Below are 72,089 nucleotides of genomic sequence, written 5' to 3' on the forward strand. Positions count from 1 at the left end.
ATTATGCTTTGATGAATATGTTCCAAAGCTCCTCTTGTGGTCTAGGCTAGTAGGAGACTAGAAAAGGTGAATTGGTTGTTCGTATTAACCTCATATAGAAATAATAGTTACATGCAATATAAATAATACCAAAAAAAAGTAGATCACATAAAAGAGAACACAAGACACCAAGATTTAATGTGGTTCACCCAATCCCTAGGTTACGTCCCCCAACAGTAAGTCCAATATTATTATTATCCAGTAATTACAACCTGATTACAATTTGTAATCCCTTATAGCTCAATACCATCGCAAGAAGCTACAATATCACCATTACATCATGAAATCCCTAATCCTAAGCCTTTTTATACAAGCTTTTTCCACTTACAAAATTAGGGCTATAATAAGTCGTCCAATAGAAAAAATAGCAGTCGATGCCTTTTACAATATAAGGGCATTTTTGGCTTTGAGGGCACTGCCCCGAAAACCCCTGCGATGGTGTTGCCCCTTGACCCCACCCTATACTATGATAGGAAGCGCACCTAGGGCGTTGCCCCTTGACCCCGTCTTGGGGGCACTACCCCCAAACCCCTGTAGAAATAATATGGGGAGGAAACCATACCAAATAAACCTTCGAGTCTAATTAGGCTCCATATCACAACATTGGTTAGGTTGTAGAAATGTTCTTTGCATTCGGTGAAATAGTTTCAATGCTTTGTGGGGACACCCATGTCTTTTGTAAGCTACACTAATCACATTCCATGATAACCCGTCTCCTTCCTCTAACCCAGAAGAATTGTGGAGTGAATATAGGAGAGAAAAGATGGAGACAAATCTATGACACTTATTGAACTCCCATTGGTACTTCTTCATTCATTCAATCAACCCTATCCACCCTTTCACCTGGCTTTGGTAGATATTGTTGAGCTATCACTTTGCACGATGCTTAATGGCAGGAATCCTTTCAAACTCCTCTCTTGAAAATCTAATATGGGATCAACTCCAAGGTTTCAAGTGATCTTGCAACCTATTGGAATCCACTCATTGGAAGATAAATGTGAGTTTTCATGAGGCCTTTACTGGTTCTGACCAATTTTAGATAAGATGCTGAATTTTCTTGCTATCTCAAAAAAAGAAACATACAAAAAAGAAATATATTTTTGTATATTTCTTTTTATAATGAATGCAATTTTAATTATGCAACTATATGAATTCCTAAATTAACCAAGTGTTTGTAAAAGAAAATAACGAAGATAGGGTAACAAAATTTTTAAGCAAATGACTTAAAAAATAAATCCCTAATGGACATAAGCCATGAAACAATACATCTATGAGTTAAGCCTTTGAAAAGATTGGTAGGTAACCAATAAAAATGGGAGCAGCACTTCCTTAATTCCACTGATACAATCATCAATGAGAATTCAGTAACCATAAGATGTTTCACTTTTCATCAGATCATAAGCACATGAAAAGTGTGCTCATGCGAGACAAAAAACTATGGAGGAACAATAGGGTGATCACTTCTCTAACTAAGTACGTCAACAGAATTTGTAAACACATGGAAAACTCTAGAATTAAAAGATCGCTCAATCAAAATAACATAACAAAACTATTGGCTCCATTATACTCCATGAACATACATTCACAAAATATAACACAATTAGGCAAGAATAACTACACTTTGAATGAGAGCACCAATAGCATATATTATTGCATCAAAATAACAACCTAGAATACATATTTAATTCCTCAATTTATAGGAAATCTTCTCCTCAATATGTGTTGAGAGTGAGCGATCTCTTCATCCAAATATATGCTTCTAAACTAATAAAAGAAATATATTTATGTACAAACTGACTCTCTAACTGGTGCTAAGTAGGACTCCACCCTTGTTTATATCATTTAATGGGTGCATGAGCCTTTACATGTCTTAAAACAAAGAAAGCATAAGAAAATAAGAAGAATAAATCCATTAGATGATGTAGGAGTCTCCGAAGATGCCAAAAATAGAAGCTCAAGCTTCTCTGGAGGTTTGTAGGAGTTAAACTATTGTCAAAATGCATTTTCGATACATGGAAAGCTCTAAACTTAGAACTATCAGTTAATTGTTAGTGCACCTCTGACTTCTTCAAAAACTTCTAGTGCACCTTTGGAGAGGTGCATATTTGGAGAAGTGGACCTTGCACACCTTGGGAGAAGCGCACCTTTGGAGACAGGTCCAAAAAATGCAAAATTTTCCCCAAGTGTCAAAATTGAAATTCTAGCTTCTGGGTTTTGTTCCCCTTCATACCAGAGTGTTATCTAGATGTTTGATCTTGAATTTCTCTATAATCTTTTTCACTTGGGTTTCATCCAAAAAATCCAAAGCATCGTGCTTATCTTTTACTACTTGTCGATAGTTACCCACTTCTATACAAGTCTCTACAAAATCTTTGAGCTTTACATCCAACTCTAGCAATGCCTCCTCCATCTTAAATGCGTTTCTAATGTCTATATTAGTTGAAGCTTCATCAAATATCTTTGAAAACTATTCGATGACTATTTGTACGAGTAACAATTTATCTCTTGACTCATCTTTAAAAATTTCAAGGCACACATCACTATAATATTTCTCTACTTCCAAAATTTGTTCTTGGGTTTGATCCTTGAGCCTATGAATATCTACATGTAATGTTTCCATTACTTTATTACCAGCCACAATCTTCTCAATCCAATCATCTATTTTATCTAACCCATCCCTTGTATATACATCCATCAACATATGATACCTTTGACCTTTTATTGACTACAATGCTTGAAGGTCATTTCAACAGGTATGTACCTCATCCATAAATCCAAAATCTTGGTTTTAAATAGCCACCAATTTCTCTGCATTATTCTACATATGGTGCAATAACTTGAGGTTCCCCTATATTATCTGCATGCCCTTTTCTCAAAACTTTCTTGCCATAATTGACAAGCTTTCAAAAATGGATCCACCTGTATAACTGCCTTTTCTTTATCTTTTCTCTCTAAAGTTACTTCAAGAGTGGCCTCTAGATTATCTAGGTCAATAGGAATGACTAGCTCATGTAAAAATCCCCTCATGATTTCATTCTACTTTCTCAACTTGACCAATTCAACCTCATATTTGTCTAAGCGATTAAACACTTCTTTAATTCCTATGGTGACCATTAATTTAGTCATATCCACAGTTGTCTTTCCCAGCAAAACTTCTTTGATATGATAATCATTTGTGATTAGATCTTCAATATTTGCATGAAAAGGAGGAATAGTAATGCGAGTGAACAAATCCTAATTTTGGTACTTCATAATGAAGGCCAATGTACGTGCATCACCCTTAGGTAATTCAAGCTTCTTAAGAGCTTCAACTAATTCTCTTGTTCCATCTTCCTCAATACAATATAGTTGCCTTTTATGTTCAACAATCACCTCTTTTCTTAACCACCTTGGAATAGTTTCCATTAGAGACTTATATTTAGATGAAGAGGGGGTTTGCTCTACTAAACCCTTTCCTTCATCACTTATCTCTGAAATCCTTTCTTTCTGTGAGGTATCTATATCAGGCATCCCTATATCTGTCGAGTCCACAGTCTTCACCTTTGTATCTTGGGAAGTTTTTTGGGGTTCTTCCTATATTTTCCCCTCCTCTGATACTTCATCGATGGGTCTTTGTTGTGGATCTTCTTCTTGTACTGATTGCACATGTTCTTCATTGATCAAAGGGAGAGGAGTGGTTGAACCTTTATCTACTAAAGATACATCTTGACTTGGTGATGGTAGGACACCTAGAGGTCCTTGTGGAGAAGATGGTAATTGACTCCAATCCTCTTATGGAGGTTAATTTGTCAATGTATCCCTTATCTTATCACCTACCAGTTCAGTGCCTATAGGCATGAAATCAAAATCTAACATCTTAAAGACATCAGCCCCTTGGTCCTCTTGCTTATCAATCCACTGTTGTAACTCATCCTTTGAAGTTGTGACTTAAATAGGTTGTGTAGGAATGGATGGCAGAGTTATCGTGGAACTCCTTCTTCATTTAGATTAAGTAGCCTTTGCCAAATGAGTCCTCTGACTCAAGGGAAGGTTATCCTCTTCATCCTCTTCATCCTCTTCAGCTCCTTCAGGAATAACTTCTAGGACTGACGAAAAAGGAATAACCTTTCTTATCACCTTTAGTCTCCTCGTCCTTTTAATTGGAGTTTTTATCTTTTTCTTCTTGGGAGTTGATGGAGAGGCTTAATCTTCTAGAACCTATGGAGACACCTCTTGTGCTTGATCTTCAGATCCATGTCCTTATTCTAGTGGTGGCACTTGTGGATTATCTTGAGTTGGAGTGGCTTCTTTGGATTGAGATGCTTCTTGGGCTTGAGTCCCTTCAACCTCAGGCTCAGCTCACTATGGAGAAACCCTTTTCCTTTTATTCTTACCCTTTTGTGCCTTGAAGTACCCAACTTCCCTATCATGTTGATGCAGTATCTCTAGCCTAATTGGAGATTGAGTTGTGAATGTTGGTACTATAACCTTTTCTCCTCTACCTTTTACTGGGCAGGTTGTAGCTTGGAAAACTACTATTTGTGGAATCAAATCTAGCTTGAATGGTCTCTTAATCCATTCCTTGGTCAACTAGATGATATGCCTCACCCTATGATTAATATTTGTATTTTCTTCTCTATAAGTTTCGACATTCATGATTGACCAATCACATATCTTTTCTCAATTATATAGGGGATCCAAAACATCTGAAGTATCTTGCTAAACAACCTTCAACTGGACCTTTATTTTCAAGGCACTACCTGCCAAATAAAAAGTCATCCTACAATAATCCCTTATTCGCATCTTGTAATCATCTACTACATTCATCTAATGATCCTCTATGGCATCTTCATGTTTGAATTGTTTTTCGGCCAAGTATTGAACTCTATCAATGTTGTCAAAACATGGATGAGGGGAATTATAATCCTCCAAGGGATACTGATCCCATTTTGACTCAGAAGTCATGATATCCTACTTTTGCTTGACATTGAACAGACCTATGGTGATGGGCCATACCCAAGTATTCTTATGTTGCTTCCTCACTCTATCATATGTAGATAAGAGTTGTCGTGCAATCTCTAGAAATATGAGTCTATCACATGGATACCTGGGGAGCTTCTTAGGATTTTTAGTTGTACTTGCTACCCTTATGTAGGTGAATGTCTTGAATTGGATGTAGTAGGCACCTATTTCTGTAATTTTTGTTGTTGCCTCTTCTTACATCCTTTTTGCATAGTCTCCCTTAGTGAACCAGATAATTGCAAAAATGAAAGCATCATTCCCTAATATGTATTCTTTGCTATGATTCAAGAGCTTTTTCTTCACCAGCTAGGGGTAAACCACATAAGGCCATGCATTAGCATCTTGCAAATTACCCCTCTTAAACAACCCTGGGTAGTCTATAGTCCTTGTTGCTAATAGATACACCAAATAAGATGTCATATAAAACCTTAGATCATTTTTGACTACCACCAATTGTTCATCTAAATTCTCACTAAGAATTGTGGCCTAATCAATTGGCATCTCTGTCATTCTAATGGTTTCAATGAAGTGTACCATCCATATGTTTAAGTGTCCTATTGCTAGTAATCCCATGATTATGCTCAAGAGTGTTGCAGTGGCAGAGAAGAGAAACACTATAGGAGGCAACATTGTTGAAAATGTAATAGGAAATCTAATGTTATGTTTTAAATACTTTTAGTTTTTGAAGTTTGTAATAACGTCCTACATGTGGTGGCATACCTAGAGTAGCAGTTCGATAAGCTCTCCAGATATAGCCACCTAGGACCAGGTGTGTGGAGCTTAAATTAGAATAGTTTTTAATTCGTAGGTGGAGTGTTTAATGATTTTCAGAATCCAATAATAGGTAGTAGGTAGTTTTTTGGAATATTCCTTATTTAGACTGTCTAATATTGGTAGGAAAAGAACATTTCAGATTCTTATCCTTTTTTTGGATAGAAGACGTTTTTCTTTTCTAGATAGAAAGAAAACATTTCACATCCTTTAATTAGGAAAAGAAAATTAGTTTTAAAAGAGAGCCAGTTGGCTATGTAAGACAGAAAAATCAAATTTGGAGAGATATGGAATGTTTTTTTATTTTTTCTTTGTGCAAGTTTTCGATGGTCTGAGTTTTGAACGGATTTTTCTTATCTTCTCACTGGAAACAAGTTGATAGTTTGTAGAAGATTAAAAAGTTTTAGTTTTGGGTCGAATTCGGTATGTTTGCAGAAAATTAGTCTCAGTGCATGGGTAATATCTCCCAAATGCACCATTGGATTTTCATGAGCTTTGGATATGTTATTATAGGCCTAATTCGCCCATCTTCACTAGAGCGATTGAAGAGTTTTGATCCGGTTCAAGAGTTATTCATGTCTGAGTGCAGGCCTATCTAGAGACAACAAGAAGCAATGTTTTGCAGAAAAATGTACTCTGATGCGGGGTCAATATCTCAAGTTTGAACTGTTGGATTTCTCTCAAATTTTTATATGTTGTTTGAAACCTAGTTACGCCAAATATCAATGGTTGGATTGAGTAAATCTTTTCTAGTTCGAAAGTTATTCATGTCTGAGTGTGGGTCTATCCAAAGGCAACAAGAAGATATTTTGGGGGATTTTATTTTCAAAGTTTTGTTTATTGAATCTAATTTTAGTGTGTGATCCTGAAGGTTGTAGATGCCCCTTGAAGCGATTAAAGAGTTTTGATCTAGTTCAAGAGTTATTCATGTCTGAGTGCAGGCCTATCTAGAGACAGCAAGAAGCAATGTTTTGCAAAAAAATGTACTCTAATGCGGGGTCAATATATTAAATTTGAACCATTGGATTTCTCTCAAATTTTTATATGTTGTTTGAAACCTAGTTATGCAAAATATCAATGGTTGGATTGAAAAAATATTGTCTGGTTCAAAAGTTATTCATGTCTGTTCACGGGTCTATCTAGAGACAGCAAGAAGCAATGTTTTGCAAAAAAATGTACTCTGATGCGGGGTCAATATCTCAAGTTTGAACTGTTGGATTTCTCTAAAAAAATTATATGTTGTTTGAAACCTAGTTACGCCAAATCTCAACGGTTGGATTGAGTAAATATTTTCTGGTTCAAAAGTTATTCATGTCTGAGTGCAGGTCTATCCGGAGGCAGCAAGAAGAAATTTTTGGGGATCTAGTGGATGGTTATAGGAGTCTTATGAGTTGAGTCTAAGGTATCTCTGGTTGTGTTTTCATAATAATAATAATGATAAGAACAGTTTGTTCAAATCACAATGGGTGGTTATAATATTTAGTGTGTGATCCTGAAGGTTGTAGACGCCCCTTGAAGCAACTCAGTTGAGTGACTGATTCCTCCTGAGTTTTCCAAGGTGTGGCTCTACATCAAAGAGCACTATGGAATGTTTGATATCATCTTTCATGTAACCTCTTATCACATATACTTTTCCAGCTTTTCTTCCCAAAGGTGTTCTATCAATGAGATATGAAGATTGAATAATTTTTGTGGCTTCTTTTTCATGATCTCTATACCACCTTTCTGCTTGATGGTATGTCAATCTTATATACTAATCTGCCCTTGAAAGATGAAATACTTTCTCTATATTCTTGGTTCTTAGATCGAGAATGATCTCTCTGGTTATGCTTTTGACTACCATCTCTTCTGAAACATAATTCTCAGCCAAAGCCATGATCAACTCAGAAGATTGTACTGAAATTGGGTGTGAAGTTGAATTTACAAACCCTAATCTTATAAGTGTAGATATCATTGGGGGCCTCGCATTTGATTTGTTGCATAGAACCAAGAATGCATTCTAGTTGATGTGACCCATTTCTATATCTCAAATTTCTAAATGTGCATCCTGGAAGCATGATTTAGATTGGACATCTTGAAACTTGAAAACCACCAAATCTGGAGCATCTCTGTAGCTAGGGAGGATGAGGAGGAAGCCATTTTATCTACATAAAATAAACATACATTAGTCTAGAAGATGGAAAATACAATCCTGAACAATCCCTAGTTAAGAAAAATCAAAACCAAAACCTAAAAACACTGCAAAATAGCTTTAAAAAACTTATCATTTTATATTCTTTTAGATAAAACTTTGGTGCACCTTGCACACCTTAAGGGTGTGCTAGGTGCACCCTTCTCCTTTGGCAACTTCAATCAGTAAGGGTGCACACATAGCACACCTTATGGGGTGCACCATGTGCGCACGCTTATAGTGCAAAGAATTCCTTTGTGTTAAAAAAAGGGTGCACACATAGCACCCCTTGTGGGGTGCACTATGTGTACACCCTTATGGTACTTAGGAGAAATTTTTTGTCTATGAAAGGTGCACATGTGTACACCTTAGATAGGTGTGCACATGCACACCTTTCACTAAGGTGATTGTCTCTTTTTTAAGTTTTGTTAAGTTTTTTTATGAAAAAGGTGCACACCCTATGCACCTTTGATAGGTGCACACGGTGTGCACTTTTTTTTATTTTTAACTCTGTGTGTTTTGTGTGTGCAGGTGCAAAAGATTAGCGCACCTCTCAATGTGTAGAGGTGTGCTCACCGGAGATCAAGAAGAAAAAATGAGGTAAGGAAGGGGAGGGGTCCCAATTTTTAATAGGTTTGGGATAGAGCACACCTTTGGAGGTTTGCACCTATGCATGTGCATAGGAGCGCACTTCCAAAGGGAAGTGCTCCCACACTAATGCACTTAGCACACTAGTGCACCTTGAGGGGTGCACTAGGTGTGCTAGTGCACACCATTTTCCTTAGAACTCACTTTTCTCCTCAAAATCTCCAATTCCTAACAACTGGGTTTTTCAAGAAGAGGTCCACACTAGGCTTAGACACCAAGTAGAACCTCAAAAAAGACTCAAAGCCTGGACTATGAGTCTGGAATTTTTTTTTATTATACTAAGGGGTCCCCATTTCTAAGGAGAAATGGGGTGTGCGTTGTGCAAATCACAACATACATGAATAGTTTAGATGCCTTTTCTCAATCTCAATTTTTGTCCATCACCAATAACCCTATGTCATAGTAGGGAATCGAGGCACTTCTAGATTCCAAGAAGAGTTGGTCCTAAAGGAGTTTCCAATGGTTGCACTCGAGTGAATTTATTGACTTGTAACCCAATAATAGATAAGTAGCCCAGGTTAATTCATAAACCTTTCTATAGCTTTTGCTACTTCTCACCCTATCTCATCCCACCCCAACCCCATAGAGCTATGATTTGATTCAAGGGATAACTGTGGCTTTGGTGAGTTGGCATTGTTATGTGTTATTCAGTGGGAGTTGGAACAATTGTTCTTCTAGGCCAACCCACCTGATGAAGCACAACAAAAAAATGAGACCACTTGATTGATATAATGTATATTCATCTTTTCATACTCTCCTATATATCTATATGGCATGGTCCCTTCCTCACTCTTCCAAATGCCATGATGAATGTATTGGATTTATGTGTTGCAAGAAGAATAACAACGGTAGGTATATTATTTGTCTCTACCCAACCTTCAATTACTTCATGCTTTAAAAATAGTATCACCACTTTTCTCATATAGTTTTAGGAGATTTATTTATTAATATAATATAATATTTTCTTTTTTCTTTTTTATTAGGGAAAATTCTCAATAGTCATTTTTAAGTTAATATTGCGAATCTAGAACTCTTAAATTATAAGTTGGATTTTGTCAAATTTATGGTATACTTTCATAGGTGAGTGAAGAGCTTAAAGCTAAGATTCTAGTTTTTGGGTTTCGTTTGATACCCTCGCTATGTTCATGAACCAATACTTGCTAACCCCAAAAAATTAGTACTTGTGGTTGAATGTCCTATTAGTTGTTAAGAAATGTCTCAATAGTGGTGCACAAATTGGTCGATCCCTAGCCAAAAATGTTCAAAAATGATTGACTATTAGTACAAGTGTGATTGACTATTAGTACATATGTTTTCATTTTTGGGGGATCTTATAAGAGTTGTAATGGTATGGGTATCTATGACAAAACTATCACAGTTATTAGACCCCCATCTTTTCCCCTAGCTCTTTCTAATTTTCCTAAGGTTTTATGTTTTTTAAGAAAAAATGAAAAAGATTGAGACGAATAAATAATAAAAATTTGTTAGAATACTAATGTGCCAATTTAGGAAATAACAACTCCCTCGCCTATGGAAGTCGGGGGTGTACGATGAGAGCTTGTGCATTTTTTGTCTGCATCTTGAGGTAGGGCACGGGTGCCCTAGCTTGATTTTGTGTTTTTTGAGTATTGCAATGGGGGAGTTTAGTGTTTGAAGGGCTATGGACTGGGTGCCTTCTCCTATCGAGTTGTAGATTGGGCTGAGATCTGGAGGAGGAGTCTTTTGCTGCGCATGGAACTCGTTTCGTGCTTCTTCTTGTTGGCTTGCGTCGTGTGTGGGCAGTGGGCTGCTGTTGGGTATTTGATTACCCACGGCCTTGGTCTGTGCTATATAGTGGAGGTCGGGGTGTGTAGTTGTAGGTTTGAAGGTGAAGGAACTGGATTAAGAAAGGGGGGTGGTCTCCCTTTTCAAATTGGTGGTTCTTGTTAATGGCTGAAGCTAAGGGGGAGACAGCTATGAAGAGCTCGTGCATGAATTTTCGGGCGGCTTTAGGCCCTAAACTGTTAAATCAAGGGATGAAGACTTTTGAAAATAACATGTTCGCTCAAAACTCTGAGACTGTTGATGTGGGGCCATCTAATGGCTCAAGGATTACAAAGACCAATGGATGCCTCGAGAGGTGCAAGGAGAGGCCAAAACTGGTTGTACCGATTGAAATGATTGCGGATGATGTTGAATAATATTCCCATCACTCCCTATATTGTAAGTTTTTAGGAATGAGGTTTTCCTTGCAATTCTTGGAGGTCTAGACTCGGAGGACTTGGGAGCCAAAAGGGGAAATGGAGATAATGTTGCTAGAAAATAATTATTTCATGGTTACTTTCAATCGTATTGTCGATCGCAATAGGGTTTTTGAAGGAAGTCCTTATTTTCACAATAAGGTAGGGTTGTTTATCAAGCCATGGCATGCTGGATTCAACCCAGCAGAGGAGCTACCTAATCGTGTCCCAGTATGGGTTTGTTTGCCAAGGCTCCCAGTGGAATGCTATCGAGAGGATGTGTTACATCTTTTGGCTTCAGTGCTTGGAACTCCTATAGGGACTTCATCACGGACTTTTGGAAAAAAGGTAATGACTTTTGCTCACATTTGTGTTGAAATTGATCTTAGTAGACCTTTACCAGATGTAATAGAGATGTGTGTGGGTTCTTATTCTTGGGTGCAGCAATTGGATTATGAAACTCTTCCTTTTCATTGCCGCCTTTGTCGAGAATATGGTCATCTACAACGTAGATGCCCAAGGAATAAATCTTGAGAATCCCTTCCATCATAGCCTATGAGCAAGCCCCCTAACACAAATAAAGGGAAGAACATTTCTCTTGATGAGATAGGTGCTTTTGATGGTTTTGTTTCGGTCAAGGATTGAAATTAGAATCGAGGTCAAAAGAGGTCTTTTAAAGAAAGGCAGGATGATACCTTTAATAGGTTTGAGGTTTTGGATGAGCTTAACCAACAGGAGGTGAACCCAAGTTTGATCAATTTGGATCATGGACTTATGGACTTAGTTCAAGAGGATCCTGTTATTGAATCTACTATGGATCCCATAGGGGATGAGTGTCAGCAATCAGATGTTGATCAACAAAAGGGGACTTCAGAGGTGCAAGAACCCTTGGCCATTGTTACAACAACAAGTATGGATTCTCTGACTATTGGGTAGCACATTGGTTCAAGTTCGGCAGTGAAGTTTAAGCCTCCTCCCAAATTGGGTATTATGCAGAAGGATATCAAGAAGGGTGGGGCAAAGAAATTGGTTAAATCTAGCCAAAAAAAGGATGTAGAAAAGATTAAATTAGTTGGTGAAAATTTGGTGGAGTCAAGGGCAGTTAAGCCTCTAGATTCTATTTTTTCATGCCCCTTAAAATGATTGTTTTATCTTGGAATGTGTGGGGCTTGAACAATGGCCCTAGACAAAAAGTTGTTCATGAGCTAGTTAGGAGACAAAGTCCTGATGTTCTTTTCTTGCAGGAAACTAAGTTATCTATGGAGAGTATGCAAGGTCTAAAGCCTAGGTTGTGGAGAAGTGGGGAATGCCAATGCATTGGAGCTCTTGGTGCTTCTAGGGTTTTGGCCTGTTTATGGAATCCTAGAAAAATCCAACCTCTTTGGTGGATCTCCTCTAAATCCTCTTTGTCTATGATTGCTACTTGCTTAGAGATAGGCGATGTGATATTATTTTCCAATATTTATGCTCCTACTGATTTCCAAGGTAAACAAGTTTTGTGGTCCCACATTAGGTTGATTCGTAGCATGTTGCCCTTTCACCCTTGGATATTGGCTAGAGATTTCAATGCTATTTGTGAGCTAGCTGAGAAGTGCGGTGGTACTAGAAGACTGGAGCCTTCTGCACTGTTGCTTCAAGACAATATTAATTCCTTGAACCTTGTGGCTATTAAACCTATCAATGGTCAATTCACCTGGAACAATCATCGGATTGGAGAGTTTTGTATTGCAGAAAGGTTAGATCAGTTCCTGGTTTTTTGTTACTGGATTGGGGGGATCCAGTCATCTTGCTTTGAGATCTTGGATTGGAGAGGATCGGATCATTGGCCTATTAAACTTTCTACAGAATCCACTCGGGTGCTTCGAAAGCCTTCTTTTAGGTTCCAACTTATGTGGCTTCAGAACTCATCTTTGTATGATTTGGTCTCTGATTGGTGGAAGAAAGGTAGACCAACCTATGGTACTTGAATGTATACTTTTGCCAAGCTCCTTCAACATGTTAAGTTTGAGCTCAAACGATGGAATCGATTGCACTATGGGAATCTATTCCATGAAAAGGCTTGGGCTCAAGTAGATTTGGATGACATCACAAGAAGGATTAGAGAGGAGGGGGTAACAGATGAATTGCTTGAGGACGAGGCTCAGGCTATGAGATTTCTTGAGGAATGGGAACTACGAGAGGAAATGTATTGGAAACAAAAAGTGCATATCGAGTGTATTTAGGAAGGGGACAAAAATACAGCTTTTTTCTTCAATTCTGTGAAATCCAGGAGGCATGATAACTCTATCTCGAGGTTGGTGAATGAAAGGGGAGAGCATCTTTCTTCTTCTCCACAAATGTTTAGGGAGGCAGTTCAATACTTTAAATCTCTCTTTAGAGAGGACTCACAAGGTGGGTCTCCTAAGGAAGCACAAGTTCTTTCACATATTCCCTCCCTTGTGATTGAAGATATGAACCAATAGCTCATGAGGGATATCTTGATTGAGGAGCTTGAACGGGTTGTTTTTTAATATGAAGAAAGGGAAGGCACAAAGACCAGATGGCTTCCCCATTGAGTTTTATCAAGAGTTATGGGATATCATCAAATTTGACCTCTTGGCTATGGTTCATGAGTCTTAGCACAATAAGCAAATGTTAAGAGCTCTAAATGCTACTTTTCTTGCTCTTATCCCCAAGCAGGAGGGGGTTGATAGGTTGAGCCAATTTCGGCCCATCTCTTTATGCAATGTTATCTACAGAATTATTTCCAAACTTATTGCAGATAGGTTAAAGAAGGGGCTTGTTGATTTGATCTTTGAGGAGCAAAGTGGTTTTGTTGTGGGTAGGAAAATTCTAGATGGGATTGTTATTGCTACTGAGGTCATCCATTCTATGGCCAAATCAAAAGAAAAAGCGATGTTTATCAAATTGGATATGGAAAAGGCTTATGATAGAGTAATGTGGTCCTTCCTACAGAGGGTTATTAGTGCCTTTGGCTTTGCAGAAGATTGGACTTAATGGGTTTGGAGTTGTGTTACTTCGGTCTCTTTCTCGGTGCTTATTAATGGGAGTCATTCTGAGCTTTTTAAGGCCTCAAGGGGGCTTCATTAGGGAGACCCTCTCTCCCCTTATTTGTTTATTCTTTTGGCATAAGGCTTAGGGAGATGGATTAAACAAAATGTGGGATCCGGTTTTATTCAAGGTTGGAGGTGGGGTGGAGTTTTACCTCCACAGAATCACTTGCAATTTGTAGATGATACTGCTTTGATGGGAATGGTTACAATAAGGGAGGCATCTAATCTTCGTAGGGTCTTGGATGTGTACCTAGCTACCTCAAGACAACAAATTAATGAGGGAAAGTCTTCCATCTACTTCTTCAATACTCTGGGCTCTATTCAACAAAGGATTGCTCACATTTTGAGTTTTCAAATTGGGAATCTTTCATTGAAGTATCTTGGCATTCCCATCTTCGTGAGTAGGCTTCCCAAGGAGTCTTGGCAAGTTATTTTGGATAAATTTTGGGTGAAATTTAATCATTGGACTCACCATTGGTTATCCTTTGCTGGTCGTGTCCAGTTGATTAAGTCAGTTGTGCAGGCTTTGCCCATTTATAGATGCATGCTCCAAGTTGCTCCTACAAGCTTCCTTAAGGATCTAGATTCTATGATACGCCAATTTTTGTGGGTGGGCTGCTTGGAGACCTCCAAATGGAGTTTGGCTAGATGGGAAGTGGTGTGCAGACCGAAGCATTATGGGGGTCTTGGCTTGAGGTAGTCAGCTTTGACAAGTGAGGCATTGGTTGCTAAACTTTACTGGCGGTGGTGTAATGAGCAAGACAAGAGCTGGACGATGGTTCTTTCTCAGAAGTATCTCCCAGGGATTTCTCATCTTGATATTTCCAGGTATCCTCTTGGGGGGAAGGGATCTGTGATTTGGGATACTTTAAAGAAAGGGGCTAAGCTTATTAAGGATGGATTATTTTGGATCTACAAGAGAGGGGCAGAGGCTCAATTCTGGTCAAACTCTTGGGATGGATTTCCCCCAATAATTTCTTAGTTCCCTAACTTAGTGTTTCCATGTTAGCAATTTCTGGAGGCTGGTTGGTCATGGGCGAATGATTTTAAGTCCTTTTTCCCTTGTGGTCAGATGGAAATGGCTAAATGGAAGTCCCTAGATGAATGGCCAATTGTTGATTTACAGGAGGAGTGTGCTACGCTACAAAATATCCTCTCCAATAAAAGATGTTGTTCTCTCCAGGAGGACGATGTGCTAGCCTAGTTTCCCAATTCTAAGGGGACTTATACGATTGCCTCGGGATACAGCAAATTGGTGTCTCATAAGATGGTTCTGCCTGAAGTACAGTGGTGGAAGAAGGTTTGGAACAAGCTTTCTTGGCCAAAGTGTAATTGTTTTATTTGGATGTTGGCTTGGAATAAGTGTTTGACTTGGGATAATATCCGGAAAAGAGGATTCCATGGCCCCTCTATGTGTGTTATGTGTGGGGCTAATGAGGAGGACTCTTCCCATTTGTTTTTCTGTTGCTCTTTCGCCCTGCAACTTTGGCATTTCTGGTGGGGAGTTTGGATAGCACCTTGTGTCCATGCTTCCTCCTTGATTGAGTTTTGGTAGGGGATGGGACGACCTCCTTCTATGGCTCCTTTTTTGTAGGAGGTGTGGTTTGTGGGGCCTATCTTCTTATTATGGCAGATTTGGCTGGAGCGCAATTGAAGGATTTTTCGTGGTGAGCAAAGGCTAGTGCAACAAATCTGGTAGAGGTTATTGGGCATGATTCAAGAGACTATGGAGGCTAAGTGTGAAGTGGAATTACCTTTGGGGAAACGAGATACAGAGTTGGTGGAGAGATTAAGGACTTTGGGGTTTTCTTTGGCATTAACTAGAGCTAAGAGATGGTGTTGTGCGAGGCAAAAAATTGACAAGGTTGGTAAATGGCAGCTTCCCCCCTATGGGGTCTTGAAGATCAATACTGATGGATCTTCAAGGGGTAATCCAAGTCCGGCTAGGATCAGTAGGATTGGTAGAGATGCTATGGGTTCAATGGTTTTTATCTTTTCAATCTATGAAGGGATTCAAACTATTAACCTAGTGGAAGGGTTGGCTATTCTTGTTGCTCTTGAGAAAGCTCACACTCTAGGCTGGAGAAGAATTGTTTGTGAATCTAACTCCCAGGTTTTGATCAACCTGCTTAATGAACAGAAAGTGGCTGATGTTAATTGACAATTGGCAAGGATCGTGCAACAAATTTTGCAAATCAGTTCTTTGATGGATTTGGTGACTTTTTCTCATATTCCAAGGGAGTGGAATAGGGCAGCTGATTGTTTGGCGAAATGGGCTTCTGAGCAAGCTGAGGGATGGAGGATTGAGGATTGGGAGTTGGTTCTTAAAGAGCTCCATTTTGACTTGAGGAGCATTCTTGATGATGATAGGGTGGAGGATGATGTTAGATGATGGTGCTAGTTGTTTTATCTCTGTTTGGGGCTATCCTTGTGCTTATTGTTGGGACCTTTGGTTCTAGCTCTCTTTGTATTAATGCTTTCTGATTCTTAATAAAGTTTTTACCCCTTTATTTCAAATAATAAAAATTTGGCACCTCAATACGCATGTCCAAAACTATCACCATGGAGTCCACCTTAAAAGATCTTATAATGAAATAGTTTAGATGTGATTTATTTATTAAAAGGATTTTGTAATAGTTTTTAATTTCATTTGGACTAATATTAATAGATTTTGGTACTTTTTTATTTATTTCTTATTAATTTATATTATTAAAACTATAAATTAGTTACATTATTTAATAATAATAATTATTATTACAATTTATACATCTTTTAATAAATTTATATATAGACTTAAATAATTATATCATTCATTTCATAATTACATAGATGGATTTAAATTATAGTTGAAGTTACAATTAATTTAAAGATAGAGTTACCAATTTTTTGGTTAAGATAAAGCTTAGATTAGTAGTTTTGTATGATATAGTTGTCTTTTTAAAAAAAAATAATTTATTTATGTATTTCATCTTTGTTAATATTTTTTTTTAAGTATTTAAAATATAAATAATTAAGTTATTTAATTATTATTAATTATTAATTTTTTTTTTGATAGGTAAACAATTGAAGCCTAAGCTATTTATTATTATTATTAAGATTAATTTTATTATTATTATGTGTTAATCGTGAGTAGATTCGAACCCAAGACCTCCCTGATGATAGGTTCGCAATTTACCGATGCGTTGTAAGCTCTTGTCTATTATTGATTTATAATTATTATTAAGTTATAGATAGTTTTAAATAATTATATTATTTATTTTATGGTTATATAGATAAATTTAAATTATAGTGGAGTTACCATTAACTTAAAAATAGAGTAAGATTATAATTAGTATTAGGACTAACTTTAAATAATATTTTTTATTTAATTATTTTAAATAACTGAAGATCTTGTAAATTTGAAATAAGCAATAATATAGAGTTTAAATTGTGTGTGTACACACATACATATATTTCTATTATTATTATTTTTATTTAATTATTTTGAATAACTAAAGATTTTGTAAATTTCATTAATGGAAATTAGAACATTAGACAGGTTGTTTTTCAACCTATTGTCTGTTGTAGGTAAGAGTATGTTAAGGGCTTTTGGCCATGATAGAATGTGCCTCTAGTTTAGCTAGATTTTAATTGGAATCCCTTCCTTATAGTTTGTAATTTCAATATGACTTGCTAATTTATATGGATTGTTGAAATGGTTATAGGTGATGGGACGAATTTTACCCCTAATGTTCAATTTGTTTGGATTGCAGATTATGTGTTTAAGATCCTAGTAGTATCTAAGGTTATGTTTTAGTATGTTTCCTCTTTTGCCTTTATAGGTTGAGTATAGGGTTTCCTTTTCTTGGTTTTTAATTTGCAAATAGTATTTTCTATCTTTATGAGGTTGATTAACTATATTAATGAAGATAGGAAATCAAATCTCACGAAATCTCTAAATGGATATCTTTTTCGAATTTATGGTTTATATCTTTTCTAACCTTACTAGTTGATTAAGCTTAGTAGGAGGAATGATTGTTCGAGGCAGGCATATGACAAAATTTAATTGGCGATCCTAGTTTAGATGAATAATGATAAATGCGATGTAAAATGTAATCAAACCTTATGTAATCATTAGGGGAATGCCCCTGTATATGTTGTAATTTTAAATTTTGTATTGATTAGTAGTATTTGACTAGGGTATGCCCCTTTTATGATGTAATAATATAGGACATCTGTTTAGGGCTAGATTGGAGGCTTTCTTCTCTGTTCTTTCCTACCAGTGCCCATTTGAATGGAGTGAAGCTATTGTATCTTATTTATTAAACTAATAAAATTAATCAAGGCCTTGGTCGTTTATTGTTTTTTTTTTTGAATTTTTAAAAGATATTGTAAATTTGAAATAAGTAATAATATAGAGTTTTAATTGTGTGCACATACATATCTTTATATTATTAAAATTATATTTCATAAAGTAAGAGCCTACAATGTAATGGTAAATTGTGAGTCTCTTATTGTGGAGGTCTTGGGTTCAAATTTCCTTGAGCTTTACACATAATAATAATTAATCTATAAATAAATAATAAAAACAATCATGTTAATGGTAAAATCATACTATTAAATTATAAATCACTTTATTAGTATTGTTTATAATGTTGAAATATAGAAAAGAAGTGTCTTTTTTAAAGTATAGAAAAGAAGTGTCCTTTTTAGAGTTAAAGGGGGTTGAAAACTTTATGAGATCTGTGACTTGTTTTAAACCATTTCAAGGAAACATGAAAACAATATCTAGAAAGTTCTTTGCTAATGATAGAAAGAAAGCATGTTTTAATTTGTGATATTTTAAAAATTAATAATATAAATATCAAAATAATAATTTTAAAAAAATTACTAATTATAATCTATATTTTATTTTAATTTTTTTTTAAAATTTATTTAGAAATGTTAGTCTATAGGATAATGTCATTTGTGAAAAATCTTCATCTTTCTCATCCTGCAAATTTTGAGTCAAATGCTGACATTACTATAGGATTCAACTTGTAGTTTTTGAGTAAAACTTGTTGACCCTACATTGTATATGTAATATGAACATGTTTGTCAATAAATTTATGTTTAAATGATGTTTATTCAAAAGTTTTCCTCGTATTATTAATAAATATAATTTGTCATTAATATTAATATTTTTACTATTAAATTATTTTATTTCAAGGTTTAATACGTATTATATAGCACTTCTCACTCTTTACTAATTTTTTTTTTTTTTAATAACATTACTGTAATTAATAACAATTATATGTTGAGACTATAAAATACTTAATTGATAATTAATCGTTTTCAAATATAGCAATAAACTTGAAGCTTTTTTTGAGTTCATTGAGGGTTTTTATTTTTTTTCATGAATTAATAGATAGATTTTGAGTAGTTCGAGTGTAGATTGGGTGATTTTGAGTTCTTTCTAGTTCAATATCAATGGAGAGGACATTTAAGGAAGTTAACTAATAATGATGTATTTATAGGACAAAAACATCATCGGTGGGTAATAAAAGTTATAAAAAAAGGTTAAAAGAATGTATTAATAAGAAAAAAATCATCAGTCATTTATTTGGGTGGCTAATTATTTCTAACCAAATATTTAGTCATGTATTTGATCACCTATCTTTTTCTAATGTTGTGACTTTACCTAATGACCAAATTAGTCATCTATTTAGTCATTTATACTTATAAATTGTAAAAATTACTAGAGTTTGATCCCTTTTAGTCACATGACTAAAATTGTTAGTCTTATGACTAAAAGTTTTAGTCGCATAGTCATTTATTTGCCAAAATTCTACTAGTAATAAGAGAAGGTCAACCTCATAATAGTTTGTATGCATCCCAATGCATGATCCTTATATTAAATTCATGATTCAAATTAAATCAACTGAGCATTAGTAAACTAGTGAGCTCACTCAACACTTGAAGGAACTTGGTAACCACAGAACTCGGTCGAAACAAGAACTCGACCATCACAAGGAACTCAACCACTACTACAAGAACTCGACCAACACTGTAGGATCTTGGCCAAAATAGGAACTCGACAATAATTGCAACTCAACAATAACTAACATAATGCACAAAGATGAACAAGATAGCAAGACAACCCAGGATGCTCCTGCACCAATATTCTCTAGATTGAAGTTTAATGACCATTTCATAACATAAACAAATTCCTCATCAAATTTCTACAAGGATTTCAAAACATCATTTGGTGTCTTCCTTCAATTCAAACTCAGCCATAAAAGATTGGTCAGGCATAAAATAGACTCCTTAGCCTTGCACTAATGATCTTGTATATACCCTCAACTATCAAAATGAGGTTTTTATTTCTCCAATACTTGACCAATCATAGTTGTTTGTAATGAAGTGAAAATATGATCACACACAACATCTGACATGTCAATCTTCACCCCTACTTGATACCACTATTTTTGGGGTTTGTCAAATTTGATAAATTTGCAAATCGTTTCCCTTCCTCCTTTGTCATTACCTTAGGATTATCAATCAATATTAAGTTTCTAAACTCATATTAAAATATTTTAAAAGTTATAAATCGTATCATCTTAAAAAGTAAACACTTTCTCTATGTCCTTTTCAAGACCTTTTATCCCTCCTTAGTGTGGCCCTTCTCATTGAGATCCTGCATTTCATTTAATTACATATATTATTTAAATCAAGACCCTTTCTTCTCCTTCAATCTTGCTCATGGCTTTAAGTTTTTTCTAATTTCTATGCACAATCTCTCATTTATTCATCCATTTGCCTAATTTTATTTTCCTCTCACATTTTTGCAAAAGTTGAGGTAGGATTAAAACTAATATGTCCTTTACTTTTCATTATTTCACTTATGTAAAAACTAAGGTAGGATCTAATTTCTATGCATCCTCCTATTTTTTCTCCAATCACAAAGTTCACTCTTCTCTAGACCCTCTCTTGGTTGATTCAAGATTTTGATGTCTTTTTTATTGATTTCATTGCACTTCTTTTTAAATTACTCTGAACCACTTAAGGCTTCATTGCTTCCCATACTAACATCTTAAAATGTGTGCCCTCCTACAATGGGTCACCTAGGGTGACCTATACTCTAAAAGCCCCCTTTCAAAGGTTGTGGGCCTAATGTAATACTTCTTCTTCCTTTCCCATTTAATGGAGTCGACTATTGCAGAAATTGGCCTCAAAATCACTAGAAGAGGAGGCTTCTTCTCTTCCTTTTTCCATCCACCCATCCATTCTTCATGAGTTGCAAGCAATCAATTCAAGCTCTCAAGATATCAAGTGCAAGCATTCAAGGATTCTAAGAAGCATTCGTTAAAGATATTCATCCATTATCATCAAGTATGTGTTTCCTTTTATAGATCTAGTTTTTTTCTTCACTAGAGACAAAAAAGTTTAGCCATTAAGGGAGGAGATCTACATCAATTCATCAAAGGTTACTTCTTGTAATGGACACCCTGGAAATGCCCAAGAACTGAACCAACTATTGATAAAGATTTTAATGTTTTTTTGCATAGATTTTGAAACCACATAACATGAACAAGAAGGAATTTATGCAAACTGAAGATTGAACTACTACTGAAATAATATTAGTTTTCAAACTAATAAAATTAAATACATAGAAAACTCACTTATTACTCCAACATCATAAAATCAAATACATAACAAACTCTTCAACTCACTAATTACACCCAATCTGCCTATAGCTGGAAATGTGACCAAGCTTCCTGTTAATGAAGTTGATAGCAATGAATTCCAAAGGCCAAACCCTGAGGGAATGACATGATCTAGAATGTCACAAGAGAGGATAGACATCCTCTAATGCCAAGAATAGATTTGTAACTCACACATCCATGTTCTTCTCATAGTTCACCTTGCCTAACAATAGCTACAAGCTCTCCTTTTATTCCTACTTCATAGGGTCAACCACTTTACACGCAATGTGAGATAAATAAAATAAAATAAAATAAAAGAAAATGCTAACATTCACACAACTAGACAACTGTTAAAGTGGGAACATTACAGTCTGCCCTCTTTGAAATTGCTTGTCCTCAAGCAATCTCAGTCCTATTTGTTGTAGCACCTGCTCACTCTCCCAAGTAGCATCTTCCTCTAGTAGGTATCTCCATTTGACTAAATATTCTTTAATCACCTTGTTTCGCAAAGTCCTTTCCTTGGTATCTAGAATAGCCTCGGGAAACAATATGAGCTTCTCCTCCTCATCTAATGGTGGTAAATCTATAGAAGGCACAACTCTTTGACTGATGGCTTTCTTAAGCCTCGACACGTGAAACACATCATGCACTCGACTGCACTCTGGAAGCTCAATCTCATAGGCAACCTCGCCCACTTTGCGAATCACTCTATACGAACCATAAAACCTAGGCTTCAACTTCTCTGCTCTACTCTTCTTGAGTGATGATTGTCTGTATGGTTGTAGCCTTAAGTAAACCATATCTCCAACCTCAAAGTTGTGCTCTATCTGGTGCTGGTCAGCATATAATTTCTACTAATTTTGGGTTTGTTGTATATTCTCCTTGAGCACCCTCAAAATATCCTGACTATCCTGCAAGAAGTTTTTTGCTTTGGGCACTCTACTATCCCCCAAAACCAAATCCTTGAAACTAGGTGCTTCATAACCGTATAGTGCCATGAAAAGAGTCATCTTGATGGACATATGATAAGTGGTGTTATAACAATACTCTCCCATATGTAACCATTTGACCCAAGCCCTCTGTTGTGTAGTCACATAGTTCCTCAGATATCCTTCCACCCATTTATTCACAATCTTTGTCTGTCCATCTGTCTATAGATGATAACTAGTGCTAGGTGTAATATTTGTACCACACAACCAAAATAATTCCTACCAAAAAGTACTCATAAATTTACTATCTTGATCACTGACAATGAAACTAGGTAGCCCATGTAACCTGAATATCTAGATACGAAGAAAATATCAGCCACCTATGCTGCTATGTAGGTGGATGGAATAGCAAAGAAATGAGAAAACTTTGTTAGTCAATCAACTATCACATAGATGCAATCTCTCCCTTGTACTTGTGGTAGCTCGGTGATGAAGTCCATAGAAATACTTTCCCATTTTCTATTTGAAATGTGTAAAGGTTGTAACAACCCTACAAGATATGTCTGTTCTCCCTTATTCTGCTGAGAAACTGCACACTCCCTGACATGCTTCTGAACATCATCCTTGAGCCCTTTCCATGTGAACCGCTCATGGATCTACTTGTAGGTCTTAAAAACCCCTGGATGTATAGTTGTAAGTGCATTGTGAAATGCCTTCAGTATTACCTCCCTAAATTGTGATGAAGGAATCAAATATATCCTACCCTGGAACTTGATCGATCCATCCATCACCATGTAACGATCATCCTGTGTGGTGCCTACAATCACTCTAGAAGCCCAAGTGTCCCTCACATACTCTATTGTAATCTTATTTCTCTAATCTCTTGTAATCTCAGCTAGAGCACAAATATGAGGTCTCCTGGATAAAGAATCTGCCACCACATTCTTCTTACCTTTGACAAACTCAATGTCAAAGTCATAGGCTTGCAACTTCATAATCCACTTATGTTGTCTATCATTCAAATCATGCTAGCTCATGAAGTATTTGATGCTATTGTGATCAGTTTTGATAACAAACTTCCCCAACTAGGTAGGGCTAAAACTTGGCCAATGCATGCATAATAGCCAATATCTCCTGATCATAGATGGAATAACTCCTCTCCACTCCATGGAGCTTCCTACTCTCAAAAGCAATGGGATGCTTCTCCTGCATCAAGACTGCCCCAATCCCATCTCCTAACACATCACAATGAGGCTCAAATGGCTTTGTGAAGTTTGGTAGAGCTAGTACTAGACATGATGACATCACCTTCTTGAAATGATCAAAGCTTCTCTAAGCTGCCCTTGTCCATGAGAAGGCCCCTTTCCTGGTAAGGTTTGTCAAGGGTGTAGTGACCTGTGAAAATCCCTTAACAAATCTCCTATAAAATCCGTAGAGACCAAACAACCCCTTAAGTTGTGTAAGTTTCATAGGAGTAGGCCAATTAAAAATAGCTCTAATCTTTTAAGGATCTATCTGAACTCCATCTACGCTAATGATATGCCCAAGGTATAGTAGCTTAGTTAACCCAAACTCACACTTAGATTCCTTAGAATATAGTTACTCTTTCTCCAAAATGGAAAACACCATCTCAAGATGTTGTAAATGCTCCTCCCAAGTCTTATTGAAGACTAAAATGTCATCAAAGAAAATCAGGACAAATCTCTTAAGCTACCCCTTGAATACCTAATTCATGCAACTCTGGAACGTAGCAAGGGCATTGGTTAGCCCAAATGGCATAACCAAAAACTTGAACTGGCCATAGTGACACTGAAAAGTTATCTTCTTAATGTCCTCCTCCCTCATCCTGATCTGATGATACCATGACCGTAAATCAATCTTCATAAAAAAAGCATGCACCACGCAATTCATTAATCAACTCATCTATTCGTGGGATGGGATATCTATTCTTAATGGTCTTCTTATTTAATGCCTTGTAATCGATGCACATGCACATCGTCTCATCCTTCTTCTTTACCAACACTACTGTTGAAGCAAATGGACTCTCACTAGGCCTAATATGCCCCATCTCCAATGACCCCTTACTTACCTTCTCTATCTCATCCTCGTGTTTCTTAGGATGACAATAGGGAGTAATCATAATTGGTTTGGCTCCCTCCTCGAGCTCAACAACATGCTCTATCCCCTTGTCAGGAGGAACCCCATGCAAAATCTTGCCAAAGTCCTTAGTGTTCCTATCAAGTATCTCTTGGATATCTAGTGGATGACTCTTCACCTGTGGCTCCCATGAAGTTGGCATAGTGAAACATTCTGCTGCCCACTCTATGTCATTATGTTGAAAAAGTCTCGACATTCTCCTTAGGGAGACTACTCTGCAACTGCCATATCCACTAAGTACAACAGTTCTCCCCTCATGTTGAAACCTTGTCTCCAATTTTTCTAGGTTGAGTGTAAACTTGACTAGCGAGGCCATCCACGTCATGTCGAGGATGACATCATAGTCTCCCATGTCTACTACATAGGACTCATCCTCCAACTCATAGCCATCTCCAAACTTGATGTGAAGATTAGATATCTACCGAGTGCATAATAATTTGTCACCATTAGCTACCATGACTCTAAATCCGGTGTGCTCCTCGGTCTATAAACCTCTCTTGGCTACCAATTGTGCATCTATGAAATTATGTGTAGCCCTAGTGTCAATGAGTGAGATCACTTTCTGCCCCTGGATAGTACCCTTGACCTTAAATGTGATTGCCTTCTAGGCCCCCGTTAATCGTGCCAATGACTTTCCATCCTCAAGAATGTCGCTATCCTCATCTAAATCAGAGTGTTATTTCTCCCTCTCTGAATGTGACTCCTCTGTTGAGAAATACTCATTTGATTTACCTTAGCCATGAGAGGACACCTATGAGATAAGCTCCAAGGCTCTTTATAATGAAAACATAGCTTCTTCTTTCTCGATTCATTCAGGGTGTCATTATCTAGCTTATCCCTTTTTGGCTGAGCATCCTTGTAAAAAGATTTTTTGTCCTTCTTCTTGTCCTTTTTCATATATGAATTACTGTGTTGAAATCTTCTCCTAAAAGAAGAAGGTGCTAAGTCATGAGCCTTTTTAGTGGCCTCCTATAGTGTAGATGGGTCATGTCCCTTGACCCAACCTCACAAGGGATCTGAGAGTCCATCCATAAACAACACTACTAACCTCCTTTCTGAAATATCTGTGACCAACATAGCTAACCTCTAAAATACACTGATATACATCTCAATTGATCCCCACTCCTTGAGTTGTGCCAACTCCTTAAACTATAACTCAAGATCCTTGGTACCAAATCTCTCTATGAGCTTCTCAGTGAACTCCTCATAAGATGTGATCTGATTATGCCCCAAGGCTACCATGCCATGGTGCCACCACTCATGCGCTAGTCCATCCAAGTGAATAGCTGCATACTTTATAGCCTCCTCCTTAGGCATGGGATTCAACTGCAAGTATGTATCTACCTTCTACACCTAAGCTCATGCAGTCATCTTCCCTGAAGCATCATAATAAGGTAAAGAAAGTTTCCCAAATTTCTTTCTCATCTCAAAGTTTTGATTTCTCCCTCCTGATTTGGGCATGTGTCTCATCCTCAAGTCCATATAATCCATAAAGGAAATATCCACCTGAAACTTTGGTCCACTAGCCTCCTAGTCCCTCCTGAACTAGTCATGTAACTCGATAATTTGTAGTTCATTAACTAGTTGAACTGGATTTCTGGGTGGGAAGGTGGGTAGAAGAGGTCTCGAGCTTGCTGTTCAAGCTGAGTGTGCAACATGTCTAAAGTTATCAGCCTCATTCCCATTGTTGCCATGTCCATTATTACCATTAATGTTATCCTCAAGACCGTTGTTGTTGCCTCAACCTCCATTATCATTGCCCCTATTGTTGTCATTTCCCCCATCGTTATTGTTTCCATTGTTGGCATCACCTAGATTAATATTGATGCCCATATGTCTAGCCATAAGCTATAACATCATATCCATTCGCCTATTCTGCTCCTATTGCATACGCTGCCCCTCCTCTAATGTACCTAGTAATCATTTGAACATTACATCCTCCTGATTTGGACCAGTATTCCTACCTCCCCCTAATCTTATATTCCTACCATCTTGGTCACCTGTACTGCTGTCTTGATAAGAGAATATCTCCTATGTGTCTGTATGACTGGATTGTATGTCCCTCCGCACGGATGAACTAGCCTGTTTGCTCTACAAGTGTAAACTCCTACTTTGTCTTGCTCTAGTATTGCAAAAATTATAAGGTCCCTGTCGCATGCTCAATATAAATGCTCAGCCCTTTTAATTTCTACTTCTAGTGTTTTGACATTTTGTCAAACACTTTTCCCTCTATCCGACTATCCCAAATTCCCTATAAGACCTCCACAGGATGACAAGACATATAACTTTGATACCATTGTAATGGACACCCTGGAAATGCCCAAGAATTGAACCGACTGCTGATAATTTTTTAAATATTTTTTGTATAGATTTTGAAACCACATAACATGAACAAGAAGGAATTTATGCAAATTGAAGATTGAACTACTGCTGAAATAATATTAGTTTTCAAACTAATAAAAATAAATACATAGCAAACTCACTAATTACTCCAACATCATAAAATCAAATACATAACAAACTCTTCAACTCACTAATTACACCCAATCTACCTGTAGCTGGAAATGCACCCAAGCTACCTGTTTATGAAGTTGATAGCAATGAATTCCAAAGGCCAAACCCCAAGGGAATGACGTCTAGAATGTCACAAGAGAGGATAGACATCCTCTGATGCCAAGAACAAATTTGTAACTCACACATCCATGTTCTTCTCATATTCCACCTCACCTAACAATAGCTACAAGATCTCCTTTTATTCCTACTTCATGGGGTTGACCACTTTACACAAGCAATGTGGGATAAATAAAATTAAATAAAAGAAAAGAAAAGGCTAACGGTCACACAACTGGACAACTGCTAAAGTGGGAACATTACACTTCTTCCATAAAAAAAAGGTGATTTACATGCATCCATACATCAGGTTTTGTTTTACATGATTTCCTTTTGATTTTTGTGTTGAGTCAAAGCTATTGTATCAACATACATGGTTACATTCTAAGCAACACGAGCATATACATGGTATGATATATTTCATTGTTGTTTAATTCTACTACATGATAACATTTCCTCTATTTCATTTATCATTTCAAGGTTAATTCCTATATAAGGGCTTGACCAAGTGAATCCCTTCTCCCAACAAATTTCCCCTTCTCTTGTGTATAAGTGCAGATTCAAAGAGTTTTAGCTCTAGAAGTACAACCTTTGTCATAGTTCCAAGATTTTTAACCCTCTTAGGTATAGGTCACCCAAAAGACACCCACCCCTGGTATAGGTCACCCAAAAGTGACCTATTCCCAGGACATTCATTTTTTACAGTTGGAAGTTACAAGTTTTAGGGTTTTGGATCTCAATTTGCTCCCCATTTTTGGCATGGTCTAATAAGGTTAGTTCAAATTTGAAAACGTGTTCTCTTCTAGCCCTTAGGTGAGTACATTTTTTATTATTCCTTTTAGCACTATCCTTTCATTTATTAGATTTGATATAACATATTGTTAGTCATAATCCCCTTATTTTAGTCTTCTTTCTTTCATTCATAACCCGCATAAAAGAAGGAAGAACCCATTATCTCCTTCTCGAGCTAGATCTTGCATTTGTATCTCTCTTATCCCTTTGGGTTGTACAAATCATACTCGGGGCCTAAGATCATATTTTAAGTCCCCTTCCTAATGTATATATAAGTTGGTGGTCTATAATTGATGATCACCATTTTATATATTATAGAAACATTTATTATTATTATTTTAAAATACTCTAAATAAATTAATGTTTTATCATAAATATTAGAAAATGATACATTTATAGTGTAAATTAAATTACTATATTGCCTATAACAATTTTTTATGATTTATAAATAATTTAGAGTATTATATTTATAATCTAATAAAAATATAGCCCATTGTCAAACTCCAAGCCCAGTTATTGAGTTTATTCTCTTTCTTTGTTATTTGTTTAGCTTGATCTTTTTGATTGTTTGGTTTTTAAATTTTGGTGGCTCCTTTGACCTCCTTGTCCTCCCTCTTCTTTATTTTGATGTTTGACCTCTCCATTGTCTTGTCATTTCTCCATGTGCATCTTCTCCTTTTCAACCTTGGACTTTCTCTCTCTTTATCCTTGCAAGATCTCAACTATCCCCTTTTTCTTCTTCTTGAGCTATCTAAATTGTGCTTTTCTTGTTCCCATATGGATCACAAACTGTGACCAGAAATGCCAAGAACAAAGCAAAACACAATCTAAAATTATGAACATTAAAAATAATAATGATAACTTACCATCCTTATGGCAGTGTAGTGCATTATCTGCTTAAATTTAAGCTAGTATATCCCATGCAAATTTTTATCCAAATTATTGCTTAAGAACTACAAATAAACTTAAAAAAATTATAACAATTTCTTATTAAAAAAATGATATGCTACTTTACAAATCTATTTTCTTCTAATATTTTCCTAAAAAATTTTATTAATAATTTTATTTATTTAAAAATAAAATTTAAAACAGACATATAGAACCTTAAGTCTTATGTCTTCAGCTTTAACTTAGTGCTGAAGGACACCAAATTTTTTATAAATTGAAAAATAGTAAAAATGAAAAATCTGCAGTATATTCTCTTAAAATAGAACATTCAATAAACGAAGATTTGACTCCGCTTTTGTCTTTCCATTACATCGACCTATCACAGCTGCAATTTATTATGTCAATTTAATTTTGGGAGTTAAATTGCTCTAAAAACTTTGGGGGTAGGAAGGAGACATGCCACTTGTAAAAAGCAAACAGTTTAGAAAAACATGTCAAGACGAATTTGTACGTTAGGAAACAAATTTTTTCTTCAGATTTAATATTATTCACGTAAATGTGCAGGTAAAGATATGAACGGATTTGATTTGTCAAAACGTGATGAACGGATTCGTTTAAACGCGATTGAAATCCGCGAACGGATTGAAATCATGTTTTATAGAGAATTTCCAAAAATTTCCTCTTTTTTGGTGTACTTATTGTGGTTTATGATCTGCAATGGAAATACAGCGCGGTCACACACGTTTGATTTAAGTGGAAGATGGAATTATGTGCTCGTGCATGCGAAACATAAAATTAAAAATCCGTCGTGGACAAGGTCGATTTAAACAAGTTAAAACGGTGGAAAATTTGGATTGAATTTACTTCTCGAGGAATAAATAAGTTTAGATGATCAACGTCAGAAATGGAAAGCGATGAAATAATTCTTTTTCCGAGGAAAAGGAGACGGAGAGAAGACAGGCAGAAGTTTTCGTATCGGAATGCAATTTACCACTTTTTTTTTTCTTCTCTCAAACCCTAGATCGATCGAATATTAGGGTAGGTTTTGATGTGGTAGAAGCCATGAAAGCGTGCAGATTTTGAAGGCGAGAAGGGCGAGTGGAGCAGGCGGGAAAAGAATGGAAGCGGAGGCAGAGGCAGAGAGGAAGGAAACGGGGAGTAATGTTAAGAGAAAGATGAAAACTCCCACGCAGCTCGAGACGCTGGAGAGGACTTACTTGAGTAGGCTTTGCTTTGTGGATCCATAATTGTTGTTGAATTTGTGTACAGAGAAGAGATAGCAAATCTGGGAAGCTTATCGTTTGTGTGTGTGTTGCAGATGACAACTATCCGTCGGAGGCAGTAAGGGCGGAGCTGTCGTTGCAGTTGGGGCTCTCGGACAGGCAGCTGCAGATGTGGTTCTGTCACAGGCGGCTCAAGGACAAGAAGCCAAAGAAAGAGAAAGAACAACGTGCGCCTTCTCCTCCTCAACCGGCTTTGATGGCCAATTACTATGGGGACTTCGATGCCTCACGTAATCAGAGAGGTTTAAAGCCTAATTGCGACGAAGGGGCATGGAAAAAGAAGGCGCATGGGCTCGCACTGCAGCATTTGAGTCCCGCGGAAGTGAGGGCGATTGCTGCAGTGGAAGCTCAGCTGGGGGAGCCATTGCAGGAAGATGGCCCAATCCTCGGCGTCGACTTTGATCCGCTTCCTCCTGGTGCCTTCGAGTCACTGACCGGTATGTCGTCATACTTCATAATTCTGGCAATATTTTTGTTTTTCATTTTTAAAATTCTTACTCATGCAATGCCTGAAGACCTGATTGAGCTCGAATAGTTTTAGCACTGGTCACCGTGGTAAGGTGACAGAAAGCAACGATAACCGCACGATGCAGTTCTATTTCCAATTTTCTTTATTTGAACATCTTTCACCGATTGACCTATTGTGATTTTTTCCATTTCTTTTAATTTTGAGCTGGGGAGGCTCAACGCGACTCAATTTTAAAATTCGCCTTAGCCCCGGCGACCCCGATGGCCAGAGGATTGCACCTTACTCCAGGAGGACTAAGGATAGTGTAGTTTTTATTTAGAATTTCTTGGTTTGAACATATTATTACAAATTGATCCCCCTATCGGCATTTTGGGATTGCGGTGGTTTAAGGCGTCTCAAGCTTGAAATTCGACTGACCCAGTTGGTTTTGAGCTGGGGAGGTTCAAGGTATGTCAAGTTTGAAATTTGACTCATCTCAATTAGATCCTGACGACCAGCAGTTTGCACCTAATTCCAGGAAGAATCACCATGGTGAAGCTTTCATTTGCAATTTGTCGGGTTTAACATATTTATACCTATTGACATCACCTTGAGTTTTTTGGGTTTGTCAGTTTGGATTTTGAGCCGGGGAGCTTAAGGCCTCTGAACGTTGAAATTGGGTTCACTTCAATCTATCTTAATTATGAGGTGATTTCACCTTATCATAGGAGTTACCTGGGAATGATTTTTGTTCACGATTTCTTCGTCTCAACTTATTTTTGCAAAGTGATACTCATGAGCTTTTCCAGCTCGTTGTTTTTGGTATTGAGCAAGCTATTTAATGGATTCAAATGACCAAGAATTGCATCCTATCCTAGGAGGAACCTCCCTGAAATAGTTTTTAGTATTTACTTACAATTACATCATTTTTACATATTTTTACGAAGTGATTTTCTGGCTTGGTCGTTTGATTTTCATTTAGGTAGGCTCAAGGCCTCTGAAGTTTGAAATTCCACACACCCCAAGTGATCTTGATGACCAGGGGATTTCTTCAAATCATAGGAGGAATCACTCTAACCCAGGAGATGATAGAGGATTGAATCTTATTCCAAAAGGAGAATCACATTGGAATTGTTTTTACTTGCAATTTGTTTCTTTGTTCATATTTTTACCAAGTGGTGCCCCTAAGCTTTTCTGGCTTGTTTGTTTGATTTTGAACTGGAGAGGCTCAAGGTCTCCAAAGTTTGAAACGCGACTCACCCCAAGTGATTATGATGACCAGGGGTTGCACCTAATGCCAGGAGGAATCACAGTGGACCTTCAGATGGTAAAAGCACAGTGTTTCCACCTCCTATAGTCTCACCTCTGTGCACCTCACAAGAACTTTTGCCATACCAGACTGGTATCTTATTTTCCAGGTTACTGCAAGATGCCTTTAGATGCTAAAGTCATGCATAAGAAAACACTCCTTTAGTTACCTCTTCATCTTTTAGTTTAACATCGCAGCTATCATCATTTTCTGAGGTTTGTTGCATGTATGTTGTCATATGCTATCGTAGATTGTATTCAAAGTGTTAGTTACTTGAATGCTTTCTGGTTTGGGTCATTGTTATTAAAATAACCATCTTTAGCAGAGATACCTCATTTCTGACACCTACAAATCTCTTGGAGACTATATTTACTGCAGGCTTACATTTATTCATAATTTTCTTGTAAGAGATTTCATGTCGTAAGACCAAGGTAAAGGACAGTTGGGTGCTGGGCTGGGTCGCGGGGATACCTCTGTAGCTAAAAAAAGAGAAAAAATAGAGATTTCATATCTCTAGCACATTACATAAATATTGTGTCTCCTGATGTATGCCGCCTATGGAAAATACCATGAATGAGAAATGCAATCTCTTTAGGCAGAGTCTATTTTGAAAACCATATCTATTTTGTAAATAATTTTTTTCCCTGTGATTACTTAGTTCAAAGTCAAGTGGACACAAAAATCAATTTTCAAAGGTTCTGTTGTCAAAATAATCAATCAATCCAAGCATAGGTAGACTCGACAATATAAGGTTGGATACTTTCACAGTAGGTCAGGCCCATAGAAAAATTCTATTCCCTAGTTTAAGTATATGTCACTAAAACTTCAATGCTTAATAAGGACTTATGTTTTCTTATATTGTTATTTGCAGCACCTATATTGGAGCCATACAAGCAAGGAGGGCACCATTATGAAAAAAAATTTGATGGACAAGATGCAAGATCCAACAAAGTTAGTTCTCAAGCTCCTATTGCCAGGTCTTTATTTTGTTCTTGCAATGGCACATGACATTTTTGAGTTCTGAATGGGGAGTTTAAAGTTTATGGTATCTGTAAAGCAATTCACATTTATGATTCATAGCTTCATGTATCCTGTTATCCTGTATTTTCCAGTATCTAAGGTCTTCAGTTGTTTAGTTTTTGAAACATCGTTAAGTCCAGCTATATTATTAACGCATTATAAGGGCATAAATTCCACAACAATTTTACCTTAACCCTTCAAAGGAGTTGATAAATTCCACAACAATTTTACCTTAACCTTTCAGAGGAGTTGATAAATCCCATGACACTAACGCTCAGGATATATCTATTCTCTTACGTTTATTCTGAATATGGTAGTGACAATTTTATGAAACAAGGTAGCTTTGCCACTTGCCACCGACTTGTGTTTCCTGCAGTATGTGTTTTTCAGACTATATAAAACATGGCAGCTGATTAAAGATCTAATTTATATTTTATGAATTAACACTAGTATTTATATTGACAAGTGTATTGTAGCAGCTCCAAATAACAATTAAGTTTCTTATAATTGTTGTTAAGGCACCAATATCTCTCTTTAAGTTTTTGGCTACAATTTTTCACTTAGATTTAACATTAAGGTTGAATTCAGTTAAGTGACATTTGAATTTTAATGTTCTAATTCATTTTGCATTTTGAGGTTTTGGTTTTGAGTGGATTTCATGGTTTCTGAAAGCCTGATAAGTTGTCTGGGAGGTTCTATTTAATATCTTATATTTTGTTGCAGCACATGCTTGTGATCTTTTTTAGAAGGAGGAAGAGAACAAAATTTAATGATTATAGTTAAAGACTGTTTAAATTGAAGTTCTATATTTTTCAAATCCTCACTGTATACAATTTTCCTTGGATATATTTCTGATATGAGCTTCCAAGCTTAGTGAGAACCAGAAGAGCAGTTTTCCATTCTCATTGAATCTGCCTACTTTTCCTAGTTTTGGGAAGTCAATAGTCAGATGTTTCTGAGTCTGCTTTAGATTCAAAAATCTGAAACTTCTGAAACTGATATTTGGGGAAGTGGGAAAAGTACACATTTAATATTGTTGAAAATAAAGTTGTACCTACTAGAAGAGTTTTGCTTTCCTGTGATGGAATAAAATTTGAATACCATTTATTTTCTAGTCCAGGGCAGTATGGTTGACATTGGCTAAACACAGCCCTCAGGCTTGTCCACAAGGCTTCTTTCTGCTAAACATAATAGTCTTACAGCCTTCTGGTTTTTTTATAACGAGTTTCTCTCGTGAATTTTTGCTTTTAATTGTGGAATAATGTAAATTTACTTTTATAGTTACTTTAGTCTTACAGCTTACCGTTCTTTTTATAACGAGTTTCACTCTTGTGATTTTATGGCTATTCTTCCTTTCTGAAACTTTTTACTTTGTGCATGTGGGGTTAGTCCTAAAGGAAAAAAGGATATACCTTAAATTTCAGATGGATTGTCAAGGTATGCGTAGTGATGGAACTTGTTATTGTTGAGCATTGTCTCAATCTTAATCAACCCCACGTGTGGCTTGCAGTTTGGACCCCTTCTGAGCTCAGGAATACAATAAGACAGTAAATTGACATGCATGTTATATTCTAATAACCATGACTTAAATTGTTTTCCCTCCAAAAACAGTAGTGTATATATATATATATATATATGTATATATGTATGTATGTATGTATTTTTTGAGACCAGCATTTCCTGTAGCATACCCTGAACATTGGTAGGTGTCTTGTGTAAACCATGAAACATGCAACTACACCATGAAACTTGCAACTACACCTTGTGTCCTGTAACTTGGTTGAACATTGAAGAGTATCAAACACTTCTTGTGAGGGAACCGCATATCATCTATAACATTTTATGCTACAGTACTAACCTTACATCCAAGCCACCAGACATGTTTGAGATGAATGAAAGCTGGTTTGAAATGACACTTGAACAACATCTGAATCAGAGACAATAAGATGAATAAGCTTTAGAATGCCTTTGCTTGATTAATGCTAATCAAGCGGTGAAGCATGAAATACAATAAGCCATAAGCAGGATGTTATTACTATATTGATTGTTTAGTTCTAGACATCTCCACATTGTTTTCATTAGTGGTTAGCTTTCTGCTAGAGGAATCTGAAAATCATGTTAACCTGTTTTGTCAGCGATCATCTGGGATGCTTCATGCTGACCATGTGCCATTGGCAACCCCATCCAGCAGCAAGAGGAAAACAGTTATGGGTAATGTGCCCACCGTTCATAGTCAATCTGGTAGTAGAGCTCCTCAAGAATATCAATTCCTGCCAGAGCAACCAAGTGGGAGGCATGATACATATGAAAGGGCCACAAAATCAAGGTTCTATGAACCTTCCTTTGAAGGACTGGCATCAAATAACCCTTCATTATCTACTGCAGGAAATCTGCTGCATGGACATGATCAGTTGACTGCAGGTTATGGCTTTCCGAACCAAATTTCAAATTCTTCTTTGTTGCCTCAAGAAAACAGGTCATCTCACATATTTGCTCGAGATAATGTTGATTACGAGGGCTTGCATCACAAAGATTCGTTTACTGGATATGGGTATGATGGTCACTTTGGATCTCATCAAGGTCTAGGGGCAGATGATGCATACTTACACTCTGAGAAACGTGCCTTTTATCAGGACCATGATCAAGCTCGGATAGAGAAGAAACGCAAGGTATGCTTAAAATTAATGAAGAGCTAATTATACATTTCGAATGCATGATTTTGTTACCATTCTAAATCTAAAGGGCTTATTCCTCAGAGCCTTGTCAATGCCTTTCAGAGTGAGGAAGCAAGAATAGCAAAGGAAGTTGAAGCTCATGAGAGGAGGATCAGAAAGGAGCTTGAAAAGCAAGAAATTATGAGACGGAAGGTATGTACATTAATTAACATATCACATGGCAAATTTAAGAGACAATTTTTTTGGAGAATATATTTAGTTGAAATATGCCGTTGACTTAGATGGAGGAGAAGCAAGATCGTGAAAAACGTAAAGAAGAAGAAAGGATGATGCGCGAAAAACAACGCGAGGAAGAGCGAATGCAGCGAGAAAACAGGCGCTTGATTGAACGAAGGGAAAGAATACTGCAGAAGGAAAGCAAACGGGTACTTTTGATGATTTTTATCAGCTGAAGCATAATAAAAATTCTAACTTTTTGTGGTCGATCAATATTCCTATCATTATTGTTGTTGACATAGGCTGAAAAAATGCGGCTCAAGGAGGAACTTCGAAGAGAAAAGGAAGTTGCTAGACAAAAAGCTGCAAATGAGAGGGCCACAGCACGAAAACTTGCGAGAGAATCTGTGGAACTTATTGAAGATGAGCGGCTAGAGCTAATGGAAGCAGCTGCATCAGCTAAAGGCCTCTCTTCAATATTTTTGCTCGATGATGATATCTTGCTACAAGTTGAAGCATACAAAGGTTTACCCTTTTTTATCTATTTGACAATTAACTTCTTGAGAGTGAATATGAGAATTGTCTTGAACAATATTTTTCCTCATTTACTTCTTGGTTCACATCCATTTCCTCCTTGATTTACTATTTATTGTGGTGATTTCTTGATTGGTCTTCTTCCACTTTTTTTTTTTTTCAAGCTTACCATAATAAGGACTGAGCTCTGTTTCTTCACTCTGCTTCTTGTCAACTAAATCTACTGATGGGGACCAAATTCAGTTGTTTTTAAATAGTGTCAATATGGAGGCAATAAAATTGGCAACTAAGCAAGACAAGCAATGAAGACAAATGTCCAACTTTAAAGGGAATAAATAAATAGATAAATGGATTTATTGCAAGGTCTGGATTTAGAAAATTCTAATTAAAATTCACCAGATGGATTTGTAGTATGTCAAGTGTCCTAAAATGAGTAGCGACTTTTCAAGACATGATGGACATAGACATAAAATATGTAGTTCAATTCCTGAAGTACTATAAAAGCAGTAAGAACTTGTATATATGGAAACTGTTATTACTTTACAAACACAGGAACAGTAATCCCAACTCACATATCCTTATCAAATCTTGCTAAAGGAGGCAGTTTCCCAGTTTATGGTTTAAATGGGAATTCTCTCCTTTATAATAAAATTGGTAGGTGTATTTTTCTCTCTAAGGCTGTGTAATGTAATTTGAAATTACATTTCGTCTTCTATAGTGGATAGTGGATAGTTTGACCGTCTTGATATCTCTATATGAGAAGATGATGAAAGAGGCTGACAAGTAGAGCAATGCATATGAGATAGATTTTGAGAGTATTTCTCTCTTCTGCAGCTGAATGTTAGCCTCAATCATTAATTTATGCTTAGGGGCGCTAAATACTAGATTTTTTCCCTTTTTGTGGCATGATTTCAAAATTTGTTATTATTGGTCTCCTTTCTGCTATTATTATAAATCGAGAATTAGCAATGTCAACTACCTCAAGAATGACATGTTTGGTTTTTGAATTGATTATACTTAACTTTTTTGAGTTTTTTGTGCTTTTTCAAGTGTTTTCTCCTTTTTGTTTAATAATTTGTTCAAACTTCATTCAAATGGCTATCAGTTTTGTGATGACAATAATATCTACAGATATCCTTATTGTTAGACTCCAGTTCAAGTTGTGGCCAAGAGTAAGATGTGTGTTTGATGGCTGGATAAGAATTAGACAAACAAGAGAATTCAAATTTGACTAGATATGATGATTGTTTTATCCTTTGATGAAACCTAGTGGAACTAGCCATTGGACCTTGCTTTTGATCTTTAAGGAAAAGCATTAAAAGTATTTGAGAGGTCTGCAAAATATCAATCTCTTGTTGCAAGTGAGTGATTCCACAAATATTTTAGCTTGGATAGCTTCACTAGACACTGTTAGAGCTAGCATGATTTAACACTAAATGATTTTTACTAAAATTATCAATTTACTATTGTACCGTTTGATAATGGATTAGGTAAGGATTTCAAGCACTTCTTCTTAGTATTTTTGTCATAAAATGTCAGTAGAATATGTTATAGTTTTTAAATTTGTAAAATACACTGTTTGTAATTAGACTGTTCTGAGGACCTTTTTGCTATTGGAGATCTAGGTTTTAGAAAACCTAACTAAGTGTTGGGTATTTTTTCTTTTCCATTTCCGTTGCAGTGTGGATCCTTCTCAATGTAATTAAATCCCAGGCGCGGTCCTATCATTTGTTTGAGCATATTGACCATTTTTTGTTTGATTCTCCTGAAGTGGTGTAATAGCTCAGAACTGTTGAGCCAGCGTATATAAGGAGACACTATCTTTAATAATTTTTCTTTGTTCCTCAGGTTTAATCTATTCAATATTGCTAAAAAAATAATGAGAACTGACAAATTATTTAGTTAGCAACCTAATAATTGTTGGATAAAGGATCAATGCCCAGTTCAGTTGTTAATCATCAAAACTTTATTTATTCTATGATACCAATCACTGAGATTACAAGGGTTAGACTACTACAAAGTGAAAATCTGAAAACTGTATGCATATCTGAAACTAAAATGCTTTAATTTGGAATTAACATGTAAAGATCCAACCTCTTCATGATGCTTAACTCAGTCACTTTAATATGTTTAATACAGCCACTGTAGATGAATTTAAAAAATTTATAAAGGAAGATAACATCACCCAAAGACATCAGCAACAAAGAGGCAGAAATCAACAACATAAGAATTCTAGCAACTCTAGAAGATCATCTCATAAAACCAGATTTACATGGGAAAACCTTTTAGAGAGAAAAACTCCATCAAGAAAAGAATCCAACCATATCTTATTATCAAATCCAAGATTGCAATACATTCACTTCCATCACTTCTTTGTGTCTTCAACTCCACACCCCATGTATAGAAATTCTCCTCACATCTTACACACTCCTTCAAGCACTCACAAACAAAAGTTTTTTACTATTTTTCTCTTTCTTACCACCTCCTTAACCTTCTCGTAAATAGTGTTTTTATCTCCTGAATGGGACCTTCAAGTTGATTTCACATCCCTAGAACCCTTATGGAAATATTACAAGCTTTCTTAACATAGGCCAATGTGGGTTGCAACCAATTTAATAATCTAATCCATTTGGACACCTAATTTGTTGTTAGATCCAAGTTGGTTTAGGACATTTGAGAACCATCCCAGAATGATTTCAAATCTCAAAAGAACCCAATGGGAAGTTGATTCCCCAGAACCAATAGTAGAACCAAGATGCTTTACTCTCTTAAATAGTAACTAGTTTTTGATAAATAAATTTTACTAACCACCCCCGCCCACCCCCCCCCCGAAAAAAAAGCTATCATTCCAGTGAAATCCTGACTGTAAAAAATACATATCTTTTTTAATGAGACCTTCATCCCTTATGGTAATTCACATTGTTAGGAGTAATTAAATATACAAGATTTACAAGATTGATGGCACCTTAATCCAAGCAGCAACTGACCAAATCTAGGTTCAATTTTTTCTAGCATTAATTGTTTTAACTTCAGATTTGATGATAACTAATTTCTATTTTTTGATTGGTTAAGTTAAATATAGTTTAGTAATGGTAACAAAGAGTATTACATAGTATAGTAAAAGTTTATGGTCCCAGACCATTGTGATGTCCACGAAACCCCACATATACAACCTGCCATCTATAGAAAACCACCTATCCCAGATTCCGCTATCACCATATAGCCACTGTTTTTGCCTGCCCATTACATAATATTCAACCATACATACTTACATCAATGAAGGTAGATTGAATAATTAACTGCAAATCCTCCTCAGCTTAACAGATATTTACCAAAATTTACAGAGTAAGGCTGAAACATGATACCAAAATCTACAAAAAACACAAATAGACCAGCTGCTCCAATTCTTCTTCTCCTTCTGGTTCTGTATGCTCACCAATAGTCCCTTTGATTTCACAGAGGGAATCTTTAGTAAAATCCCTCTCACCTGTTCCGCGGCTCGCCTCTTCTCATTGTTATTGCAGCATTCTACAATAGAAAGGCTCTTTACGGAGGGGAGACCTCTGAAACACAGGACCAGTCACCGTTTTTCACAATGAAACCTTCCTCTACTTAGGCCATCACTATGAGAGCTCACAACCACTACATTCACTCGTCCAACAGCCGGTTAGCATCATTCTTCCTATCAAGCTTCAGACACCATGCTAGAAAGATGGAGGCGATGTCCACATTTGTGTGATAGCGAAATTCTGATTTCACATACCTCCCGCTTGCCCCTCTCAAACTGTATCTTCACCATTTGAAAAAACATTGGATCCACGAATTTAAATATGGTCTTCAGATGACTTTCAAGATCTTGCCCATAAAAGGCAGTTGTTGTTTGTGTGTAATCAGGGTGAAATTAACCTTCATTGTTTTGTTAATCCGTTTCACCACTCTGCAGACCACTGTTACTTCCGCTAAATGCTGAGTATGAGAAAACAGCCCTTCAAAAGCCTCTGCCAACTTCAAATGCAACAAATGAAATGACTCTGCCCCCTTTTAAAAGGAAAAGACCCTCTCCCCATCAAGCACTGTCATTTGCCATTAACACACAATTAGTATTTTAAGTGGATGGTTGCGTTTGGACGCCTGCACTCATGAAAATCAATGCTTTGGAGGATGGGAAACTTCCCTTCAGCCCACAGGTTATTTATGATGCATGTCCACTTAGACTGTGTTTCTGCCACTTCATTACCTTCATGCTTGACATGGGTTGATTTAAAACTTTCTATATTTTGAATTGTTCTCCTTTTTTAATTGCATTAGTTATTATTATGGAGTCACCTTCTAAGTACAGATTCATGATCTATGGATTACTCGCCATTTTAACAGCTGATAAAGCAGCTTGAACTTCTACTTAATTATTGTTAAATTTAGAACCAGAAATATAATATTGTAACAAATGAAATCAAAAATTAAAACTACTGATAACACAAGGAATTATCCTGAGAGAAATCCTCCTCACTGAGTGAAACAACCCAGCCCATAGAAAGATAGATCCTTTATGTAGATTTCCAAATCAACTACAAAAATCTCTGCCCCCTAGATGTCTTCAACATTCACTGATCAGAATCAAGAAATGAAACAACTAAGTATTGCTTTACAATGCACAGATGTAACTTCACAGTTATATTCTCAATGCACATACAAATGTGACTATACTAATCTCATTTGAGACATAGCATGAATATCTTCAGAATGAATTACTGACAGCGTTCAGCCTTACTGAAGCAAAATGGTGCAGAGCTTCCTTCATTCATTCAAACTGGATTCCTATCGTCACCGAGAATATTATATGCCAAAATTGCAGAGTATATACAATAATTGGTACACACAGAACATCCAAAATAAGAAATGCTTCTAACCAAAATCACATGCAACCACTGAGCACGAGAGAGAGACATTCTTGTAGCAACAGACGAACATAACATAGAACATAACTGAAGTGACACATCCATACTCAAGTGTCAGCTGTTACAAAGGGAATGATGTGGCACTAAAAAAAGCCGTAATGAGACTATAATTAATCACTGACGAACATGAAGAGGCCCCAACACCACAGTACAACAAAACTGGTACATACAAAGGTGAGCATAAAATAAACTCCCGATGCAGCTGAATATGATTCAATGAATGCCAACTCATCATATGGAATGCACACACTAATACTTAGTCAGCATGAATGCTTAATCAAATGAACACATCTCCTGTAGGGGACATGACCCCATGGGACAGTACAATTAAATGAGAGGATAGAGGGGCTTAGTTCTAAAGCTGATAAGTAGAAGACGATGCTAGTGACATATGGAATTACTTTGCTATCTCTAGAAACTAGTGGCCTTGCTAAGATGATTGTCTCAAAATCAAAATAGGTTTTCAAAACCCCTTTGTTCAATCTTGAGCACCACATGTTCAGTCCCAACTGTTATAATTTTGAACTTCAATTTGTGTAATTTGAGTTGGCAAAACACAGATTGCAGAACCCCAGTTGTTCTACTCTCTGATGTCTAATCTGCTTGTAAGGTTTGTGGTGTCTATAAACAACTTTGCGGAATTTGTTGGATCACTAGAGTCAAGCTCTGTTTATGTGAGACCCCTAGATGGTCTTGGAGGGGTATTTTCAAAATTTCATAGGCAACATTCACCAACAGGCAAGTTGCAAATATACTGATGAGGTACTTTGTAGCTTAGAAAAATGAAGTGTGCTCTAGTGATTCTATTTGTTCTCCAATTTTAGCATATGAATTTGTTGTGTTTTTGGATGATAATTAATTGCATATTGAATGTCTTTAAATATAGAGACATTGCAATATGTCACACAAATCCACATCTTAATCGTATGTTTGTTACCCATTCTTGTTGATGCATGCATATGGTGTAACTATGAATCATAGTTTGCTAGAGAGGTTAGAGACTTAAAGTTTAAACTTGACTTAACAATCTAAGCAGGAAATAAAAACTTACTTTATGGAATTGATAGGAATGACACCCTCCTATGTGGAATTACATGGTAACTTAAACTAAATTGATCTGTGGAGAATGATTATATATTGCAGTTGCTGTTGACCACCTTAAGAGGCATATTTGTGGATTGGCATTTGTCAGTGATGTTGGATTATAAATTGCAACTGAATTTGTTAGCTTGTGAATACCAAATAATGTTTTTGTATTTAACTAGCTTCTTGAACAACCCACTAACAGTAGCAACAAAACTTCAATGCTTTGTAAATTAGGCATGCACATTACTGGGTGTACACTTTTGCAATACACAAGCCACACAATCAAATTTATTTTGCAAGTCAATTATTGATGAGGGAAGAGAAAAAATAAATGGCATGTAGTGTGAAGCATGAGGGTTGGTGTATATGGCACTTGATTTTAACTTGTATTTGCCAATTTTTATATGTTTAATGGGACATAAACATATAGACTTCCAGTTATCATCATTTTAGATCTTAAACACAAACATTCGTTTCTGAATTTCCATAAAGATTATAACATACGATCCAAAATGTTGGTGCTAAAAATTGTCACACAATCACTTCCAGAAGAAAATTAATATTATAACATATGTTTTTCCTTAATGTACGCAACACCATCTTTTCCTTCATTTTGATGTCTTTGGACTGCTGTACCTTTGGAGACCTCTGGAATTAGCATTGTAGATGTTTGCTTTCTGTGATTATTGCTTTTACCTTTTTTGATGTATTTACTTATGGTTTATCATTTCAAAATATCTAGTAGAATTGAGGTCTACTTTTTCTGTCTATAAAGTGGTGAATGATCAACATGCGTTTTTTACCTGCAGGAATATTGGGTTTATTTCCCCCTAAATCAGTTAAAATGAAGATACCATTTGCAGTTCGTCCTTGGACAGATTCTCAACAGAATGTTGGAAATTTATTGATGGTAATATTTATAGTTTGGGCCTTCTAGTTTCTTCTTTTGATAGATCAGTGTGGGTTAGATGGACACCTGGATTTTGACCTATCTTTATAATTACAAAACGTTTTTACATAGGAGCCTGTAATGTTGGTTTTAGCTTAAGAAAATGATATAGGTTGAAAACCGTTTGCTGCAAGAGTATATTCTTCAATTGTGATATTTTCAGAGATTTGGGTATCCATGTTGTCTTTACGTGCAAGGTTAATTTGGTTAGGATTTTTAATATTTTACTGTATTCTTAGTAGCATCCCAAATAAACATTGTTGGCATAGAATGGTAGACTTGAAAATGAAATTCAATTGCCAGTGTTAAAATTGGAAAAATATTGCAAAATTTGAAAAACTGAAAAGATAAAACATATATGAAAATAGATAAAATCCTGATTTTGTGGCAATATAGTGTGTAGAGATTTTAAATAAACATGGTATGCTAAAAAGAACCAATTATAAAAGAAGAGTGGATTTTTTAAAAGCTATTTTACTGTAAAATAATTATGTAAGCGGTTTCCGTAAAACCAGAAGGCTGGTCCTAAAATAGTTACCTTCAAGGAGCACAGCCTTTAGGGGCAACCACATGTTTTAAACCTAAGCTCACATAAGGGTATAAATTGAAAGGAAAATCTATATTAGCGTTTAAAGTTTTTAACTCTAAAACTAATCTATTCATAGTAAAACTTCAAAAGAAAATTTTAAATGCCCTAGCGAAAAGTTTCAAGTCATCTTATATTTTGGTTTTTGTACCCCTACTGAGAAAAATGAGACAATCTGAGGATAGATATACATTTGAAACATTTATCAACAAATTTTGAAAAATGTGGGAAACAGCACACGTGGTGTTTCATGATTGTTCAGAATTGATTGGGAAATCCGAAATTTTAAAGCTTAAAGCTACTATGAGCAAGCAACTTTTCCTGTTGTAGCAGTTGTGATGTGCTCGGTAGCCTAAAGGTCCTTTTGTTAGTATGAAAACATTGATGTGTCCGCATGACATACAGTACAGTAGAGCATGTTCGATTGCTTTCGTATCTACTAAATTTTTAGATTGGGAAGCATTCAACAATTATATTATGGCTATGAGAGGCTGTAGTACAGAGTTTATTGCACTTAATGCCCCTGGTGACTTGTGCAACAGGTTTGGAGGTTTATAATTACCTTTGCAGACGTCCTTGGTCTTTGGCCATTCACTTTGGATGAATTTGTTCAAGCCTTACATGATTATGTGAGTGCCAATATTATTTATGGAAATGCATATGTTTTATATGTTAGTGTTTTGTGGTACGCATCTATATATATGATATATCTAATTCTTGTTTTCTATTTTCATGGGACTCAAGGATTCAAGATTACTAGGAGAGATACATATCAGCCTTTTAAAAACAATTGTTAAGGACATTGAAGATGTGGCATATGCCGCTTCTAATGGACTAGGAGGAAACCAGAGCAATGTTGGTCTGGCTGGAGGAGGGCATCCACAACTTGTTGAGGCTGTAAGCATCATCTGTCATTGGGTGTTGTTTTGGTTATTGTTCTGATATAGAACATTGAATGCTTATTGTCATTGGTAAAAATAATGTTATAAACTTATGGTTCCAGGCATTCGCATGGGGTTTTGACATAAGAGAATGGCGTCAACATTTAAACCCCTTAACTTGGCCTGAAGTTCTACGTCAATTTGCATTAGCAGCTGGCTTTGGACCTCAGTGGAAGAAATGTAGATCATTTCATGAGCACTTGAGAGATGACAACGAGGTGAAGTGTTGGATGATTCTTGTGAACTTCTGACTTATGATGTAGATGATTTGTTTTAACCTTTGAATTTGATAGGAATCCACACATCTTTTGATCAAGCTTTTTCTCTGGCATAGAAAGTTGACAAATTTAAGCTAGACAACTATATGTTATAATTGCTGAGTTTAGTTACACCTTCCTTATCATAAGCCCATACTACTGATTCTTAATGATTTTTATATTCTGCTTTTGTCTTTCCAGTCAAGGTTTATGTTAGCTAGGTTTTTAACTCGAATAATTAAAAAAATTACCTCTTATACTCCTGATCTCAAATTCTAGGAAATGCTTCTCAAGTGTATGTTTCTGAGGTATATGAAACACAAGCAAGGCTACTGCTATATTACTTTTAAATAGTAACCAGGAAATATGGGTATGAGGATGGGTTATGTATTCCTAAGCTTCAGTTTCCTGTTGGACATAGTTTCCATAGCTGCATTATTTTTTCTGGTCACATCAAAACTGAAATTGTTAAAGACTCAATGGACAGAGAAAAAGGAATGAATATTGCATTAACAATTAACTCCTAAATTGAGTTTACAGACGCTAATTGTAGCGTGAACAAAAAAGAAAGGTTGTCTTAATAAAGACGTCTATAAATAGAACTGAAAGAGCAATCTAAAAGTAAAGTCTAATTGACCATTAACTAGAACTAGCTAAATATCGCGAGATACTAAAAATATTAAAATATTCTAATACCCTTCCATAATGGGAATTCGATGAACTACCTTGCAGAAGACAATACATTTCTTGTAGTCACAAGAAATCTCAGAACATTCAGCTGGTACTGAGACCCTCCCTGGATCTGTAGAGTGTCAATGACCAATTGTAGCTCAATAAAAATTGAGAAGGGGGTTCCCTTCATCAAAATGATTTGCTGGTGTGAGAGTAGAGCCTGCCACAGACTCTTCCACTAACCCTCCTAGAATTGGCAAAACTGCTGACCAGAAATTATCACAGAACCATCCAACCTAATGTTGGATAACAAAACTGTCCTTCCTTGGAAACAAAGATACACTGAGAACAACTGCGGAACCATCCAAACTATTGCAGATGAGCAGAATGCCCCAAAACGAATTGCAAAATACCATGACCTGAAGAGTACAATGGTAAAAGCCCTGAAATAACACTCCATGCAAACTTCATGTATTGCAGAATGATGCAGAGCCACACCTTGGAAAGCTTAGGAGGAATAATCACTCAACTGAGTTACTTCAAGGGGCACGTACATCAGGATGCAGAGCCACACCTTGGAAAACTCAGGAGGAAAAAACTCACTCAACTGAGTTGCTTCAAGGGGCATCTACAACCTCCAGGATCACACACTAAAATCAGATTCAAAACAAAACTTTGAAAATAAAATCCCCCAAAATATCTTCTTGCTGCCTCCGGATAGACCTGCACTCAGACATGAATAACTTTCGAACCAAAAAAGATTTATTCAATCCAACCATTGAGATTTGGCATAACTAGGTTTGAAAAAACATATAAAAATTTGAGAGAAATCCAACGGTTCAAACCCGAGATATTGACCACGCATCAGAGTACATTTTTCTGCAAAACATTGCTTCTTGCTGTCTCTAGATAGACCCGTGAACAGACATGTATAATTTTTGAACCAGACAATATTTTCTCAATCCAACCGTTGATATTTTGCGTAACTAGGTTTCAAACAACATATAAAAATTTGAGAGAAATCCAACGGTTCATTTGGGAGATATTACCCACGCACTGAGACTAATTTTCTGCAAACATACCAAATTCGACTCACAACTAAAACTTTTTTTTAATCTTCTGCAAACTCTCAACTTGTTTCCAGTGAGAAGATAAGAAAAATCCGTTCAAAACTTAGACCATCGAAAACTTGCACAAAGACAAAAATGAAAAAAAACATTCCATATCTCTCCAAATTTGATTCGTCTTTCTTTTTTTTTTTTACATAGCCGACTGGCTCTCTTTAAAACTGACTCTCTTTTCCTAATTAAAGGATGTGAAACGTTTTCTTCTTATTTTAGAAAAGAAGAATGTCTTCTATCCGAAAAAAGGATAAGAATCTGAAACGTTTTTTTTACCAATATTAGACAGTCGTTTTCTAAGTCAGGAATATTCCAAAAACTGCCTACTACCTATTATTGGATTCTAAAAATCATTAAACACTCCACCTACGAACTAAAAAAAAAACTATTCTAATTTAAGATCCACACACCTAGTCCTAGGTGGCTATATCTGAAGAGCTTATCGAACTGCTACTCTAGGTATGCCACCACATGTAGGACGTTATTACAAACTTCAAAAACTAAAAACATTTAAAACATAACATTAAATTCCCTATTACATTTTCAACAATGTTGCCTCTTATAGTGTTTCTCTTCTCTGCCACTGCAGCACAGAAACCAGAAATGATTTTTGAGGAGGAAAATCAACTAAAACTGAAAAAAAACAATCAAACGGATCAAAGAATACAGAACTCCGTTTTTCAGGGAAAATGATAAAATGCAACTGACGTTTTTTATGGAAAAAAATTATAAAAACCCATCACAGATAATTTTTGAGGAAAAATATACAACACTGTTAGAGTTTTTAAGGGAAAATTCAAAAAATTAATAAACCAATCAGATTTTTTTATATTTTTTACACCGAAAACCCTAGGTTGGAAAACCAAATAAAATTGGATTTAGGGTTTCAGAGGCAGCCCAAAATAGAATCGTTGAAATTCCCGCTAAGAAAATCCTAGGAAACATGGCTGATAAATCTGGCTGCCAAAAATGCCAGAAGCTGGACTGCACCCACCAAAAAATGCCAAAAAAGAACACCCAGTGCCAGTTAGTTTCCATAGCCCCATCTACCTGCTCTTAATCAGAACTAGCTAAATATTGTGAGATACTAAAAATATAAAAAATATTCCAATAGAAACATCCCTCAAAGAGAAGTGGAAAATTTTTCGTACACTTAAAAGGAGAAGTTAAAAAATAGTGATCATCTAGCACATTTTCTTCAAATAACAAATGATTCTATTCAAGATAAATTTAATGTGCTTATGCATATGTATGATAGATGTTTGATGTTTCCACATTTCCTAAGGTTTGGAATAATGGCCTTATAAAGATGCAGTTAACTTATATGATTACCATCAGCTCCTTTTATCTGCAGATTCACGTACTGATGCGTTGGGGATTGTATAATTTTCTTCTCTTGCTAATTTTTTTATTAAAATTGTATTAAATTTAGTCAGGTCAAGATGTGCATTCTTTATTTTATGGTTTATTTTCTTCCAAATGCCAGATTAGATTTTTATACGCTACCTTGTTGTATATCCTTTCTGTGTTCTTCAGAAACATAATGCGTATTTGTAAAATTGAATTGTTATCTTAGAAGGGTAATTTAAAACTCGCAAATAAAAGCTTGCGTTTTAGGTATGATATCATGTCTCATAAAGATACACTGAGAGGCAAGTATTATATGTAATGCCAAGTTTCTGGATGGGGGGACGTGGAAATGGGTTTCTGGGACTTATTTTTTAATCTGGAGCAGGGGATAGCTTGCGTGTGTGTGTATTTAATATTTATCTATGTGGGTGTGTGTATATATATCTGAAATTTCAAATGTATTCATGAATTATATAACATTTTAACATTCATCAAGGGAAAATAATAACATTTATTAATCTAAAATCTTTATATCAATGATCACTCATTGAATCATCATGAAATATAGCATTAAATGAATCAAATGTGAGTCGAATATCAATTTTTACACTCCTCATAAATATAATTCATTGAAACAGCCAAAGACTTCCAAACAGCAGCAACAATTAAGTCTCAATCTGCTCACAACTTCACATTCTATTTTCTAAAAGCATACTCGGGCATTTCTCTAATTAAAAGTCAAAAAAGTTCATTTATTTGATTCTAAACAATTTCTGTGCAATATTCGATACTCATGCTAGTATATACCATTGTAACACGGGGATGCGTCCCCCCCCCCTTTTTCCCCCACATCCTGGAGACTTTGACGCACCGGGGACTTGGGGATTCTGTCCCCCCATCCCCAGCGACACCACCAGATTCCACCACCTCCACCGAGGATGGGGGACATTCCGATGTTGACTATTTGCAGATTTGACTATTTATGTTTGATGTTCGATGTTCCAATTCAATGCAATGTTCAAGTATTTATTCTTTTACATCTTTATATTTTATATTGCAATACATATTTTCATACCTAACATTTAAAGTACCATGTGTATATATATACCCCCCCTCTTGTCCCCCCGCCCACCGTCCCCCCACTGTCCCCAAATTAAGGCCCCTCTGTCCCCCTGTCCCGGAAACTTGTCCCCCCATTCCGCTGTCCCCCAGGGTGGTGTAACTATGGTATTTACACAACCGTGCAAAGTGCAAACCCAACAATTAGAAGCCCACTCATGCGACAATGAACCAGGTCAATAGAGAAGAAATAAATTTTCACCAGACAATGAAATAATAGAATGCTTTAGGCTTAGTTTAGTTGAGGCAAATAACAACATGAACACATTTTTTAATAATATTTAAACATTTTAAGATTGTGTTGAGGTCCAGACAATTAAAACAATTGCAAATATTTTATAAATTTATCGTTTTTTGCTTATTGCTGCCAAAAATGGCTGAGAGTCCTGGGATGGCTGGGGATGTTTGTGGCCATCCCTAGCTGTCTTGTGGATGGTCAACGGTTTCTGAAAATTTTGCTGACCATTTCCAAGTTTCTGGGACGGTTTCCAATTTTTTTGCATGACCAGGGATGGCTAGGAAATGTTTCCGGCTGTCCCCAAGTCCCTGTAACAGTTTATGTTTCTGGTACTTGGGCATTTAGAGTGCGAATGCGTTTCTGGGTATCACTGCAAATATTTTCGAAGTATGATTTGGTATTTACGTTGCATATTGATGCTCTCCACTTATCATTATGGGAACTTTCTTTTTTGTGAGATTGGTTCACATGAAAAATGACTAGCTCTTGTTTTCTGATGCACAGGGCCAGGAAGGTCAAGATGCAGTATCAACTCTCCGGTCTGGTGCAGCGGCAGCGAGTGCTGTTGCTATGATGCAAGGCAAAGGATCAGGTCATTCACGTAGATGCAGGTACCGCTTGACACCTGGTACAGTCAAGTATGCAGCCTTTCATGTCCTATCCTTGGAGGGAGGCAACGGGTTAACTATCCTGGAAGTTGCAGAAAAAATTCAGGTAAATATGAAGATTTTTTAACTTATAAATTTTAACCTACTATTTCATTATGCAGATCATTGCGCTATTGTACTTCTTATCTTTTTGCTTTCCTTGGTCTTCCAGGAATCTGGTCTACGAGATCTTACAACAAGCAAGACTCCAGAAGCATCAATAGCTGCTGCTCTATCAAGAGATTCAAACCTTTTTGAAAGAGTTGCCCCTTCTACATACTGTGTCCGGCCAGCTTTCCGGAAAGATCCTAATGATGGGCAGGCCGTGCTGCAAGCGGCGAGGGAGAAAATACAGTCATTTCAAAGTGTGTTGTCAGATTCAGAGGAAGCTGAGAAGGATATAGAGGATGCAGAGGAGGGAGAAAGAGATGAAGAATATGAGAGTGATGATGTTGAAGATGCAGATGCAGATGCAGATGACTTAGATGGCCCTGTTAACTCAGAAAAAGTAATTTTTTGTCTTAAAGAAGGAAAAGCTATAAAGTCGGCGGGTGATATTGAGGAAGAAAAGTACGAGGCAATTGAATCTTGCACCAGAAAAAGTATGTCACCAGAAGTTGATAGGGATCCAAAACATAAATCTTCTGTTTTTCTTCAAAGTGCAGAAGATGCTAGAGATAATAATTTTAAAGAAGTCAGCTCCAATGGTGATGGTGATACTGATAGTCATAAGGCGAATCATATGCTAGGAGAGACAGAGATTGATGAGAGTCACACAGGAGATCCCTGGGTTCAGGGACTGATGGAAGGGGAATATTCTGACCTGAGTGTTGAAGAGCGTTTGAATGCTCTTGTTGCCTTAATTGGCCTTGCAAATGAAGGCAATACTGTACGCACTGTGCTTGAGGTAATTGATTTGATTATGATAATGCCCTTGTGGTTGAAGTTAATATCATGATAGGACTATGTACAATTGGTCTCTTATTAAACTTTATATTAAACATTGTAGTTCATCTTTGTTGGTAGGAACGCCAAGAAGCAGCAAATGCGTTAAAACGGCAAATGTGGGCAGAGGCACAACTTGATAAAAAACGGCTGAAAGAAGAGCAACTATCAAAGTCACAAATTCTACCATTTGGGGGGATAAAGTCTGAAGGAGCTAATAATAATACTTTGTTTGAAGGTGGGCAGAACCCTTTTTTTGGACTGGATAACAAGGGAAGTGAAGCATCTGTTTTCTATCAACCTAAATGTGAGGGATTGGTAGATGCGATCTCAGTTCCAAACCATTGCTTAGCATTAACAAACTCTGTAACTACAGTAGAAAAGAATTTATTATTTCCAGATAATTCACCCATCCAGGAAACTTCCATGGCACAAGTTGGATATACGAGTGAAAAATCACGTGCACAACTTAAAGCTTCAATTGGTCTAAGGGCAGAAGAGTTATATGTTTATAGGTCCATTCCTCTGGGACAAGATCGCAGACATAATCGCTATTGGCAATTTGTGACATGTCCATCAGGGAATGATCCAGGATTGGGTAGGATATTTTTCGAGTCACATGGTGAGGGACACTGGAAGGTCATTGATACAGAAGAGGTATTCATGTTTCCAAATGACTATGCATTTGTTATGACAAAATATTGTACTTTCTGCATGTTTATACTGGTGGTGGTTCAATGATGTTTCAACTTATTTTACTGATTAGCAATTTCTTAGTAAATTTGTTCTGTGTTGCAGAAATAAGGAAATCCATCTAGTTAACATATTAGTAATAACGAGCTATCTAGTAAGTAATATATATCATCAATAACAAAGAAGCGCAGTGCATCATAGTAGGCTCTCTTATAATTTATATAAACATGACAAGAAGTATCTGCAAGTTTGAACTATTAAGTTGTTTATTTACCTAGATGAATTAATTATATGGAAGCCTTTTTACATGTGCAAGTAATGCACCTTGTTAATAGATACTTGGATAACCATAATATAATTTATCAGCCTGATACTAATCAAATGTTACCAGAGATTATTGAGAGTAACCAAAAAAGTGTTGATCTGTGGCCCAACCAGATCTACCAATCATTACATTAGGCCATATTCAATAAAAAAATATCAAAATCAGACTGTATTTAGCCTAAGTTACTGGTTCAGGTTCGGGGACGGATGGATTCGGGTTCGAGTTCGGGCAATTTGTTTTTTCCCATTTGGGTTTGTGGGTATATATATATATATATAGATAGATAGGTTTACAATATAACGCTAAGTTTCTGGATTAGATTGTGTAGAGATTTTTCATCAACGTTTCGAATCACATTGTTTGACACCTCTTGCTCTCTCATCCTGATGATGGATCACGTAGTGTGATTCGAAACGTTGATGAAAAATATCTACACAATCTAATCCAGAAACTTAGCATTATAAATCATGGATTGTGGAAATCTGATTGCATTAATAGGTTTACAATATGTTATACTATTGAGTTTTTTGTGCATATGATCATGGCCACTTTGTATGCAACTTTCTTTCTATTTTCTGTTCTAATTTGGTCTTTTAGGAATTGGCATCAACAGATCCGCAGGGGCTTTCTAAGTTGTACAGTTTATTATTCAGGAACCTGTATATTGCTACTGTTTTAAGATTCCCAATAGGTATAAGAAATTTCCAAAGAACTTTATATATATATATATATAGGCTTACAATATGTTATACTATTGAGTTTTTTGTGCATATGATCCTGGCCACATTGTATGCAACTTTCTTTCTATTTTCAATAGTTATATTTTCTGTTCTAATTTGGTCTTTTAGGGATTGGCATCAACAGATCCGCAGGGGCTTTCTAAGGTGTACAGTTTATTATTGAGGAACCTGTATATACTACTGTTTTAAGATTCCTAACTTTGTAAATATTTTTCTGATTAACTATTTATAACACTCTCGTTTGGATTGTGCAGGCATTTGATGCATTGTTAGCATCATTGGATACCCGGGGTATGAGAGAGGCCCACTTGCATGTTGTCTTGCAGAAATTAGAGAGCTCGTTTAAACAAGCTGTGAGAAAGCGTTCATTTTTGGGAGAAGAGATTGACTTAATATTTGGACAGGAGGTTAAAACAGAGTTTGCAGAGAGATCATCCTATCCTGGCTGTGTTGTGGAGCATGCTATTCATGGAAGTACAATAGAAATGTCTAGATCATTTTCTATTGATCTTGGGAGAAACAATGTGGAAAACAAGCATGCACTGGAGAGGTACATGGATTTTGAAAAATGGCTTTGGATAGAATGCATAAAACCATCTGCTCTTAATGCTGCAAAGCTGAAAAAGAAAAGATGTTTAGAGTTGTTGCGTAACTGTGAAGTTTGTCATGAGGTGTATGGGTCAAGAGACAAACACTGTTCTTTTTGCCATGGCACTTTTGAAAGCTCACATAAGTTTGAAGTTAAATTTTCTCAGCATGTCCTCGATTGCGAAGAAAAGAGGAGGAGAAAAGATCCAAGCTGGAGATTGGAAGGTCCGAGCTGGGCCTTGCCATCAAAAGTTCAGCTTCTAAAATTTGCAATTGCTGCAGTTGAGGTGAGATAACTTTTCCAACTTCTTTCTTATTTTCTATGAAAATTCCTCTCTTTATTGTTTACTGGTGCATTTAGCTAGACTTGTTTGAATGTTTTATGACAAGACATTTGAATGCCTTTACAGAATGTAATGATAATTTTAATTGCAAGTGTTATCATTGTCTTATCTGCAATGATTGTTGTGCAGGCATCTATTCCTTCAGAAGCACTTAAAACTTTCTGGACAGAGGGATATCGGAGGTCATGGGGCCTGTCTCTGAAATCTGCAGTATCTCCAGTTGAACTCCTTCAGGTCTGCTTGCTTCTAGCCATATTTTTCTCATGGTTTTGATGCTTAATTTCACTTGACTCAAGATATTGGAAGTAGGCAACCTCAAGAAAACATACCAGAAAGGATAACTTAGATGCCAGCCTAACTGTGTATCATGCATATTCTGCAACTGTTATGTAATATAGTGAAATTCACTTAGATTACACAAATATCCACAATAATTCAATGCCTTATGGTTAAGAGAAGGGCTTTCATTGTTCCTGGTAGTTTTATATGTGAATTGTGCAATAAGATATTAGAATTTTAATTTTGCATGCTGACATCTTTTGAATCTGGATTATATGAATAGAAACATTTCATTTCTCATGATTAAAGGTGCAACGAATATTCATGTTGGATTCATTACTTTGTGTTTAGTTTAGACTATAAAATTGTGTTGTCTTCTATGATATTATAATTCACTGCTTGCATTGATAATTGTTTTAAATATGGTTTGAAAATCTTGTTGCAATCTTTGAGAACATCATTACTTGTGACAAGATTTAAAATCATGATGACTATTAATGTAATCTTGATTGGATATTAAATGTTTTAAACATACTACCTGTCACTGTCAATAATTGGTTAAAAGTGTAAATATCCAACACTGGCAGACTATGTTGAGTTTGATTTTGTGTTTCATTCTATTCTACCTGTTCAAGGATCAAGGGATTCAAACCCAAAGACACTATGTTTTTCGGTTAAGGAATAGCTGATGAGTTGGTGGGTGATTTGTTGTTTTTATATACATAATCAATTAGTATTTTGTGTTCTTGCAGATAATAACACAGTTAGAGGGAGCTATAAACCGTGATTGGCTTTCTTCAAACTATGAGACAACAAAAGAATTGTTAGATTTTATTTCAGGTGATATGGGAATTGAAGAAAATTGTCTCCGTTTAAGTGAGGTTCCTGTGCTTCCTTGGATACCTCACACGACAGCAGCTGTGGCCTTGCGCCTTATGGCATTTGACCATTCTCTTTCCTACAGCTTGGATGAAAAAGCAGAGAAGCAAGCAGCAAACGATTTTGAGGAAACAAGCGTAAGTGATGCTTTTTGCTGGAATTTGCAATGATCTTGTTTATTGTAAATAAGTGCAGCATTCTACTGACTTCACTTTCTAATAACTTCACACCGCATTTCTGATCAAAGGTGAAAACTCAAATAAATATTTTGATTTCTGTTGACCAAAATTTTTACATGTTTCTCTTATAGAACATGCTATCAAATGTTGCTGTCAAGAACTTCCAAGAATTGGAGGCTTGTGATAAAGGTTCACCGTCTGATGAAGAAAGAAAAGAAGACACTTGGACAGATCCTGCTAATGGACGAAACACACGTGGTCGAAGAGGAGGTCGACCTCGAGGTCGTGGTCGTGGTGGCAAAAATAGTATATCAAGAATGGATTCTGGATTCAACAAGGATTTAAAGCGGAAGCTTCATTTTTCTGAAGGAGGAACTTTTGGTACTAATGAAGTTCAAAGGACAGTAAGAGGGCAGGGACGAAGAGGCCGTGCAAGTAAACGGGGACGTGGTCGAGGCGCTTGTAGTTCTAGACAAAGGCGAGTAGGTATAACAAAGAGGAATTTAAAAGAGAAGCAACCGGAACCTTTCATAAATTCAGGCATGGACATTGAAAAACAATTTCCCATAGAATTGGCTGAAGATGATGAATCAAGTGATGATTCCCAGAGCATTGAAGGAGAGGAATGGAGAAGGCACGACCATTTTGAAGAGCGTGAGACCAATATAGATAACCATTACATTGAAGAAGATAACATTGGTGAGTCATCTGAACAAGATGAGGATATAGATGAGGCTTGTGAAGATGCACAAGCTACAGAAGATGAATTTGAGGATGTAAATATGAAATTTGAAAATAAATACTTTGCCAGAGATAATGAAGCTGAAGACAGTGAGGCTGGTGAAGCAGTTGATGCTGATACTGAGTCTGGAGATGAGGATGAAGAGGATGAAGAGGATGGATCAATGTTGGAGTCCTCGAAGAATAGTGACTAAGTTTGCAACAGATATTTCTCCAATGTATTATTAAAATTTATAGCCAGATATTTTTTTTTTCTGGCTTTAGGGAAGGGATGGCAGTCATGTAAATAAACAGCAAGCTGAAGTTGATTGACAAATTTGCGGATCAAATGATTATATTAACTTGTTCTTATTGATTTCTTAGAACTGTTTTTTGGAGAATGTCAGCTTAAATTTGATATTTGCTTAATTTGATGACCATTTACAATCAGTACTGAAAATACCTTTTCAACACAATAAATTCTTTTTTGTCTTGATAGACATCAATTTTTTCAAGTGCTTATTTCCTTATAAGAGCATTTCGATGCGTGATATGCAAGGACTTTTTTTTGACAAGGATCCAGAGTGTAGTTTGTTGCATCAATGTCTAAATGGCTTAATTGCTTCTTTGTCCTCTTGGAGGGACACACAATGACAAATTTCATGGGCTGCACTCTGCGCAGTATCTCTGTGTTGTATGGAATGTCTATTGAGAGTCTGATTGTTACCTCCATGAAAATTATTGTTCCGAATGGTGTACATTAGTTGGTCCTATGGTAGTACTTCTCATCCTTACTGTATAATTGAGCAGTTGAATAAATGTTTATTTTGTTGTAGCAAACTCTGAAGGATTTGAATTAGGCTTCAACATTTTTTTACTACATGTCTCCAATGACTACTTCAAGCCTCCCATAAGGCTGCCTGCTAATATTTTTTTTTTTGTAGCGGTATTCTTCTTGTATTGGTTCCTGAAATGGTGCTATATAGAATTAACCATAGTTCACTATTCAAACTTGGACAATACTTGGCAAACCGAAAATTTTCTACTCAGAAAAAACTCGATAAGAACTCCGGAAAAACTCGACAACTCGACAACCTAGTAGCCGCCGATGTTCCAATGACCCACTACGTCTACTGTTATAGATCCCTCCAATTACCGCTCATAAAGAAACCAAAAAAATGATAGCACATGTACTAATAGCCAATCACACAAGTACTAATAGTTGATAATTCTCTAGCTTTCTTGGTTGCTGATTGGTCCATTTGTGCAAAAAGTACTGTTTTTTTTTAATGAGCGGCTATTTGGGGGTGAACATAACGGGTTCTGGGCGAACATTTTAAAATGACACTTTGAGAACACCTTGCATTCTAGGAGTTTTACAAAGAGCTCAGTAAATGTGGAAAAATGGAAAAGTTAGCTTTAAGCTTTTCACTCACCTAAAGTTCACCAAAAAAATCGATAAATTTTGACATGCGGATTGAGAGTTCTAAATGCCACAAGTTAGCTGAACAGCTGTTGGACCATCTTCCTACACGCAAAATTTTGCAAGCTATGGAATCACCACTCCGATATGTACCATGAGACTACTAATTTAATATTATAAATTATAATCGAATCAATGCTTGTAAGGATGGTGGATACACAATTTATAGATCTGTACACGCAACATCCTTTTTCCATATACAGTTAATTGAAGGCTTAGGGTATTGGCTTTTTTCTTTAATATTTGCACTTGTCCTCCCGGCATGTTTGTCTTTCCTTGTCGCTTGGTGTTCTATACATTTACATAGCCGAGGGTCTTTTTCCCACAGCAGGTCAACTTGGTTAGATGTGGACATTAATATAATTTTGTTTTTTCCTGAACGTGTCAATTAAATCCTGCGTAGGTCCCTACTTCATTAAACATTGGGGCAGCTGAAGTAAAAAGAAGTGAACTTTACTAAGAATTGGCATTCCTGTGCTTGACATGCTCCCATCTTATGATGCCTATCAAGGATGTAAATTCACTTTTTATAAATGCACCGAAGGAGACAACTCACTAAGTGGCCTACATATATAAAATGCTCTATAATGTGTAATCTATCATATATAGGCACGTGGTCCTTGCCTTTCTGTCATATTCATATCTTATAACTCTGCATTCTCTTTTCCAAATTGGTTCCATCAGTCTGTTAAATATGATGAATAACTGCTTCATCTGACTAGTATTCAAAACATTTAAAATTGTCAACTTTATTTGCAGAAGAGATCCACAGGAAGCAACATGATATTCAAGGGATGTTGGCCACGTAGCATTTGTGTCCGAAGAGCACATTACTAGGACGACTCTCATTGTACTCAATACACTCTCCTTGCACTGAAAGTTCAAAAGTTTTTGTCCAAGGAGTCATTTCTAGGTTTTGCTTATTTATAGTCAACACGACAACTTACATCGAATATTCCTAGCTTTTGGCCCTAAAAATTTACATTCCCAATATTCACTGCCTCATTGCTCAAGGCACTATGTACATTGAAATTGAAATTGAAATTGAAATCTGGAGAAGCTACCTTTGATCTTAGGCCTGAAATGAATGCTTTTAATGATGTTCATGATATCAAAGCAGTCTAAGGGATCAAAGAACAGCTGCACTTGATAATTTTCAAATTTCCTTCCATTTCTAATATTTTGGTATGGATCTTAACCAAAAGACTAGTAGTCTGCTTTATCTTGTCCACTTCAAATAAGCTATGCATGTTGTCCGCCTTCAAAATGACATCATAGAGAGATCAGATATTATTGTATGCTGCGCATTCTGAGAAAAAATGTCATTCAGATGATTTGATTGTTCACAATTAAATGATCTTATTTTGAAGACTTCATTGTCGACAGCCAAATGCTACAAACTTGTGCCTAGCCTATGGAGTAATAAGCCTACATTGTTTTGAAAGATGCTAGCCAAACCCTACAAACTTGTGCCTGACATGTGGAGTAATAAGTCTACACAGTTTTGGAAGATGCTAGCTAACCTTTATACAAAATGTACTAAAAGATGGTTTTTTTCCTCTTGAAAATCTACAAAATGTTGAAGCACTTTTTAAATAGATTTTAGTGGATTTATAACATGGGATACAAATCATGATAAACAAATTTTGAAAATTATGTGAAACATAGTGGTGTTTTTTATATTTTCAAAAGTGCATATTATATGGAGGATAGCCGCATTCATTTCAAAATGAGATTGGGCACATGTGGCTGGCAGTCAATGGGTTTTGAGATGGCATTAATTGTTAATAAGAATTCATTCTCTTTCCAATGTTATTTGACTAGATAATGTACTTTTAAGGAAGGTTTTGGAACATCATTGAGGTTAGCAATGCTCAATGCAAAATAACACAATCTGTAAAATACAAATTGGCATAACTCAATTGTTATCATCGAAATGTTTATATTTTCATAGCATTGCGGAGGTTGATTATCATGATTAAACTAGTAAAACGTCCATGAAAATCCATTGTGGTATGTGAAAGATAGATTTTTGCACAAATGTGTATGGAGTATTTTGTGTGGAGAATAACCATGTCCCATTTCCAACCCTATTATATGTGTTTATTGGAAAGATGCGCATAAAAGATGTGTTTCAAAAAAAAAAAATCGACCACTAAAAAACTCTTTTATTAATGGTTATGTCTATTAGAGACATGTAATGTGATTTATGGAAGATTATTTACTAAAAATTCACAGAAAGTAAAGATTTGATGCAATTTACAAGTCACAGTTTGAGAATAGTCAATCGATAGAGTATACTTGGATAGAATCGACAAACTGGTAAGGTTTATGATGTTTGTTGAAAAGTAAAAGTTGTTAAGTACGATTGAGCCAACATCAAGGCACAAAATTCAAGGAATTTGTGTTCGCTCATGAAATTCAAGTTGATTTTGAAGCCAACTGAGGGTAACATGCTTAGGGTTTTATTCCCATCTTAAGAACAACATAATGTAATCGAAAGATCTTTGTGGTATGAGTTGGTGCGACTTTTGATATTGTGGATGCAGTTGAGTGTGTCCGAAGCAATCTAGAGTAGAGCAATAGTCAAGATCTTATTGAATCTATCATGCATTGACTGCAACTTTCAGATCAACCATGGCTTGACAAGAGAAATCCTCTAACAAGGTCACTCTTAACTAGGCATGCAAGATTTGACAAGCCTAAAGACTAAAATCCTTTAACAACATGACTCTCAGAAGGAGTTCTAAAATCTTAACTGGGTAGATCCTAATAGATCTCATTGTAAAACTCCTAACAGGGTTGAATACCCTTAACTGACACAATTTAAAGCTCCTAATAGAGATACTTATTACTATAGCAGTGAGAATTTCTGGATACCAATTCCCACCGTGGGTTTTCTCTTCGACCAAGGGTTTCCACGTCAAAAAATACTTGTGTTAAATTTTTGCATGAAAAATACTTGAGTTGAAGTGTTACATGTGTGGATGTTTGATTCACTTTTCCACTACATTGTTATTTCCAATATATGTTATATATTATGGAAAGTATTGATGAAAATATCAAAGTTATTGTTTACATTGATTCTCACACCCCCCTCTTAGTGTCTCCTAATAACAACACCTAGGTTTGAACGAGTGTCGAGTCTCAAGATCATTCCTATCAAAAAATGTGATTTACTCAGATTGTATACATCCATATTGCCTAAAAACATGGATCTTGGCTTAGATGGATTATAGCGATCAATTGGAATCCTTTTTTTTTGGAGGATTTGCATATAACTAATCTTGTTGTCATCCAAGTCATGAAGCTCGTAGAGTTTCAACGCACCCAGGTTCTAATGAAGGAGTTGTTCACAATAGATTCACCAAAATGTGGAGGAGAAAATATTGCACCAACTTAGAGACCAGTTAAAGTCCCAAGGGATGCACTATTTTTTTCTAATTACCTTACTTTACTGACTAGGAGTGTTGGGGGGTGTGTGAAGAGTGCATCGCTTAGAGTTTCAATAATGCAAATAGGAGTGCATGTGTGTGGTAAATTAACCGAGTGTGAATTAAGGTGTATTCAATTAAGTCTAACTATCTCTAGGTTCATTAATAAAAGATTAAAATTGATAGGCAAGATATGTGTGAGAGTTTCAACATGTTTCAAATGTATAGATGTGAATTTGAGGTGCTACTGGAGAGAAAGATTAAAATAAGAAGTCAGAGAGACAAAACCATGAGACCAACTAGTTCACTATGTCAGACAGGTGTGTGTGTCCAAAGGACTATAGTGCATCTAAGGGATATTATCAAGGTGTGTTGGTATCTTATACAAGATAATTATGACTATTTATAAATGATGGAAATGAAAGATTATGGATTTATTATAACAAATACAATAAATGATGGAAATGGAAGATTATGGATTTATTATAACAATAAAATAAATGATGAAATGAGAGGAGAGGAATGGAAAGAGAAAACCAGATTTAGAGGTTGATAATGTGATCCTCATGAGATACTACAATGCTAAAGACCTACATGCAAAGGGGAAGGAGAAGTGTTGGGCACGTTTGAGAGGCTTGCCTCAGTCAAACCCTCGCTTTGGTGTTTCCATCTCCACAAACAACCAAAAAGATATGGATATAATAACTAGTGATAAATAACCATATTGAAATGAAAATGATAACAATATCAAATGCTAGAATGTAATTAACAATGAAAGAGAGAAACAATATGCTCAAAGACATGTAAAGATGAGAGAAGAGAGTAAGAAAACTCCTTAAAATGAAATGGAAAATGTGGATACAAGAGATGAAGCCAAATACATGATCTTGGGAGTGAAAAAATGGAGAAACCTACAATAAGAATGGAGATATGGAGTGCAAAATGATGTGTTTGAGAGCTTGAGATGTTGAGTGAGTTAAAGCTTGCCAATATTGATTGAAAGAGTCTAAGAGAGATTGAAGGGGAGAAAATGCATCAGAAGAAGTGTATTTGACATACTTGAATGGAATCCAGATAGAAGCCATCATTTAGAGTGTTACAAAATTGCATAGTGGCAGGTATTTAATGCTCAAATGGCTCCATGTACGTCTGTAGATTCATGGATGAAAGCGTGCTACACAAACATCTTCATGGAGTACGCGTGTTCGTGGCTGCTAAGAATTTCTTACGTTGAATTTATGCTAAAGTGTAAGTTAGCAAGTGACATAAACGAGTAAGGGTGGCATAATTTTGTCCTAGGATGAAGGGGAGAAAACTATGCAAATGGCCTTCCCATGGGCATGTAAATGTTAGGCCATTGCATATATGTATAGTTAGGTCGCGAGATAGTGTATTAATTGGCAAAAATCACAGATCTTTTTAACACAAAAGAGAGTGTCCCAAATGACACACTAATGCATTTGGGTGCATTTTTTGACGAACATTTTTTTACAAACAAGGCCTTTTGTGTCAATTTTTTTTTTTTTTTTTCAAATATTACTCGCATTTGTCAGAATTTTGAGAGAAATTTCACACATTTGTCGAAATTCCAAATTTTCCTAGAATCTGATGAATGTAGACAATATTTGAAAAACAAAATAAAATGTGGGTTCTCATTTTTCATTGTAACTTCAAAAATGACGATAATTTCATCATAGTGATTGGCGAAGGCACTTTGTGTGTCCTTTAGCATAGTAAGATTGTACTTCTCCCCTTGGTCTAAAACATCTTCATCAAGCAGTGCTTGGTTGGGAGCTGATATAAAGGTTATTCTTTAAACTTCATACATTTCCATTTAGATTTTCTTTATTTGTGCATTGGAATTACCTTTTCTCCTAATCTATTTTTGCCAAATTTAAAACAAGTTTGTGCTTGACAATTTTATTCCATGTTTACTTCATTAGTTTAAATCGCTTTCTTAGGGTTCTTGTACTCTTCCTTCTATCATGTTGATCTATGACATATAATGGGCATGAACTTTGTGGATTTGTTTTCCAAAAGACATCTACTTATATAAGCTAGAATGGCTTGCATATAAGATTGACGACTAGTCATGAACCTTTCGATTTCTTTGCACGATGTCAAGGTGTTATTAGCAGATATGGTAATGAGTCTATTATATATTAAATTTCTACTGGTTTCCAAACATGTACAAATATAAAAATGATTTAGGTTTTTAATTCAAATTACTGACAAGGTATTTGCAATATTGAAATAGTTTCAGAGCTTCTTTCCGAAGTTTCCAAAAGAGAGAAGGATCAAGCTAGGCTTCTTCAGAGGCAAAAGTTGACCTCTATATGAAGGTTAATCTCTTTACCTCTTTCTCAAATTAGTCAATTGATTGTTGCAAAATAAAAATAAAAATGTCTTTGTTTTTAGTATAAATTGGGTCAGTGCTCATCATTATAGTGCATTGAATCAATAGTTTCAAGCATATTCTACCACTTCATTTCTTTTTGCCTTTTTCTCTAAAAAAGAATGCCTTGAATTTGAGATGACTTTTTTGGTGTCAAGTTGTATAGGGAAGATTGTTAACTTTATGCACTTGGATAAAGTGTCCAGATCTACCAACAATTGGTACTTAGAACAAGGTTTTCTTGCAAAGGTAAGAAATGTTTGTTTTGTATGAGAGGTCCTATATATGGCTAGAATTATTATAATGGACTTCTCTCCATTTGGATTGGGTTTTTGACACATCATGGTCTTCTAAGAAAAATGTTCATTATATAGAACTATAAAATATTGGCTACTCTCTTCCTAGTAAACTTGAAGTTGTTACTGTATCATCTAATTTTTCATGTTTCACTAATGTTTGTGTATTTGAAGCACAAGTTTTAGGCATAAAGATAGAAGTAAATAATATCAATATTCAATTCCTTGATAAGAAGACGTAAGTAGTCTTTCAACATTTTCCTAGTTAGATTACTTTTCTGTCACTTGAAAGTTAGCATTTTCTATTATTAAAATTAGTATGCTTTTTAATTGAATATGCAACTTTCTCCTACATTAAATATACTCAACAATAAAACACCATACAATGGTATTCATAGAAAGAATCCATTCTATGTTATATCTCCAATACAAGATCCCAAACACATTAAATACTCTTTTTATTTTTCCTATTGCATCGACCCTATAAATACTAGCAACCACTACTTCATGTTCAACACTACCCCTTACACACATGAGATAAATAATAAATGTGTTTCTCCCATGTTAATAAAACATTATGTTGTGGAGACAATTTATTGGTTTTTTCTTTGATTGGAATTATGGTTTTCATTTGTATAGATTTGCTTTACTTTGAATCATTTAAGGACTTGAAATGTAAGATTTTGCTTCATTTTGATCCAATTTGGATCTCTATCCATGAAGAATAGAAGGAGATCCAATACAATCTTTCAAAACTAGTAAAGAGCCTCTAAAAGCCTCTATTTGTCACACAATTCTACAAAAATTGTAGACAGTAGAGAGCCTAATCCTTATTTTCTAAATGTAATCTTTCATGTAATTAGTAATAGAATGACGGACAGAGATATAAATAGTCTCAAGGATTATTCGAAACATTTTTTCATTGAAGGCACACACAAGTAATGTATTATTTTATTCAAATATTTCAATTGCCGTTTTTTGCAGTCAAGATATTTGGAGTTCAAGAGCATTTTTGGATAGATGAATGAATTGAATAATTGATGGAACATATTTGGGATGAAAATATGTTGAGTTTACCTTGTTCTAAATCTAATTTATATATTTGTCTTTATCTATAGTGAGAGATCCAAGTATCATTCTAAAAAATGGCATGAAATCCTCCATGACAGGCTTGTTTGCAAGGGTTTGATCTTATCTACAATTTAAATTGATGAAATTTTTTAGTTTCTTTTTCTTGTTAAAGAAGAATTAAAGGGATTTCAGATGAAGTTGTTTTGGTACTAGAAGAGTTTGTATTCTATAAGAAAAATAATGCCCTAGCAAGCAAATATAGTGAACTTTCTAAAATTGACAATATATCTTTTGGTTTCTAAGTCTTATTAATAACTATATGATTGTGATCAATTCCTAAAAATTGGATGATAGTAGAGGAATGCATTGAGGCCCTATGGAAGAATGGATAATGAAATTTTAAGGATGTTCAAGTTTTGATTTATGTAAAAGTTAACTGTGATAATGATGACAATTTCACACAAAGGAAGAGTTAATTGTTTGGTTTGATATTTAATTTGATAATGATCAATTCATATAAATTAGAATGCATGTTGATGTCAAGGTAACATGACTATACCTACAAGTTTCTATTGGGAATGCAATTCAAGCTAGGTAACTGAGGGTGGGGGGGTGGGCGTGGGGGGCTGTGAATCAGAAACCACTTAAACTTCTTTCAACTAAACCACTTTGTTAAGTTGACTAATCTACCTGCATGAAAGAAACATAAAGCAATAAAGTAACAACACCATAACACAATATTTGGTAACCTAGAAACCCTCCAAGTAGAAGGTAAAAATGGGGTGGGGATGACACCCACAATGCTTCACTACTGCAATAATAAAGTTGGCTTGTTAAGGCTTACAAATGATCACTTTTGATGATCTTACTTGGTTAAGATCAATAAGGACTATTAGGTCCACCTTGTCAAAGGATTTATACAATACAATGAAGTATGTACTCTATTAGGAGTTTTTGCAAAGGATTGTTAAGTCCACCTAGTTAAAGGATTTAGGACTAATGCACCTATTAGGATGAATAAGTGGATTGATCTTTGATGTGCAACTGTGATTGCTAATGAAGACGCTTTGAAGTAAAATGATCACTTGATTGTGATAGACAAGTCTCTTCCTTTCCTTGGAATGCTTGTAGCCATTAAACAATTTTCTCCTCCATATTTGCTAATATTCTTTAATTACAGTTACTTGCTTCTCACATTCTTTATTTTTGGATAAACAAAATACTTTATACTTATATCCATCCAAATAATTCCATCAAAGGTTGGCTACAACATAACTAATTCCAAAATTAATTACCAAGTCGGCTAAGTGTTGTAACTCGAGTCCAATGGCTTACTTGGGCGATGTTGAAGATACTCAGGCAACACTGTCACCTTGGCTAACTTTGGCACTCAACTGATATTGGATGCTCAATTCAAAGTGATCACTCGATAGACACCTTTGACTTGGTTCACACTATTCTACCAACTTGATTATCACCTTGGAATAAAATTGTTTTGTTGACTCAGTTCACACTAGAGCTCGGTAGACACTATCAACTCATTTAACACTACAACTTGGTGTGAACTATCAACTTGGTTGACATTGCTTACTTCCTACACAGTTAGCTTTGTTTGCATGGTTCCTTTGTGAGCTCGGTTAACACTACATACTAGTAAATCGATTACTGTTGTCTTTCCATGATGATTAAGTGTTTTGAAACTAACTGACAATATATCTTGCAAAGAGATCAAGAGTGTCCCCCTTTTTCATAAAGCCAAGATGAAAGCAGATGCTTCCCTCCAAGTGGAATCTTGGCTCTATAATGAAATAACTATGCTTAAGAGGAAAATGGGTTAAATGTAGAAAGATCCAAAAGAAGAGAGAATTAAGAGAAACCAACTGGAAAATCAAGTTGGGAATATTCCTAAGAAACTGAAAGAGTATGAAATGGAACTTTAGCAACTGGTCAAAGACAGTGGGAAAAAAATGGAGATGGTTGTAGATAGCCAAAAATTGGCAAATACCTAAATCACGCAATTATGATCAATCAGTGCAAATTAAAGAGAAAATTAGAAGAAACACAATAGACTTTTCAAATCAAAAATCACATCAGGTCATTAATCACCTATCAAATCGACAAGACCTAAAGCAACTTTAAAGAGGAGAAAAACAATTCAAATTCATAAAATGAAATTCAAAAAAGGAGGAAGAAAAAGACAAAGTGTTGAGAATAAATAAGAAATTTATTAAATCAATAAAATCATTTATCCTCACAAGATTGAAAATATCCCTTTTTCATTTTAAAAGAATTAGAAATAGCCTTAATTATCCTCAAAATCAAGTCTGTTGGACTCTTCCTCCTGGTCTCTTATGAGATATTTGTAGTTTCACTTTTACCCCTAGTCAAAGGTGAAAATCCTAATTCTTATCCCAACCCCTTTCGAAATCCTATAAACAGGAGGGAAATCTAAGAGGCAAGGGACCCAAGTTTTTATGCATCTGCACTATAGGCATATCTAGACTCATCATTTTAGCATTTTCATTGTAGCAAGTTCATAACATTTTAGCATCATTTTGTGTCATTTAGCATAATTTATTGCATGTTAGTTCATGGCATGATCATTTCAAGAGCATTTCTAGGAGTTGTATTTCACATATAATCTACATTTTAGTCATAGATCTTGCATGTTTTCATTGTAGATCTACATTCTAAGCATATTCCCATTCTAGAATTATCATTTAGATGTTGGTTTGAGAGCTATTTGCATTCTACACTAAAGTTTCATGAATATGCGTTCACACAGTGTACAAAATGATGCCCATCGTGGGGCTGAACTAAAAGCCTCTCTATTTTCAAGTTTTTCAGTTTAATCTTCCATTTCTAGTATAGATTTGTGTTTCTTCCTATTCTCTTGTGCAGATATGATCAAATACAGGTTCTACAACATTCGAGAGACCTCATATTAGCAAGAACAACATTCCAAAGTCTTCCCCGAGCATAGAAGGGTTGGATCCGAATCTTTTGACACTTTTGTGCTCTGTTTCAATGCTTCTGAGAGATATTATAATGCTTATGAACTTTGTTTTAACGCATTTAATCTTTCTGGAGCGCATATAAATTGTTCTATAATGCATTTGCATAGTTCTATAATGCATCTACATCTTCTTATAATGCTTTTGAAGAGTTTTGTAACACATTTAATCATTTTTGTGGAGCATATGAGGCATTTTACAATGCATTTTATTTTCTTATAGCGCATTTGCATAATAAAATAGCGCATATAATGTTTCATGTAACACATATGAGCATTTCTATAGTGCATCTAGTAAAAATTGCAGTTTTCTGAATCTAACTTCTAGATCCAAATATCTTTTTCTTACAGGTCCCTTCTACTTTAACAAAAAAGCCTTCAGATTGTAGACAACGTGCAACAAGAATGAAGACCCTCATGAATGCGCCTATCCTTTGCTAGCAATTAGGTAGGTGGATCTTCGCTCTTGTTAATTATAAGTGTGGCATTTCTGAGTCTTCAAACATAGCTTAATAAGAATGTTCAATCCCACTGATCTGATAAAGAAGTAGGCCTATGCTCTCAACTCCTTCGAGTTGATCAGAATGCCCGACCTTTTGTAAAGAACAGTCACAATTGAATGAGGAAAGAACCCACACATAGTCTAATTAGGAGCCCCTCTGTCTTCAATAGTATAAGGGCTGGTAATTAAACCTTTATTTCTGTCATGTTTGGGGAGCCAAAACAATAGGGATATGCTCTCACTCTTCTCGAGTGATCAGATTCCCAGACCTGTTTGTGACTTCCATTTCTCGTTTTTCACTAGGTAGGATTATCTAGCCATAGAAGGGCTACCTCTCGATTTGCCTTAGCAGGGCCGGTAAGAGGGATTTCCTGCCAATCTTGTATTCCTAATCAAATGCAAGCCATCTATGTTCGAAACATAGCCTTCCTCTAGTAGTCCTGTAAGGGATTGCGCCAAACCTCCCTGGCATTGGTGGGAAGCTCTTTGTCATTGGAGAGGTAAATCCGAACACAGTTGGAACACTAAGACCCACTAGTCATCAACTTTAGATAACCTTGATAGGAAGCCATTTTTCTTCCATTTTCTAGGTGCGCGTGATTTTTAATTTTGTTTTGATCTCACTACTATTGTGATTGGAAGTGCTTTAAAACTTAATAATGAACACTAGTGCAGATCACAAACCTTCCAGAAAGACAAACCTCAAATCGGTATCAAGAAATCAAGTCTAAGATGAAGACATTGTTGAACAACCCTTAAAGTAGTGCATATACTACATAAAATAGTGCTTCTAAATATTCTTGTAACACTTCTAATCTCTATTATGACACATACACCTATAAAATAGTGCATATGAGTCTTAAAACAATGCATCTGATTCATAAAACAATGCATATGATAGTTAAAATAGTGCATCTGAGTATTTAAACGGCTCATACGAACAATGGAATAGTGCATTTGATTACTAAAACAACTCATCTGACCATTCTTGTGACACATCCGAGAAAAAACATAAAATAGAGGCTATTGACAAACGTGATACTTGAGAATAAACAATAAATTTGGATATCATTTTCCTTGTTGGTATTTTACAAAGTCTCAGAATTTTTGTGTTTGACCAAAGACATCTTTTGAAACAAGCAAAGCTACATCATCAACTCAACAGTTATGATTACCTCCCTTTGCAAATCAAGCTAAAGACATTCAGAGACACATCCATCCCTTTACCTGACTTCACGAAAGTGAACTTTATGCTATCAACATTTGGCAAACACCTTGTCCAATCTAGCTTGTTGCTACAAATAAATCACGGTCAATGAAAACCTTCACCTTTTGAAAATGCCTAAAAATTAAAAGAATCCAACTCACCTTTCATGCCATCAGCACAAAATCGAAATAGTCACCCATACGAGTAAGTGCTAGGATAGCAAGTAGAACCATCAAATGCACAGAACCTCTAAACCTCCTCAAATCTACTACAACAATGGATTGCGCGCAGAACACAGTTACTCTCAAGTCATGCTTATTTAATCAAAATTAAAAATCCTTAGCCACAACGGGTTCATCTCATGCATGGGATGATAGAAGTATTGAATCTAAAATAGAAGATTTTCAGCAAAATCTCAAACTTGCCGATATCATGGACAAGATACTAGAAAAATACAAAGAACACTACATACTCACATTAGCACAACAAGGTGCAAAATTGTCATCTGACTTTGATGTGACCAATTTGAAACGAGATAAAGAAGAGTCACCTTTAGACGTTGTCACACAAAAATTGCAAGACTTACAACTAGTAATGGAAAAGATGAAAAAAGGGAAAATACAACCCCCAGAGTTTAGCCTTGAAAAGGTGTGTCCCCTACCATTCGATAAATGCATTACCTTCACACCTTTCCCTCCAAATGTGCAGATACCAAAATATGATAAATATTTTGGTACGTCAAATCCACAAGATCATCTTAGGCAATTCTATACACTAAGTATGGAGTTTGTCCACGACACAACATACCTAATGAATCTATTTCCTAGGAGCCTTGGGGGGCAAGCCATGGAGTGGTTCTCCAAATTACCCTCGAATATTAAAACCTTCGATCAATTGGCCTTTATTTTTATCACCCAATATTCTTATAACATTGAAAGAGAAGTTACAATGATTGATCTATGTAACACAAAACAACTCCCAGGTGAATCATTCAAGGCCTTCCTACAACGGTGGAGGCACATGTTTGCCAAATATCATAGAGACATATTGGATAAAGAGAAGACAGATATCTTCATCAATAGTCTCTCAAAGCCAATGAATTATTGGATCCAACTCCAAGGGCCTAAAGATTTTAAAACCACCTTAGAAAATGCTACTAAAGTGGAAGAAACCTTGGTAAACAGTGACATAATTAAATTATCTAAATATGGTAAAGGTTTCTCCAACAATTCCACACAAATGCACAATTCCTCTAATCGGTCCATTGACAAACAAAAATTGTGGTGGAGAAACAATAATAAAAACACCATAAATGATGTGGTAGTTGAAGCCAACCATGTCAAAACTCAAACTCAACCCCCTTTAAGTTAACTAGGTCCCATTGTCGTACCTCAACAAAATAATGCTTGCCCATTTTATTGATGTAACATGAAGACTCCCTCTACGTCTAATCAACAAGTTGCTTACAATCAAGCTCCTCCCCCATGAAGATATCAGTCTTTTGATATACCTAAGGAGTATACACCCATAGGGGTGTCCTATGAGAGTGCTTTACAAACACTCTTGGCTGATGAACTCATCATGTTACCCTAGGCCAAACCATATGAACCCCAAGTCAAGCTGAAATGGTGGAACAAGAAACACATTTGTGCCTATCACCGAAATCGGGGGCACTTAACAAAAAATTGTTTTTCCCTTAAGGGGGTCATCCAAAAATTGATAAATGATGGAACCATTGAAGTAAACAATCTCAACAATAATAAAGACCATATGGTCTTCAAGAACCCCTTCATGAGTTATGAAAAGGGGGAGTCTTCCAAGACCAATCAAAATGCACCTGCTCAAACCAAGGTTAATTATGCGCATCACTACGATAATACCATTGGCATGATTTTTGGATTTGAGGACACTGTAAATGTCATCATAATTAAAGATAAGGACAAAAAGAAATCCTCAAATGTTTTTACCCAAGGTCAGGCCTCTAAAATTATCCTACCAGGACCTGTGATAAATCCTAACCAAGTAGCTCCAAGTTCCTCCATGCCTAAGCACAACCTAGTTAACCAATTATTCAAGACTCCTGCCCACATCTCCATCTTTGAACTATTGCAAATCTTCCTGGAGCATAAAGAAATACTCACAAAATCCTTAGTGCCAAATGACCAAGATGTGAGTAGATTTCAGAACATGGTCAGCAATCTAGTTGCCCCTCACTACGTGTCTTTTTCAGCTCAAGATGACATGTCTGTCATCCAGCCACAAAATTTTCCTTTACACATTGAAGTATTCATCTATAGGAACCAAGTTAAGAGAGCACTGGTTGATGGTGGGGCTGGTCTCAATATTTGTACACTTAATTTGGTGAAAGCCCTTGGGTACACAGAGGATACTGTTGACCCAAGAAAGAAAATTATCATGAAAGCTTATGATGACGAGGAAAGATCCTCTAAAGGCATGGTTATTTTGCCAATCAGAGTAGGACCAGTTGTGAAAGAGACTATTTTTCAGGTCTTAGATCTACAATTAACCTATAACATCCTGTTGGGAAGATTGTGGATTCATGACATGCAGGCCGTTCCCTCCACTTATCACCAGTGTCTTAAATTTCCTTACATGGGTCAAGAAGTGACCATACCCGAAGACCAACAT

The 72,089-nt window shown here is 36.0% G+C and overlaps 2 protein-coding genes across 5 annotated transcripts; both read left to right on the plus strand.

Moving 5' to 3' along the window:
• Nucleotides 1-10,908: 10,908 nt before the first annotated feature.
• On the plus strand, nucleotides 10,909-11,382 carry LOC149530862 (uncharacterized). The gene has a single exon (XM_089808256.1). The coding sequence runs from the start codon at nucleotides 10,909-10,911 to the stop codon at nucleotides 11,380-11,382; it is 474 nt and encodes a 157-aa protein (XP_089664382.1).
• A 17,777-nt stretch (nucleotides 11,383-29,159) lies between these two features.
• Nucleotides 29,160-56,425, plus strand: LOC149530863 (homeobox-DDT domain protein RLT2-like). 4 transcript variants are annotated; one of them, XM_089810210.1, is made up of 18 exons: nucleotides 29,160-30,162; nucleotides 30,260-30,661; nucleotides 32,853-32,958; nucleotides 35,137-35,670; nucleotides 35,758-35,868; nucleotides 35,958-36,101; nucleotides 36,195-36,417; nucleotides 43,277-43,377; nucleotides 44,545-44,631; nucleotides 44,747-44,899; nucleotides 45,006-45,161; nucleotides 50,205-50,414; nucleotides 50,520-51,254; nucleotides 51,374-51,949; nucleotides 53,305-53,925; nucleotides 54,112-54,216; nucleotides 55,014-55,277; nucleotides 55,451-56,425. In XM_089810210.1, exons 4-18 carry the CDS (start codon nucleotides 35,149-35,151, stop codon nucleotides 56,252-56,254), a joined length of 4,812 nt encoding a protein of 1,603 aa, XP_089666336.1. In that variant the 5' UTR covers nucleotides 29,160-30,162; nucleotides 30,260-30,661; nucleotides 32,853-32,958; nucleotides 35,137-35,148; the 3' UTR covers nucleotides 56,255-56,425. The 4 variants fall into 4 exon arrangements, with proteins under 4 accessions (XP_089666336.1, XP_089666337.1, XP_089666334.1 ...); XM_089810211.1 differs by having other exon boundaries at nucleotides 35,779-35,868; XM_089810208.1 differs by having other exon boundaries at nucleotides 29,407-30,162; nucleotides 32,853-32,932.
• The last annotated feature ends 15,664 nt before the right edge of the window (nucleotides 56,426-72,089 follow it).

This window comes from Cupressus sempervirens, chromosome 11 (genome assembly GCF_028749045.1).
Source record: "Cupressus sempervirens isolate cs-2001-9-10 chromosome 11, ASM2874904v1, whole genome shotgun sequence".
Classification (NCBI taxonomy): Eukaryota; Viridiplantae; Streptophyta; class Pinopsida; order Cupressales; family Cupressaceae; genus Cupressus; species Cupressus sempervirens.

Excerpts from the sequence above, each read along its gene's own strand:
- LOC149530863 (XM_089810208.1), top strand. The coding sequence starts at position 30,060 with ATGGAAGCGGAGGCAGAGGCAGAGAGGAAGGAAACGGGGAGTAATGTT. Across the intron at positions 36,418-43,276 it reads ACAAGTTGAAGCATACAAAG|GAATATTGGGTTTATTTCCC; the intron begins GTTTACCCTTTT and ends TTTTACCTGCAG. Across the intron at positions 44,632-44,746 it reads TTCAAGCCTTACATGATTAT|GATTCAAGATTACTAGGAGA; the intron begins GTGAGTGCCAAT and ends ATGGGACTCAAG.
- LOC149530862 (XM_089808256.1), top strand. The coding sequence starts at position 10,909 with ATGGAGATAATGTTGCTAGAAAATAATTATTTCATGGTTACTTTCAAT.